The 72,089-nt window shown below is 39.9% G+C and overlaps 3 protein-coding genes across 3 annotated transcripts; 2 read left to right on the top strand and 1 right to left on the bottom strand.

Moving 5' to 3' along the window:
• Positions 1-26,622: 26,622 nt before the first annotated feature.
• CUNH2orf69 (chromosome unknown C2orf69 homolog) lies at positions 26,623-34,644 on the top strand. The gene is made up of 2 exons (XM_055617099.1): positions 26,623-26,941; positions 31,972-34,644. The coding sequence occupies exons 1-2, from the start codon at positions 26,666-26,668 to the stop codon at positions 32,794-32,796; spliced, it is 1,101 nt and encodes a 366-aa protein (XP_055473074.1). The 5' UTR covers positions 26,623-26,665; the 3' UTR covers positions 32,797-34,644.
• A 2,627-nt stretch (positions 34,645-37,271) lies between these two features.
• Positions 37,272-55,156, bottom strand: Tyw5 (tRNA-yW synthesizing protein 5). Its single transcript, XM_055616981.1, has 8 exons — positions 54,870-55,156; positions 50,881-51,035; positions 46,852-46,921; positions 43,968-44,012; positions 43,217-43,354; positions 41,249-41,336; positions 40,483-40,599; positions 37,272-38,427 (listed from the first exon to the last, which is right to left on the bottom strand). The coding sequence occupies exons 1-8, from the start codon at positions 54,945-54,947 to the stop codon at positions 38,171-38,173; spliced, it is 948 nt and encodes a 315-aa protein (XP_055472956.1). The 5' UTR covers positions 54,948-55,156; the 3' UTR covers positions 37,272-38,170.
• An 87-nt stretch (positions 55,157-55,243) lies between these two features.
• On the top strand, positions 55,244-63,566 carry Maip1 (matrix AAA peptidase interacting protein 1). Its single transcript, XM_055616269.1, has 5 exons — positions 55,244-55,734; positions 58,977-59,048; positions 59,420-59,546; positions 60,907-61,054; positions 63,313-63,566. Exons 1-5 carry the CDS (start codon positions 55,267-55,269, stop codon positions 63,389-63,391), a joined length of 894 nt encoding a protein of 297 aa, XP_055472244.1. The 5' UTR covers positions 55,244-55,266; the 3' UTR covers positions 63,392-63,566.
• Positions 63,567-72,089: the final 8,523 nt, after the last annotated feature.

Raw genomic sequence — 72,089 nt, 5'->3', positions numbered from 1 at the left:
GAATTGTGTGTGTGTGTGTGTGTGTATGTGTGTGAGAGATAGTTTTTTACAAGACTACACTTGTAAAACATTAATTCAAATTAAAGATGGAACTGAGTTACAAGTTTAAAAATAAGTGAAACCATGGCTGATTACCTATCCTCTGACTGACAGCTGGTGCTGTGACGGATGACAGCCTAAACTATGTAATTCCCAGCAAAGCAGTAGCCAGATCCTAGAGTTGACAGCAGCATGACACGAACTCTAGGAACTTCTCATAAAGGAACTTACGAAGTGTTTGTATTAATTGTGGACACTGACATCTCTGCTGTTTTGACAACTGTTGACCCAACTTGCTGACAGACACATGACAAACGAACAGAGATATTTCTAGTACCTCTGCTACAAGATGAAAGAACAAATCTGATTTTTCTAGCTGGTTTTTTGAGGATTCTTTGAGAGTATCTCAGAGGCGGTTCCTATGTCTCAGTATCTTAGAGGTGAAAAATAAAATGTATAGCAAGCTGTATTTTAGATGCTTTCACATTTTGAGTTCCATTGTGAGAATGTAGAACTTAATAATCAGAAGGTTTTACCTTTTAAGATAGAAACCCAGCCATTAGTGCCTCAGAGATGATGCATGTTTGCCTCCTTTTTTTATAGTGACAGCGATATGTTTAAAAAGGGAATAAGCAGGAACCTGAACTCTGATTTCAGGGACAAAGTTTTATTTTCTGAAAAACCCAAAGCATAATAAGCATAACTAAGCTTACAAGGAATGGAGAAGACCTATGCCGTCCTTTGCTTGCTAAACAGGCAACCAGAGCCCAAGCTCTCTAAAGCTACTGCTTTGAGACTTATTTACATATAGTAGTTAAACATTTCAACCAAAGTCACTTTTGTATCACAGGGACTGGGGTGGGGAAGGGAAGGGGAGGGAAGGGAAGAAGATTGGAGGGGAGGGAACGGGAGGAGAGCGGAGGTGACAAGTATGAAGGCTGCACATCAGCACTTCACATTTCTCAAGTCCTCAAACACAGGCAAGGCAATGCTGTGCAGCTCGGCTCCGTACAACTTTTCCCCCTCCTTTTCCCTCTCCCCTTCTTCCTTCCTTTATTTTATTTTATTTTATTTTATTTTATTTTATTTTATTTTATTTTATTCTATTTTATTTTATTTTACTTTTGAGATAGAGCTTCACGTACTTCATGAGTTTATACTCATTATGTAGCTAAGGATAACAATGGATTCCTGATTCTTCTGCCTCTACCTGTGAGGCACTGGAATTATGTGTCTCTCCTTACGGAGCTATGGGTCTTTTTGAGATGGCAAGGCCCCAGTTCATTACCTCTATCCGACTTATAAAAACGAGCAGAAAAACATAATCTTTTTGTTGCAATTATTTTTATTCCTTCTTTGGTAATTTCATAGATAATTATAATGTATTAATTTTTTTTTTTTCCTAATCCATCAGTCTCACATTTTCCCTGCAACTCTTCCCACTTCTGCCCCACCCCCACATTCACATCCTCCTTTCATGGCCCAAAGGAGCCTGCACCTTAACAGGAACCACTTCTCAAAGAAAAAAAGCTGAATCTTTGCACCCCAGCAGCTGTCAGCTGCGGGGCTCCTCCGCTGGGAGTAAGTTCGCCAAGCCCTTCTCTCATCTATGCTGGGGTTGAAAAACTTTTATTAATTTGTTTTATATCCTGATCACAGCTTCTCCTTCTCCTCCTCCCAGTCCCTCCCTCTCACCCTCCCTTCCCTCCCTCTCTCCCTTTCTCCTCAGAAGAGGCTCAGAAACAAGGAGGCCACCCCTGGACCGTCAACCCACCTCAGCATTTCAAGTTATAGTAGAACCAGGCACATCCTCTCCTGCTGTGGCTAGGCAAGGCAGCCCAGTTAGGGGGAAAAGACCCAAAGAGGCCACAGAGCCTGTGACAGCTCCCACTCCTGTTGTTAGAAGTCTCACGGAAGACCAAGCTTCACAACTGTTACTTATGTGACAAGGGCCTAGGTCTGACCCAGGCATGATCTCTGTTGGTGGCTCAGTCTCTATGTGCCCAGGTTAGGTGATTCTGTAGGTCTTCTTGTGGTGTCCTTGACCTCTCTGGCTCCTTGAATCCTTCCTCCGCCTCTTCCATGGAGCTCCCCAAGCTCTGCCCAATGTTTGGCTGTGGGTCTCTGCATCGGTTTCCATCAGTTGTTGGGTAAAGCGTCACAGAGGACAGCTATGCTAGGCTCCTGTCTGCAGATAAAGCAGAGCATCATTAATAGTGGCAAGAGTGTGTTCCCTCTCATGGCATGCGTCTCGTGCTGGCCCAGTCATTTGTTGGTCCTTCCCTCATTTTCTGCTCCATCTTTACCCCTGCATATCTTGTTGGTAGGACAAATTGTAGATCTAAGGCTTTGTGGCCAGTTCAGGCCCCATATCCTCCACTGCTAGGAGTCTTAGTTATGGTCGCCCTCATAGCTTCCTGGGAGTTTCCATTGTCCTAGGTTTCCAGCTCATCCCAGAGATGCCCCCGACTCCCATTCCAGTTCTCTCTCCAACCCTGTACTCTCTCCCTCTGTCCTCTGCTGCACCTGATCTTTCCTGCTGAAATTCTGACAGGTTCGGTCTTGCATATGTCTTGTGCAAGTAACCACAGCAACTGAATTCATGTGTGACCTCCCTGATGTGTCCAGCAGACACCATTTTGCAGCATTTCCAACTCTGGCTCTTGTAATCTTTCCATCCCCCGCCCCTCCTGCAGTGTTCCCTGAACCCTATGGGGAAAGAGAGTAAAGATACAATAATTAATAGTTCAGTGTTCAAGTCATCTAAGTCTCACAGTGTGTGGTATCACTTTCAGGCAAGGGTGTCTGAGAAGGTGGCAGCAGGTTGTAATTACTGGTTTTTGTTTTCCTATTATCACAAAAACCACACTTGAGATACTGGTGTTTGATTCCAGTCTGTCTTAGATGTCAGCAATTAGTCGTGGCTACGTTTAAACTCATGATGCTCATATGTCAGCCTCCTGAATACAAGTCCAGTGACGGGCTCTCCCCCATATGCCCTGCTCTGCCAACATGTTTTAATAATGTCAACGTTCAAATGCATAACAGAAGAGGGTATCAGAAACAACAAACACCTCATGTATGTATCCAAAAGAAATCCAGCACATTGCAATATTAGTTCAACTTCATTATTTTCTGGAATTTTAGGAATATCAAATCAAGACTGAAATGTACTGATAAGTGAGGTAGAATAAGGCATCTTCCAGAGACACTGTAATTTATTTTAATTTGAATAATTCAGAGGTAGAAAACATTACAACTTCACTCAAAGGTCACAGGTCTTTCTGACCTTGGAGACAGACACACAGACACAAGTATAACTTACAGTCTCAGTTGTATGCACCTGAAGTAGGCATAACAAAGTAAGAACACTCACCAGTCTATAGCAACGGGTCACTCTCTTCTCCCTGAGTGCAAACAATCAATTTGAACTTAAAATGGACAAATAGGAAAGACCAATAAGCCAGATATTTTACCATTTCTCCCTCAATAGATATTTACAGAGATCACCCACTCTGACTATAAAACCCGGATCCCCACTGGGGAATAGCTAAATTGGCGACACATAAAACCAAAACCAAAGTCAGCCTAGAGCAAAATATAAATGACAATAACAGAGCTCTTCATCAATTTGGATTTACCCCTAACAACCAAGAAAAGATGTGCCGTGCTGTAACACAGCCCTGCCGTACACTTCCTTGGCAACCACACCTGCCGTACACTTCCTTGGCAACCACGCTTATTTGGCTCTAGTGAGTGGGAAAACCATCACATCTCTCCATTTTATTTCCAGAACTGTAAAGGATCATTTTCAGCAAAATATAAACATTGTGGCTGTAACAGCAACAACAATAACAAGAATTCTTATTTTGTCAGATAAAAATGAAACCATATCAAAATCATACTGTATAAAGTGATAGGCATTATAGTTTTTTTTAAAGTCAAATACACATTCAAAAGAATTAAGGAATAATGAAATGAATTAAAAATGAATACAGAATTGGGGGTTGTGGTGGGCAATGGAGAAAAAGGCACTTATACAGGTTTATAAACAACAATCATCAACACTTTATAAAGAGTTCTAGAACATCTCAAAGATAATAAGTAGGTTTAAAACCTGATACTGTCCTTAGAGGGTATACTAGGGAAAAATTCAAAAAGTTCTTTTTCTTTCTTTCTTTCTTCCTTTCTTTCTTTCTTTCTTTCTTTCTTTCTTTCTTTCTTTCTTTCTTCCTTTCTTTCTTTCTTTCTTTTTCTTTTTTTTTTTACTGAAATATGTTCTTTCTGTAATTTGTCTGTTTTTTTTTTCACTCTAAACATATATTTATAATCAAAATGCCAAAATAAATTTTCCTTTCCTACTTTCAAGGCATATTCAGAATGTATCAATATGTACCACTAGATCTGGAATGCTTTATGATTTAAAATATAAATTTATAGAAGATTCTACATAAATGTGTTTCAAATATAAAAGTCTTGAATAAGAATTTATTATTTTATGTTTTATTCTATAATTCCATTCTGCTATGATTGATATATATGTTTAGAGTATATTCTATTTACAGAATCCTGTTCGTACATTGTATTACATTATAGGATATACATAGAACCGTGGTAGTTTATTTAATAAAACTTCAAAACCAAACAGGATAAGACCAGGTGTGTTAAACAAGCCAGGCATTTTAGACAAGACAGCTGTGTTAGACAAGCTACGTGTGATAATCCAGACAGGTGTGCTAGGCAAGCCAGGCATTCTAACCAAACCAAATGTGCTAGGCAAGCCTGGGAAAGAGCTAGAAGGCAAAGTAGCAAAGGTTACACAGAGAACAGATCACAGAGTGGGAGAACTGAATGTCAAATGCAGGAGAGGAAATTACAAGGGGTTCTGGAATTTGTATCTTGCCTAATTATTCCCTGAGAATCCATGTGGGGAAAAAAATCTGCTGAAGGCAAGAGCAAAGCAGAATTTCTGAAGGGAAGAGCACAGAACCCAGAGCCTAAAGGGCAATTTGTAGTTGGAGATTTTTCTTTTAAGGCAGCAAATGCCCACACGAGGATTCAGTTAAAGGAAATTCAATTACAGAGGCGCTGGGGATGACTTAAGGCTTCTCATTCACTCAGATGCCAGGATGAAAGGCTGACTTTCAGCAATAGGCCGAGTTTAAACTTTAAACACACATGTGTGAGAGAACATCCCCTGACTGCTAATGCTAACAAAATAGGATGTGGTGTTTTAAAATAAGCATATTTAACAAAAAGTTAATAGGAAGTTAATAAAAATTAATAGAAAGTATTAGTATTTGAATTGCTGCATTGAAAAGTACATCAAATTATGATCTGAACATTTCTGTGATTTTGCTTGTTTTGTTTTGTGTGAGACAGGCTTTCTCTATGTTCTCAGACTCAGAGATCCGCCTGCCCCTGCCTCTCAAGTGCTGGGATTAAAGGTGAGCGCCACGACCACACAGCTGGACCGTTTAAATTACTACTGCATACCACGGTGCCCTGAAACCTAGTAGCTAAAACACTTTATTATGAGTGATCTTCAAGTCAGAATAGCAGAGCCTGACTGGGTGAACCTCCTTCCCTCCATGGCTTTAAATGAAGCAGTGTAGTCTTTGGCCGGCCTCCGGCCTGGCGGGGCTAGGTCCGTGGCAATGCAGTCTATCTTCTGAGGTCCTCAGGTGCCAGCTTAGGAGGATGAGCTCAGCAGAGCCCTCTCTGCTGCTCTCTTCTGCAAGACAGGCAAAGTCCTTGACTGTTGCTCAGGATCCCGAATGGGACCTATTTTACCGGCCAGACAGAAGGCTAGAAATGTCTCCAAAATTCCAGAACATTCTTCCCTCTATGCTGCTGGACAAACAAGTAAAGTCCAGTTTCGACTCCAGGATTGAGGACTTGGACCTCACAGCTCAATGAGAGGATTTGAAAAGACGGGTAGCTGTCCTTTATTCGGCACAGCTTGCTTCTGATTTGTGGTATGCTTACAGTGACCTTCTATAATTTAGTTCCCCAGGAAATCAGACATTGATAGCAGCTTTCAAATTTCACATTTTCCAAATTTTAATTTTTTATTATTTATTTCTCTCTGTGTATGTGTGCAAATATGACCAAGAAGGTGAGAAAGGTACTAGCTTCTTGAAGCTGGAATCCCAGGCAGTTGTGAACTGCCAGATGCGGGTGCTGAGAACTGAACTCAAGTCTTCTACAAGAACAGTATGTGCTCTTAACCCCTGAGCATTTCTCCAGCCCCCCCCCCAAAAAAAATTTTTTTATGTAAATATTTTTAAAACTTAATTGCCTAACCGAGGAAAATAAAAGACAGTCCTACCTATGTTGAAGCTAATCTCTTGGACGATTTGCTTTGATCCTTCAAACTGGCTGGAAACAATGCCTACACCTTGTTTTTCACCTGCCTCACCAGTCTCAATTTCAGATTTTCAGCATCGCCTCCCTAGATGGGAAAGTGCAGAGGTCACCTAGGAATGTCAGCACCAAGGTTGTGCAGGAGACAGAACTGCAGGCCAACAGCTGTCAACTAGCAAAAGGTTTCCACTCTCCAAGCAACCAGCAGTTATTGGCAAGGGGTGGGAACACAGGCTGTTTCAGCAGTGCACATATGAACTGATAGCTTAAATGTGGGTGTGTCTGGGAGAATGCACAATCCAGGGAAGAGGTTTGGACGACTCACTGAGGAGTGATGAAGAGCTACATACTAATGGGATTTGAACTGGCTTTAAAAAGCCAGTGTTATTGTTTGCAACGTGAGCCTGTGGGCAAAAATTCCCATTGCTCTCAACTGCAGCATCAAATAATAGTTTATAATTTTCTTACTCTCCTTTGGTTAAAACTCTTCTATCTGGAGACCATGACTAATGCTACAAACTTCTAAACTGTTACCATTATCAAGCCCCACTCTCGTTCTCAATCACTGACCCAGCTTCTTTCTTCACAGAAATCCTCAATTTCCTGTCCACCTGTTCTCCAAAGTTACTTGTGCTTGAATTCATGCTTCCTCATTAGCACATGCTGTCTCTTTTTAGCTCTAGATCAATACTTGCATTGAAGTTAAACTCCATAAGGAACGAAGCTAAGAATAACTGGAGGAAGGCAATCTGACTTCAGAAGCAAAGCCAATGTTCTGTTCCCTCCTCAGGTTGCATAAATCAGTCACCTTTTAAGTAGAAAAGTCAGGTACTACTTCTTCAGAAAGGTACAACTTAAGACCTGAAAAAAGTAAGGCATTAGCCAAAGAAAGAGTAGAAGAAAGAGTGAATTAGGCAGAGAAAGAAAAAAAAAATCCCTGAAATTGTGATAGCTGGAAGGTACTGAAAAAAAATTAGAGACCACTCTGCCTGGAGTGGAAATGGGAAAAGGTGATATTGAAAGATAGACAAGCCTATAGGTCATATAATACAGTGAGATTTATAGGTAGCCAGAATGTGGGGAAAGGATAGAGTAGTTGAGGAAGATTGGGGGAAAACAAAGATATTCATTTTTTGACATATTGATTGAGAGACAGAGGCAGGGGGGGTCAGAGTCTAGACAGGGCTATGAGGCACTATCTCAACAAAACAAACAAAAATCAAAATAATGCCATATTGTCAGTGTGGTGCCTTAGTGGATATATTAGATAAAGTTACACTTTTATATTAGGGAAAGGATTCAAAGTCATCCCTATTTAATTTCTTGCATGACACAATTCCTCTAAATAGTGAAGGACCTGTGTGAAGTTCTCAGCTCAAACCATAAACTTGCGAGCTCTTAGCCCATAAGTGGGAATCAAAGCACTGGCAATGACTGAGGCTTCTTTAGGACAACATGTCAGTGTGAGTGAGCCTAGTTGTGAACCATATCAGGTATCTAAAGGAGAGCAGAGAAGGCTAACTACCAAAGCAGTTTAAGAATGGTTAGTCAGGTGGCTGAGGAGCCCAGAGAGCATGGTGCTACGTCAGAGACTTGGAGAGTATGCAGAAAGGAAAGGGGGAGCGGGAAAGATGGGGCTGAGTTGAAGAGCATCTGCCTAGGGTTCAATCACCAGCATCCCCAAATGACAAATGAGTGTGTTTGTACATGTTGCTTAAGGCGCCAACACATTGCATTAAATGAAGGCAGAGGGGTATGGGGCGTACCTGGCGACATGGGTGACACTGGTGACTGACAACTTAAAAGTGAGGATGGGAACAAGACTGGACTGAGTCAATGAATGTGTGAGGATTAAGCTAAAGAGATTCAACAAAATGGTAGTGGCTAGAACATACATAGTTGAGAGTTGGAGAGAATAACAATGTAAGACAGAAAAGATGGATTATAACTATTACGATGGACACCTTACAGAAAAAGGAGACATACTCAGAATGTAAGAGGGGATGAAGATTATCTCCTCACTATTATGAGAAGAAAGAAAAATTGCACATATCATCATGTTTCCAAGTGAATGGTAAGATCAGGGCATTCCTGTCTAAAGAATTCTGTTCTCAATCTCAGATAATATCAGTTGAAAAAGAAGGTATGCAATACTTGATTTAAGGAGCGAAACTACATTTACTTGTAGCTTGCACATACTGTTTATTGTCCTAATTAAGGTTTGTGAAAATATGTGAAACTTCTTAGTTGTACTTTCATGTCCCAAAAGCACAGCTATTATTTGTAATAATTACAGTTGTTTTGTTATCAAATGCCCGAAAACAATTATGTTTGGCAATAAAGTGGGGGAAATATTTTGGGAGATAATTACACAATGAAGTGCCATGTGCCTATTGAAAATAAATAAGCTTTTGTAATGATGAAGACAGATTTTTTTCTTTTTTTTCAGTTTTTCTAAACAGGGTTTCTTTGTGTAGCCTTGACTTTCCTGTACTCCCTTTGTAGACCAGACTGGCCTTGAACTCACAGAGATCCACCTGCCTCTGCCTCCCCAAGAGCTGAGATCACAGGTGTGTGTCACTTAAAGACAGAATTCTAAGAGTAGTTATTGAATAAATAGAACAAAGTATAGAAAAACTCAGTGTTGTGCAAGTTTCTATAAATAGTAGCTTGAAAGGGAAGAAAAATATATAAATTTGAGGTCTTTAAGAAGACCAAATATTTCCTTATTTACTAGACTTCAGAACTGAGAAATTAGTCAAAGCAATAAGGAAGAAGTCTTCATCAAGTTGGTATATTAACATATATACTTTTCCTGTGTGGGTAAATGACATTCCTAACATTGAACCCCCATAAGTAACATACATCTCCATTTACAGCACAGCCCTGGGTCCTCACAGAGCCGGCCATTGGAGGGACTATCAACAAACATGTACTCTCTGTAAGCAGGCATTTTACCAAGGAGGAATGGAGCACCCAGAACGTTCTTCTAAGATCTTCCAATGAGATCTCTTCAGGCAGAATGTGTACAGAAGCAAGGCTGTGTGTATCATAGGAGCCACTGGAACTATCATCACAGAAACTAAACCTGAGAGGGAGGTGACAGGAAGAAGGGGAGACTGACCGGGCGTCTAGTCAAGGTTCTGAGAGGCCCTGATGAACAAAGTGTGCCCATCAGAGGCAGAGGAAGAGTAGGGAGGGTGTGGTCAATATGTAATACAAATTGAGGTCCTGGCCAATCTGAGAAATGGATATAAGCATGTCCACGAGTGGGTATAATGGGAGAAAGGTGAGGTGAAAGAACAGAAACCGAGAAAGCAGATGTAGAATACAACTGTATATGTGGTATCCCACATCAATAATTAAATTCTAAGGATGAGGGAGAAGAGAAATCAGAAAAAAAAATGCTTCACTCAAAACAAATATTCAATGTATGGTGTGGGGAGGACATTAAATATTAGTAACAGAAGAAAGGTGGATGAGTTTTGAAGACCACAGAAGAGAGCAAAATGATTTGACAGCAACAAGACACAAGACCTCTACTCCCCCCTTAGCCCGGAGGTATTCTGGGTATGAGAGAGAAAACAGCAAAGTGTCCATTGGGAAAGGCCATAAAATAGAAGGATGTCAGGGCTCAGACAAAGTCAGGAAACAGCTTGAGGTCACAGGGCAGTGTGCTGCAGACTGAGGCATTCGGGTCGGGGCTGGGGGAGACACTGAAAAGACCAAGAAGTTGGAAGGAGGTAGATTCTTCAGCACGTGGTCTCAGGGGTAGTGGGGAAATGCCATGAGAATCGGCATTTGGAAAGCTTATTTGAAGTGGGCTGGTGAGACGTGGCATTTCTGGTCTCTTAGAAAAGGGTGGCCTTGGTTCTAAGTGGAACTGTCAGTGCTGCTTTGTGGACACGGCAGGAATGGGGCAGGTATTCACCCCAGCGTTTTCAAGAGGTATGGGTCTTGGGGCCAAGGGTGGCCCCTCAGTATTAGAGCATTTGCCCAACACACTCAAAGCTGAGTTCGGTCTCCAGCACTGAAAAGCGAGGGTGTTAAGTCGGAAGGTTTTCAGTACTGAAACATTTTTTTCTAGTTAATTGTCCTCCATCTTTCCAGGCCTGCTGCTCTACTTCATCAGGGTCTGCAGAAGCCAGCGCCATCATTAGCATGTCCTCACTAACCTCATTTCTCAGCATGTCAACTTGTCTCGTACCTGCTCCTCTTCCCCACTGTCCCTTCTCTCCTTGACTGTGCAGTAACAACCAACGTCATTCTGTACTGCAGCCGCCTTTGATCACCACTTTGAACTGTTTCCCTGTTTCCAGTTTGCTCTTAAAAGCATCCTGTTCCAACCCTGCAACTTTGTATGCTCATTTCCTCAATTATGCTCTAAATTCTGAGACCAAAGTTACCTTTTAAACATCTGTCCAGAATGCTTTGTATTGGAAAATTCTGTTTGATGAATGAACGGTGTGATCTATCAAACAATAGACACCTATATATTGTTCACAACAAATGTCTCTCCCCATTTTCTTCTTGTCTTGCTAGTTACTTTCCTCTATTCTAGAATATGTGCTGCCGAAGCGAGCACCACTTTCCTCTATTCTAAAAGGTGTCCGAAGCCCCCTCTCAAGTCCTTACAAAGCTCTTACTTCCGGGTCTCTTGCTTACTTCTACAGCCCCTTGCCTTCTCCCTTCTGTTTCCCCTTTACTGTCAAGTAAATCTGGGTTTCAGTTTTCATCTGCAACACCACTTCCCTGACTTTGCTGCTTCCTGAAGATACCTCAAGAGTTTTGCTACATCTCCACCCACATGAGATGCAAAAGCATCTCTGTTCTTCTCATCCACCACCTGCCACTCACCAAGGAGACACACACTAAAATCTAAACAAAAAGTAAACCCATAAAAAAAGAAAACGAGGCAAGGTGGCATAGGCTTGTAATCCTAGCACTCAGGGAGGCAGAGGCAGGTGCATCTCTGTGAGTTCAAGATCAGCCTGGTCTGCAGAGTGAGTCTAGGACAGTCAAAGCTACACAGAGAAACCCTGTCCTGAAAAAACGAAACAAAACAAAAAAGAAAAGAACTTTCTAACATTTTCTAATTTTGCAAGACCGTACAAAAGCCATCACAGATCCTGGAAATTATTACTTGCTTGGACCTATTGAGCACACTGGGAAAAAGCTACCTTTTCAGGGTGTGACTTGTAGGCAACCATGTTAATCTTCCAGCCACAAATGTGAAGTCCAAAGGACACACATGTTTAATGACAGACCCTGGAGGATGGTGCTAACCAGTAAGCAGACTCTGGTTTTGAAAACTACAGTCATTTTTAGCCTAGTTTCTAAGGTCCACAGATCCTATAAAGCTAAAAAATGGACCTGATTTAAAAATCTGTTGATATAAGAATTAGGATTTGGGCTGGACAGTGGTGTGCACATCTTTAATCCCACCACATGGGAGGCAGAGACAGGCAGATCTCTGTGATTTCAAGATCAGCCTGGCCTATAGAGCGAGCTCTAGGACAGCCACATGCTACCCTGTCTCAAAAAAACATAAAAAATTACAATAAATTAAATAAATAAAATTAGGATTTTAAAAAACTTAGCCTAAAGTTTTTCTTATTTATATTTTAATTCCCTCAATGAAAACAGACTATCTTAAAATTTAGATAATTTAAATTGCTCAAAAACAACCCTGTTCTGTACACAGCTTAAAGGATTTTGTAAAATAAATTCACCGCACAGTGACCTTGTCAAAAAACTGGCCACACTGGGTTAGAAATTATGATGGCACAAGGCACTCAGTTTCCCCATCTGCAAAATGGAGTAATTGATGTTAACCACTCATTCTGCAGCATAGAATAGTATTTGCAAACTTCTAATAGTTGAGACTCTTTGGGCCCCTCTGGGTTGTCTCTTGTTCAGGTTGTTGTTTTTTACTTGGACTTGAAGTAGATATAATGCCATGGCTTTCTCTTCAGCTATTCTGTTTTCTGGGAGGAACACCTGCCCGGAACGTACCTAAGGAGCTATGCCTTTGTTTTCTGATAATTAAAGCACTGCGGTGTTGATAGCTGACATCTGGATCCACTTTTAAAGCTTTCCCTGTGTTTTGCTGGCTCCTGGGAGACTCATGAAGTATAATGCAGTAGATGGAAATGTGGCGATGTGCTTCATTTCGCAACGGCAATTTTACTCGTGCTTTGTTATTTCCCCACTGCGGTGAGTGAGAGCTGCCACGCTGTTGCTGGCCCTGAGAGGTTAAGGGAGATGAGCTGAGCTCCAGAAATTTAATACGCTATATAATGCCTGATTTATTTTTATTCTGGCTTTGACTTGAATTGATAAGCTCACTGGGGACTTTTGTGCAGAATCAATATCCAGGGATTGACTTTTTAATTTTTTTTTTATTTTTAGACACTGATTCATGGGAAACATTAAAGTTCAAGTCTCCCACTTGTAATATCACTAGAGAAAAAGAAACTTGGAAAAGCATTTTAGTATTACATGTGATTTCTACTAGGGTTTACTTTCTTGTACTGTATACTTTTGTTTCAAATAATACCTCAGCCTGTTCCACATAATAGAACCTATTTTGATTGAGTGCACAAAAAAGGAGTTTATTAAAAGAAGAGAGGGAAACCCAGAGTCTCTGAGAAGCGAGGAAACAATGATGCAATGAGTTTCATGACTTGAATGCTTAAAAGTCTCCTTAGACCTGGCCGGTGAGCGTGGCAGTCACTGACCTACCGACACTAACTGTGGTTGAGGCCTCTCCCGCGCGCCAGCACGCCGCCGCTGCTGCGCTAGGAAGTCAGCCTTACTAAGTGCCTTTCTCACAAAGTGGAGTTCTGCTGATCTCCCTCCCTTGAGCGCACAACACCCACTGTCTGCAGGTGAGGCCACGGCCACACCTCTGCACCCTTGTTTGACAGTGTGGAGACATTTTAGGGTTCGCCTTGAGAAGGCAACACATAGTGTGTCGCTTACTTTCTCTTCTCGTTACTGTGATCAAACACCCTGACAAAATCAGCCTACAAACGAAAGCATTTAGTATGGCTCACGGGACAGGCGACCACGGTGGGGGAGGCAAGGCAGAAGCTTGACTGAAGCAGCCGCTCTGCACTCTGGAAAGGTGGAGTCATGTATGCCTATGCTCTGCTCATTTTCTCCACTTACACAGTCCAGGAGCCAAGCCAAGAAAAGGCACCATCCACAGTGAGCAGGGATTCCCGCCTGACTTAATATGATCCCTCAGAACCCGCCTCCCACCCCCGCCATGTTAGATTCTACAAAGATGACAACCATCATACTATGTATTGTTTGATGTACGAAGAAAAATACATTTTAAAACCTTGGGTACGACAACAAGTTATGCTCAAGACAGGAAAGAATTAATTTGCTTAAGAGTACAGAATGATGTTAAGCATCATTGCTTTAAATTACAGTTTTCATTAGTCACAAAGCAGACACTGCAATGATTTTAATGACGGGAAAGCTGAAGCTCAGAAAGGCTATTTACTAGTCCCAGGTCATTTTGTTGGTAAAATGGAGAACAGAGATTTATATCCCGGACATTTCCTTTCATAATCTTGTTAGTTTTGTAGGTAACTCTAATTTCTATTTCCCCGTCTGTAATTCATGCAGACGCGGTGGGATACCAAACAGTGGAGAGTGGTATAGGAGATGAAACAAGCTGTGTTATCATCTGCAAGAAGATGTAAAAGCAGCTACAGAGCAAACTACGCAGGCCTGTTTTGTAGTCTTGTGGTGAAGAGGCAACCCAGGTGAGCAGGTGAACAGTCCTTCTTCTTGAGCGAGCTATTCCCCGTTGCTGATTCGCCAGGGTGTGTAAGAAGTCCTCAATACATTTTGGAAGTTTGTAGGCTGGAGGTGTTCACTGGTAACTTGCCTAGGAAACACAAAGCCTTGTGTCTAATTACATCCCTAGTGTCACCACCACCATTACTACACCACCACTAGAGGAAAGGAGGAGGAGGAAAAGAAGTTGTTGTCACTTAGAACCTGTATTGAAGTGCCATATACAGTCTTAGAACAGGACAGAAAGAAGCCATTTAATACAAGAGGTGCCTGAGATGCATACCTTCTAACACAGTTTCCAAGAGTTCCATTTGGGAGCACATCTCTCCCAATTTTAGCATGAGAGTGAGATAGTTTCTCTTGTCTGCTAGCAGCATTAAAACAGCTGATAAAAAGGCAGAAGCTCCTGGACAGTTCCTCTGGCAGTAGAGGTTCTTCTAGCAAGGTAGCTGTTGGTAAGAAAGAAAATGGGTCCTAGTGGCTTATACAGGGGAACAGGAACTAGCAACCTAGGCGCATTTCCAGTTACAGAGAACCTGAAGATGTGCTTTGTGTTATCATCACCTTGCATGTTGAGTTTATAAATCTAGAACCTTTTGGAAATGTTTCACTTTGTTTTGGGGCACATGAGTTCCTTCTATTTCCAAGAATAACCTTAAACTCACTATCTAGCCCAGGCTGGACTTGAACTCAATCATCCTGCCTCTACCCTTTGAGTGCTGGGGTTACAGACCTGTAGCACTATGCCTAGAAGAACACTTAACTTTCAGCATTTCTTTTTATGGAAAGTAAGGAATATTATTTCTGTTCTTAAAATTTTTTTTTTTCAAATACAAACTTCTGAATGAGTAAGAAAATTGTACAAATAGCAGAACTTAGTGTAACATCAATTAAGAAATTATATGGCATATACATAAGAAAATATCGAAAAAGAAGGCATAAATGATTATCTGGCATATTGTACTCATACTTCCTGAACTAATGACAATAGCCATTTATATTACAATTTATAAAAAAAAAAACCTAATAGGATATACATGTGTATGTATATGTAATATATACACATTTACATATATATATGGAGAGGAGAAAGAGGGAGATTGAAATTATAAAGAACTGGCTTACACAATCAAGCAAGCCAAGAAATTTCAAGATCTGTATCTGGCCATATGTGTGATAAAGAGCTGACAGTCCCAGTCCAAGTCTGAAGGTCTGAAAGACAGGATGGCTAATGGTGCAAATTCCAGTCTAGGTCCATGTCTGAAGACAGGAGACCAATGTGCTAGCTCAAACACAGATAGAGAGAGCAAAAGACTAGATGACAGCCACCCACATAGGGAAAAACAACCTGTTTCTCTCAGTCACCAATACAAGTGTCAGTCTCATTCAGAAACAACCTCACAGACGCATTCCAAAAGATGCTTTGCTAATACCCCGAGGTTCAGTCAGCTCAACACCTGTACACTGGAAAATGTTTTAATAGATCATATGAATCCAAGGGGCTATACAGACTGTTCTTACAGTTCACATGTGGAAGAACACAGGACAAACTAAATGACCTTACAAGGAAGCAAGCAGGCAAATACAGAATGTGTTAATAGAGCTAGCCTTTGAAGTACACAAATGATATAAGATGTGATGTCTGGGCTTGCTTTGAACTCCAAAAATGGAAAAAAAAAAAAAAAACCCTGAAGATAAAGAAAAGAGGAATAGTTGGAACCAGTGATGCAAATGTGGCAAAAATCTGAAAAGCACAGAGCCTCATAATTAATATAAAAAGGAAGAGAGCTATTACACTCGTTAGATCTCACAGGCAATCCATATATCTAGAAATGAGCTCAAGCTAGACTACAGAAGGATTTCTCACAGATAAAAGCCAGCATTCCTCAGAAGCTTGTGAAGTTGGTTCCCAGCTGCCAAAAGGAATCTTTTCTCTCACCTCTGGCAGAAGGGACACATGGCTACCTGTGGTGCCTATCAGCATATCAAAGCCCACGCTGACCTCCAACTCCCTCAGATCACAAGTGTCTGTTATACACGTCAAAGTCCACACTAGCATCCTGGCTCTTGCCTCTCCCAGATACTCATATTCTTTATCAACTGTATGAGTTGCCCACCCGCATTCTCTATCTCTTGCTTGCTACTGTTCCTCTTTCCTTCCATCCAGCTCTTGCTATCCTCTTGTTCTCTTGGATGCTCTAGTCTATCTCTCTTTATTGCCACTACTTTCTCTCACTCTCTGGCTTTCCTAGCCTTGGCCATGTCCAGTTGCTTTTCTCTTCTCTTAGCTTTGAACTCTTCCATTTGCCTCTGGATAGTTTCTTCCTGTTATGCACACTGACTCCCCTACCCCCGACAGTGGATCATTGTCAGCAGTTTCTTTATTGCGCTGCTCATGAACAACACGATTCCACCTTTCTGTTTGACAATTTTATTTAAAATTCCAAAAGAGAAATAACTGACTTGTAATCAAGATAGTTCCCCTACTGGTTTCTGTTACTAAAAATAGTGGCTTCGACAATAACGCAAACCTATGTGCCACTCACAATTTATCTTTTTCATAATGAATAAGACACTGTCTTAGATATTTTATTTCCTAAACATCTTTGAAATATGTTGTTTTTCCTTTTTGGCCTATTCAGACCCTAATCCCATTTTCGTAGACTACCTTTACATAATGCTAGCTGCTTTCCTTTTCTGCTGTCAATCTGAGTTAATTGTAATTCATTGTCCCTGAGCTGCTGGTCATTCAAGCAAGACATTAGAAAATTTACTTAAGATCTGCAATGCGAACTCTTTTGATTGAATGAAAGATAGGGAAACCCAGAGAATTCCTGGGAAGCTAGACAACAGTGATGAAATGAGCTTGATCATCTTAATGCTTAAAAGTCTCCCTAGATCTGGCCAGTGAGAGCAGCTCACTGACCCACCAACACTATGATTGAGGCTACTCTCATTGTCCAGCAGGCCATTGCTGCATTAGGAATTTAGCTAAACTGCCCCAAATTAACCCATAGGCCCTACCTGTCCAGGAACCAAGTAACTTCCTGGAATACTGGAAATTGTAGTTCTTGGGAAATAACAATGTCTCCTGGGGAAGTTAGGTGACCTACAGGGTTTGTCTTTATAAGCCCTGTAACAGGTGACTTGAATTCATTCTCAGATGGGAAATTCCAGGCAATGGTTCTTTCCAAAGTCCATCATTTGGTCTGCATTTAATATTTAATAAAGCTTGCTTTAAATTTGGCCTCAAATGGTAGAGTTGGTTTTTCTGGTGAATCCCAGGATTAATACAGGCTCACCAGGATTTCTAGCAATTATAAAACTATTATGGCCATTATGAAATTTACTTGCTTAAGAACTGCAGACTCCTCTGCCAGCAAAGAAGTGGCTCCACCCTTCCTTTCCAGGTGCATCCCTTATGTTTTCAAGCCTCAGCGCCAAAGCCCTGCAAACAGCTGGAGGTTTAAGCTGGAGCCCTCCCGTAGACTTTCTTGATAGTGCACATACATCTACCTGAGTTGGCTAGCCTATACTTGAGAGACCAAAGAATTAAGAATCAGTGGTATTGTTTTAAAGTTTAAAGCTCCAGCCACCTGGGAAAAGAAACTAGCTTTGCTGCATTCTTTCCCCACCCACCAGAGATACAGTTGCTAGGAAACCAACCCAGATGGCCAGGCCAGAACTGTTTGTGGTCTTGGTGCCTAAAGTAAACCAATCATCTCAAAAGTCAATCTCCCTTACCCAATCATGTAATGCCAAAGCATATAAATCCCTGCGTGCATTTTTTTTTTCCCTTTAAAAACCTTGTTTCCCTAGACCGTAGGGCCACATTCCTCTCCTGTTTCTTCAGGAAGTTTGTGTCCTGTGTTCCACATGTATGCAATAAAAAAATACAATAAAACCCTCATGTATTTACAGCAGAGTCTATTCCTGGTCTTTTGGGGTTCACGAACTGGGCACAACATACTCACTTCCCTTTCCAACATACAAACAGTATTAAGTATGCTGTGCTCTGTTTTGTTTTCTAGAACAAGAGGAAATACAGGCTCTCTTATCTGAGCCACTAGCTTGTAAGCTATTATTAAGACACTGGCTGTGTCTTTTATCTTTGAAACTCCAACACTTAGCAAAATGTCTGGTGTAAATATTATATGGTCAACATTTTTTTTTTTTAAATAATGCCAGGTTCCATGTGGTACATCTATTGAGGAGAAGACAGCCTGGATAGACCAAATGCATATAACCAAAATATAAGGCACAGGATAAGCCCTAAAGAATTTTGGGGCTCTTTGTTGTTATTTTATGGAAAGAATGCTTAATTCCAATTTTAGGATACAATAGGGGCACACAATCGAGAAAAAAACAAAGAAAAACATGACAATCAAGAAAACTAACAAGTGGAATTTCAATAGTTAGAGAATAGCTTAGGCTCCAGTACTTTCTGTATAAAATAGAGTGTAATATAAAACCAGAGAGTAGTCTTTTCTCCCACAGATGTATCTAGAACAGCTAGCTAGGGAAGTGGGCTAGAAGTTATCTGTGTTACATTTTGGCCAAAGGGCTCCATTCTGCCTGTGATCCCTAGAATTCGAGTGAAGCTCAGCTCAGAAGTAATGGACCAGAGATGTAAGATGACCCAGTGAGTAACAATGGTTGTTGGATGAGGCCGACAACATGAGTTCAATCCCTGTTATATTTGGAGGAAGAAGAAAACAACTCCTAGATGCTGTCCTCTGAGCTCTACTCACATAAATATCATATGTGCAACTGTGCCTGTCCACATAAATCACATACTTGCATACACACACATAACATACACCCCCCCCCCACGCACACTCCACACATACACACCATGATAGTTTTAAGCTAATATACTGTTTTGATAGAGAACGTTTTGGGACAGGACAGTACTCAGGTGGGGTCATGGTTACTGATCATTGCTCTTACCCAGGTTTACAGTAAGAACAGAGATAGAAACTACAGTCTAGTGAGGAAAGGAGGAAGTTTAAGGTCACAGATGGGCTGGGCTCAAAAGCACTTGTAATTGTTAAGGGAATTAGAACTCCTCTGCTCTTGACTAGGACAACAGGAAAAATGCTGTGAGGACAGGCACCATTTCAGAGAGACTAAAATGAGAATGCTGCTGAATGGGCTCCTTGTTCAAAGATAATTCTCCAGAGATGTGTTTCCTCAGATCATCCTAGAAGGCACAGAGAGGATGGTGGAGCTGTGGCTCAAGGAGGTCGGGCAACTTTTCCAGCTGGCAGAACACAGTAGTTTTGGCCGTGTTCTGCAGACAGAAAAGAAGTAAGAGTGAGAAAGTAAGAGGCCAGCACAAAGGTTCCAGGAAGCAAATGAGAGCATGCAATGTGTGTCAGGGTCAGATTCCCTGCAAGAGGACCCTGAGAACCCATTGCACGAAACCAGGAAGAAGAAACCTAAGCTGTAATTCAGACTCCAGGATATTTGCAATGCCAGGAACTGGCGTGTCTGTTGAAGAAGTATACACGCATGGCATGGAGCTAGACTGAGAGAGCTTACTTATGCCGTGGGTGGCAGAGCTGGGGGGTGTGACTTCACACAGCCACTGCTGCCCAGATGATTCTGTCACAAGCCCCAGATGTCAGAAATGGAACTGCAGAGTACGGTACTTGCCGTGTTTCATGTGAGTCTTGCTTTGATCTGATTATTTCTTTGCTGTGCCTCTACTGCTGCCTTTTGGAATGGGAAGGTTTATGTCGTGGCAGTGTACATTGGGAGTATGTCACGTTTAAAACATGACTCACAGACAGTGCCTGGGGCTTTTGGACAGAGTTGAGGTTAGGAGACCATGCATACTTTTGAAGTTGTAATGAATCCATTTTATGTTATCAGATGGCTACACACCACTGGGGCCCAGGGCTAGAATGCTCTAGTTTAAAAGTGAAATGTAACATCATGGTCTGGTGCTTTGTATTTAATTGTTAATTATTTTGCCTCTGAGTTGTGCTGGCTTTCTTTTACGAGCAGAAACTCATGTACTCCAAAATGACTTCCGTAATACTTGCCTCCAAAATATCCCCGATTGGCTGAATAAATGCCAACACACCTGGGCAGGGCAGAAGCTGGGGAGGCATGGCCAAGGTTCAAGAGCTTGGAGGAGTAGAGGATCATGGGAAGGAGGAGGAGGCAGGTACAGGAGGAGGGAGGAAGCAGAGTGGCCATGGGTTAGTGTGGAGAGAAGCACATGGCAGGATCAGCATGGATGGAAGAAGCAGCCCAGATAGGAATGATTACAGCAACTGGCACAGGATGTGGGACTGAGAGATAAGGGTAGTTTAGGGGGTTAGTATCTTCCCTGCTCCTCAGGATATAAGGCTTATCTAAAATCTACCAGGCATCTGTATCTTTTATTGATTATAATATGCTGTAATATTATAATAATTGATTGTAATAATTATAGGCTTTAATAATAAACATTAGTCATTTTTTTTATTTTCTCCAACAGTGAAATGTCTGCGTTGTATCCCATCCTTGAACACTGAGACCCCAACTAGTGGTGCTGTTTTAAAAGCTCACGGAACTTTTAGAAGGTCTGAGCCTTGGTGGACAGCGTGAGCCATTCCAGGAGGCTTTGTACCCTGGCCCCTCTTCCCATGCATTACTTTTCTTTACTGCAGACACAAGGCAACCATCTGGATCATACTTCTGCTGCCAAGCCTACATCACCTTGGGGAACTGTACCTCTCCTAAAACTGAGCCAGAATAACCTTTCAGTCTTAAGTTTCTTTTGTCAGGTATTCTGTCATTACAAATCTGTTTAAGATTTTGAAAAACTATCAAATGTCATCAAAAGCGCTTCTATCACTCTTGTCAGCAATGCATGAGAATCCCAACTTTTCCACATCATTGTCCACACTTGTTATTATATGTTGTTTTCAACTATAGTCTTACTTATAAAAGTGAAGTGAAACTTGTAATGGTTTTGAATTACATTTCCCTAATGACCAGTGTTGAGTGCCTGTTAATATGATTCTTGTCCATTTGTATATCTTCTGTGAAATGTCTCTGTAGATGTTTTGCTTATTTTTAAGCCTGCCTTAGCTTTATTGAGTACCATGAATTTCTAATGCATTTTTGATATGTTTCTTATCAGGTATGTGATTTCCCAAGACTATATTTTCATTCATTCTGGGGATTGTGTTTTTTCATGTACTACCGGTGGTATCCTTTGAAATAACTGTTTTATTTAGCTAAAATTTTGACTTTTTTTTGTATTGTTTAAAAAGCACTTGCTAATTAATGAACATGATTATTATTCCATGAAGATTATTCCTACCTTTTCATCTAGGAACTTTTTTTAGCTCATACATTTAAGCCTAATTTTTAGTCATTGTTTTGTATATAGTACAGAATGGGCAGGACTTTCCTATTTTGCATGTGTCTGTTCAGGTGTCCCAACACCAGTCATTAAAAAAAATTTTTTTCTTACACACTGCATTATCTTGCCACCTTTGTTGAAAATGAGTTAACTATTGATGTAAGGTTGGTTTCTAGACTTTGAATTCCATTTTACTGTTATGTGTTTCCACCATTATTACTGTAGACACCACTTTGATCAACACAGCACTGCAGTTTGGAAATGGATTTTGAATTCCTAGCCTTTAATGTGTATCTTAGGAAAAGTAAAATAAAGCTGATGATATTCTAATGTGGGTTGCCATGAACTAAGAGATTAATTTTGAAAGAAGTAGCAGCTTTAACACTATAACATTTTCTGGCTGATGGACATTGCATTACTTTCTCTTTATATTTTCTTTGATTTTTATATAGCTTTGTAGCATGCACATTCTATAGTTCTTTCATTAAATGTATTCATAAATATATTTTTACTAGAATAAATACAATTTTTATTACTTTATTTTTGGGGTTTCCATTACCAGTGAACTGAAAAACACTTGAGTCTTATATATTGATTTTGCAACATTGGTCAACTCATTTATTATTTTTAGTAGGTTCAGTAGGTTCATATACAGTATCAAAGCATCTGCACAGATTTATGTATTCCTTTTCAGTCTGGATGCCTTTTTTCTTTTCTTACTGTTCTGGCTAAAACTTCTAGCACAATACTGATTAGAAGTTGAAAGAACAGGCATTTTATCTTGTTCTGTTCTTAGAGTGAAAATACTCAATCTTTGAACCATGAATTATTACATTAGTTGTAGGATTTTCATAATGACTTTTATTACACTGAGGAAATTCTCTTCTAGCCCTAGTTTGTTGAATGGTTTTCATCATGAAAGTATGCTACTTTTTGCTAATATTTTCTGTGTGTCAATTAAGATGTCTATGGTATTTTTACTTTTATGATATTCATATGGCATAGAATGCTGGTTTTCAGTTGTAAAACCAATTTTAGATTTCTGGAATAAATCTCAGGAACCTAGGAAGCAGTCTTTTTGTTTCTGCTCTCTTGAGACAGGGTCCTACTTTATAGCCTGGCTGGCCTCAAACTCATAATCTTCCTTCCTCAGCTTCCTGGGCACTGGGATTACAGGTGTGTGCCATCATGCCTAGCTATAAATCCCATTTGATTATGATGCAGAACTCTCTTTACAGATCATTGGATTTCACCTCATGATAGTATTTTGTTGACAACTAAGTTTTTAATTGATTAGATTTTTCTTATCCTTTAACAGCAAGTAAAGGCTAATATATGCAAATGCTGTTGGTTACCCGTTATGTAGGAGGTTTCACTGAGTGCTAATCTATATAATCTTGATATGCATGATTTGTGTTTTGCTAAACTGTGTGTTCAGCTCATGCTAGAGGAAAGCAAGGTGTAAAATATACAATTTTAGCTAGTGAAACTTGCCAAAATAAGCTTCCACATCCCTAAATGGGCTCATTCTCTAACTTTACTTCTTCTAGAATGTTTGGGGCAAATGCATATGCTACAGTAGTATATTTCACTTACTGTCTTTCTCAAGGTCTAGTTTCAGCATAGTGGCTTTTTATCACACACACACACACACACACACACACACACACACACAGAGAGAGAGAGAAAGAAACATCACCACCACCACCACCATTCAAAAGAAAGGGTAATTGAAAAAAAAATAAGTATTTTGTAGAACATCAACTGGAATTTAGTTAAATCCCATTGGTTTACGTTCCCCAATTTTTCCTTCTCTGTCTCTCAGAGGAAGCCACATTTAAAGATCTTGTCTCTTTTTCTCCATCGCCTGGCCTTACATATCCATTTGAAATCTTTTAGCAGAGAAGTTGAATATTTGTAGCCTACTGGCCAAATCTGATCTGTTCCTATATTTAATTTGATACAAAGTAAGTTTTATTAAATTTCAAGATTTATAGGTTAGCAAGTGATAAGCATCTGTGTATCTTATTTCTCCAGTTAAAAACTTGAAATGCATTGCCTTCATCATCTAGCTGACTCATAAAGAAGAAAGATATTCTTCTTTAATGGTGACACATCCCTTTAGGTTTTCACCACTTCCTGTTGCATGAGACATGGCCAGATTTACTACTGATAACCACATATGGCTTCTGTTGGTATCTGGGTCCGTGCTCTCAATATTGTTCTATACAAGGTAGTCTTTCTCAGATTCCTTCTAAAAGTTTAAATTTTCTTTTATTATATTGAGTAGCATAACAGAAGTTCTGAGGACTCCTTAGAACACTGAGAAATGAGAAAAAGCCAGACATGGGCTGTAGCAGTTTGCACATTACAAATAATAAAATGCCTACTGAAGATCACCAAGTAGCTAGAAAGAGAATAATTCACTCAACTGAGGAGAGAACTTTGTTCTTATAAGATCGAAAGTCTAGTTCTGAGAAAGAATAAAAGAACGTAGAGTCCGTTTGTATGGATGATTGTAGGAAAATCAGAATTAGCACCACTGATTTTGTGGGAGAAGATGGAGGAGATGAAAGAAAATAGTACAGTAACAACAAGGAGACACATAAGAAGTAACTTCAAAGTCTATGACATAGCATATAAACAACACACATACCTCTAATGAGGAACTAAGAGAGAGCGGCTACTTTCCCAGAAAAACATCTCCTGTAGGGTTTAGGAAATCTTTGACTATAGAGCGGGTAGTTCTACTTACTTCAGTTTCTTTGCTCTTCAGCTCTTCCTTTGTATTTCCCAAAGACCTCAATTATTTTAGAAATAGAGATTACTTTGAAATATTTAGTGTTTGCTAAATTAACCTTCTTTCTAAACACAAGTACTTCCTGTTCCCTCCAACATATGATTATTCCATCGGTCAACCTGAAAAACAAAATGGCAAGAATCAAAAGCTACATTAGCAATATCTATCTGTAGACTTGCAGACTACAGTTTAACAATAGTCCTGGCTTAGTGAAAGTTAAATGTGATTTGCAAAACAAAAAAGAAGACCGGCTTCATGGTTGTGATTATATACCGATTATTGTTCAATTAACCTCTATGTCTTAACTAGTTATTTTAATAAAACAATCGATCTACTTTGTGGTAGGAATGAAATAATCTCTTCTTGGTTTCTATCTTACCTTTCTATTGCTGTGATAAAATACCATGACTAAGGCAACTTATAAAAAAGCATTTAATTTGGGGCTCGAGGCTCTAGAGGGTTAGATTCTATGACCATCATGGCAGGGATCATGGCAGCAGGCAGGCATGCTGTTAGTATAGTAGCTGAGAATTTACATCTTGATCCTCAGCGGAGGGCAAACTGAGAATGGTGTGGGCTTCAGAAACCTCAAAACCATCTCAAAACCACCTCCAGCAAGTCCACAGCATAATCCTTCTCAAACAGTCCACAAACTGGGGACTAAGTATTCACATATAAGTCAATAATCTAACAACTTAGATTTATTCTATCAGATGGAATCCAATAGCTTATGGCAAAGTACACTGGCAATTAGCCCTCTATGAAGCCACTAAGAAAGTATAAAGCAATTATATTTTATTACTTGCTAAAACTTGCAAGAATTTTTAAGTTAGAATAAGGCTGGGGATATGGCTTGTTTGGTAAGGTGTCTGCCTCTTTCCTCAAAGCATCAGAGCCTGAATTGGATCCTCAGCATCCACAAAATACGAAGAGCCCAGCAACCTATATCTGTAATCCCAGAGCTGGGAAGGCAGAAATGGGCAAATCCAGGGGGCTTCTTGGCTACCCCTGTCTAGCCTAAATCATGAGCTCCAGGTTCAACAAGATGCTGTCAAAGAGTAAATCAATAAATAAAAAAAAAAAATAAAAATGGAGAGTGAGAAATATACTGTTGACATAAGAAAATGCGTTCACCTCAAAGGTGAACCAAATAGGAGTGAGCTAATGTTTTATAGTACTAAAATAAATTATATAAATTAAAGACCTTTCAAATACATTGATGGAAATAGCAAATGGAAGAAACTCTACTATAGGCCCCAGATGTGATCTGATAACATTCTTAGCTTCTGGAATGAAGGAAGCTAAGTTAATACATTTCAAAGGTTTCATCTGATATTCACTAGGATGCAGTCTGTTCAGGCACACAGGTTGACTAGGAAAGGTATTAAGTAAAGGGGTTAAAGATAGCTCAGTATAAGTAGGCTCTGGACTTGCAACATTATAATTCTGCCCCAACCACTGAAGTTCTAATCAGTTCCTCACTCCTGCACAAACTTCAGGTTTTGCCTTTTTCCAGGGATCTCGTTCACCACATGCAAAGTCCACATCAAGCCTACACCAGCAAACAAACGCAAGAGCGTGTCCGCAGTATGCACACACATACACAATGTTAAATTAACGTTTATTTTCTCCACCTTTAGCATAAATTTGTCCCCATCCTATTCCTACACAACCAGACATAAGTTGCTATCCTCATGATTTTTCTATACTTTTCAAACTGGTTTGAAAACCCTACATGGAAAATTTTATAAGCTGTAAACACCGTCTACAGTAAACGTGCGAACAAGTAGGGCGGTCCTCCATCTTCTCTAGGCCATGTGCCCTGCTCTCTCTACCAACTAGACATGCTCTAGATTTGATGTGGAACCAAGAATTCCCTAATTGGGTAAGCTCAGGAGAAAGGAGATTCCTTCCGTTCAGGCCAAGCACAAGCCCTCCTGAATTACTCTGCTTTGTCTCCGACTGGATAAACCTCGCCGTGAAGATGAACCCACCGAAGCTTTGCTACAAAACCAGGTGAAAGCACGACGCTGCGCAGGGACTGCACTGTGCAAGGGCGCAAACTGCCGCCCAAGCTAGTCCCCGGGCTCTCAGACTTCCGTTCGAACTTCCCGGCCTAGGCCGAGTCCGCCAACCGCAGACGTCCTTCCTCGGGCCGCGCCTTCCGCTCGCCCCCTCCCTCCTGACGCACGCTGCGCGCTGACGTCAGCGGCGATCCAGGGCCGTTGGAAACCGAGGCCCCGCCCTCGCCGCCCGGTGCGCGGCCCTCGCGGCTGGACCCCATGAAGGGGTTCTGGCGGCCGCGGTCCCCGGCGCTGGTGCTGCTGCTCCTGCGGCCGCTGCTCGCCTCCGGAGACTCCGCGTCTCGCCCGCAGGCCCGAGCCATGAACCCGGGAGGCTGCGCGCGGGGCTCCCCGGAGGACAGCCACCGTTTGCTGCGCACCACCGTGCCGGGCTCCGACCCGCAGCGCCGCAACGAGCTGCTCCTGCTGATGGCCGGGGAAGGAGCCGCCGCGGAGCCGCGGCACCACGTCCTCTACTTCCCCGGGGACGTGCAGGTAACGCGGGGTCGGCCTCCCCGACACGCCCACGCGGGTTCTCCCTCGGGGGGTGAGGGGCGCTCGCGTTACTGCCAGAGCCCCGCCCGGGGAAGGGGCCTTGGGTGGCCGCCGTCTCCGCAGGGCAGCTGTCTGTCAATCAAGGTGTTGCTGGGTGGAAGGAGAGGCACGAAGGGGAACGGGACACGCATGCACAGCCCCAGCCTGGTCTCACAGGACTCTGTTGAGAAAACGCTGACTAGCTAAAATACATCCCTTGCTAACGTGTGACCTTTCCGGGAACCCCGAAACACCGTACTGGACGGACTGCAGTTGCAGGGAATGTTCGTGGTACTGAGGCCCGTTTGAGTAGAGCACAGCCGTGTGCTCCGTTTTACTGTTTTTATAGCCGCAGACAAACGCCCGCGCTGAAGCTGTCCTGGCAGCTGTGTCTTAATCTAAAACTGCATCCCGTAATGGATACATTAGCCACGCGAGAGTATCTGAGTTAATGTGAAAAGGCAGGGTTCTCTTTCTCGCTGGTTGTGTTGCCAAAGTGGTGAGCTGCCACCACCATAGGTGACTTGTGTATACCCTGTCAGACAGCTCAGAGACAGACAGCACTTTTGTAGAAAATCAGTCATCCCAGAACGGTCTGTTAGCGCTAGGGTAGTCATGCAAGTTAGAATGTAGCTAGATGTTTTCCTCATGCTAGGAAACTATCAGTTCGTTGCTCTGAAATTGGCACTCTAAAAGGATATACTTAAAAATCATAGTGATACGTAGTATTTTCTCTTGCTCGCAATCCAGTTAGGTGACTTGATTAGCTGACCGCTAATGGAAACTGGAAAAAAAAAATTCAAGAAAATCTCCTCACTTGGTGCCGTAGTTGTACCCAGATGGAAAACAAGCCTGACACTAACTGAGAGACTTGGGACCATCTCCTTCACATCTTCCAGCGGTGGTGGTGTGGCAGCAGAGAACTTTCCGCTGTAAAAGTGTGCCACACAGACCTGTCTTCACCAGGGGCTGAAAGTGCTATCGATATAGTTTGGGTATCGTCTTTCCTTTCACTGACATCTATTCCATTAGCTTTTTGGACAGCAAGAGAGCAGTAATTTGTGCCAAGTGTAGAGTTTTATAGAGTACTAGGTCTTCTGGAAAAGAAATGGAAGGAAGTGCATACAAACCTTCAAGGTCAAATTGCCTAGATTTAACACTCCATTTTGTACTTTTACTCTATGAAATTTGTGCAGATGTTCAATCTTCCTATTGAAGTACCTCAGATATAAAATGGGGCTAATAGTTGAAAGGGCATCAATCAAGGTTAAATACAGGAATAACTCAGTGAGTTCCAGCCCCTTCTCACTTTCTAGTGTGCTGGTGCTCCATTGTTGGACTTTTTTCTTTGCTCTTTGGGTGATCTCTTTCCATCTTGTGGCTTTACATACTATCTATGCCCTGATGACCCTTGACATTTATGTAGTATAGACATAAGATGGATGTCTAAGGATTCACCTTGCCTGCTCATTACTTCTTTGGCTATTCAGCAGCCTTCTAAAACTAAAAATCTATTTACTCCTAAGCAGCCTTCCTCATCCACGTTAATGAAAATACCTATTTAGTCACTTGACTTAGAGATCTGAGTTCCTATAGGTGTCTTTCATACCTCACCTCTCATCCAGCTACATGCAGCGTCTCCGCCTCTCTGTGCGTCTAAAATGATGGCACAGTGGCTTAAAGTGAAGGTCTCCCAAACCATCTAGAGGCTTCCATGATGCTCACCAGTAAGAGCCAGAGTCCTCTCAGGTGCTAGGATTCCATATGACAGCACATCTTGCTTTCCTGAGAGGAAAGCACCACAAGGGTCATGTCTTGGTCTTTCTCTGGGCTTTTGAGCACTTTCGTAGGTAGTTCTCTTCAGTTTCCTTCTCACTGCTGAGTCAGGCTCCGTAGAGATTTCGCCTTGGTGCATTTTTGAGGGATGTGTAGCTCTCGCCCAGAGTAGCTCTCCTCTTTCTTAGTCTATCTACTTCACATCCTTATCACTAATGTTTCTAAACTCTTGCAAACATGACATTTTCTGAAAAAGATTCTTTTGACCCAAGTTCAGTGCAATGTGGGATGGACCTCTAAGTTTCTGCAGGTCAGCAAGCATTTAACTTGGCCCCGTACTCCTTATCTCTGCAAGAGATACTATTGTTGCCCGTCCCTGGAAGAGGAGAGACCTTGCCTCCATCCCTTACCTCCCACAAGCATAGTGTATTCTGTCCCCAGTAAGATGAAAACTCCCAAGAAGAAAACCCCTTTCAATAGGTTAGTTACTGTCAATAGCCTGGGTTGCAGAATCAGTTTGACTATGGGGGCATCTGGTCCTCATCTCAGGGTGTGGAAATGCTCGTCCAGTGTTCTTGGCTCTGAGCTTTGATATAACAGTAACAATCCCAGTTTCCATTTTGCTGCTCGGTTCCTCAGTATTAACATTCCCTTTCCTAACAGGGGGGTCGGAGGATGGGGGTGGGAATGATGTTTAGATTTATAGCACCTTCTGTGAGGTACAACTAAACTGAGAATCATAAAATCTGCATTGCTTGGGTTCATTAAATAATTAATGTAAGCATTTGTATAGCTTCAGGACTTTGGGGTTCTCAATTATAATATGTTTGCTTATTTATTATTTCTGAGTGGTTTCACCATATATAGCCAGGCTGCTGTTGAATTCTGAATCCTTTTGGTGCAGCCTCCTAAATGCTAAAGATTGCAGGCATATGCTACCATACCTAGCTTATAAAAATGAAAGGAGAAGGAATCAGGAGAAGCAGTACAGTGCTAGTCTCAGCAATATAGTGAGTTCAAGGCCAGCCTAGGTTACATGAGGCCTTGTCTCAAAGAAACAAACATTTAAAAATCCAGCAAGATGGTTTAGTGGGTAAAGGTGCTCGCTGCCACACTGGAAAACCCGAGGTCAGTTCCCAAGATGCACATGGTGGGAGGACAGAACCGCTCTTGCAGGTTATCTTGACCTCCACACATGCTGGCACACAGGAGGTAATGTTTAAACACGATAACCAACAGTCACAGACAAGCCTTCCCACGTCTAAACTCCTGTCATTTTATGATAAACCTGGATGTGCAGAAGGTAACGGCAAAATGCATAAAAAGCCAACTTAAGATCTTCTTGGAATATATTTAAAACATACATACCAAGCTACTCATTGACATATATGAAACGCTGTTAATTAAATAGAACTGTTAAGGAATTGAACATGGTAGTGAGAAAATTATCAAAGGACACAAGCATAGTTAACAAAAGTAAAATAAAATAAAATAAAAATAAAATTGTCAGCAGACAGAAAAATGTTTGATTTTATTTGGAAGCAAATATGCAATTAAATTAAGAGTATTGCATAATCTTATCCTACCTGGATTTCTTTAAATTCTCCAGTTAATTTAACCATTACCATTGAAGCTAACTAATGGTGTGGAAATCAGTGCATTCTTGTACATTTCTAGTACAGGTTTTACTGTTACTACCATTGGTCTTTTACTGATGTGTAAAAACTATTATGCAAATTTTATTGATATAGAGTCATGCTTTTTAGCATATTTTAAACAATCTATTTTATTTTATTTATATTGCTGTTCTGCCTCCATGTATGTCTGTGTGAGAATGTCAGATCCCCTAGAACTGGAATTACAGACAGTTGTGAATTACCATGTGAGTGCTGGGATTTGAACCTGGGTCCATTGAAAGACCATCTAGTGCTCTTAACCATTGAGCCATTTCTCCAGGCCCTTTTATCATATATTAATGGGAAATTATAACTAAGTTTATGGTTGCTTAATAGAGAAGGAAAGAATATTTTTATGTATGTAATTACATATGTACGCATACTAGAGAACACTGAAGTGTTAGCCACCTAAACTTTAATTATTTCTAATACTGGTGAACTTAGGACTTTTTCTTTATATCTTTGTAGATTTGATTTTGTAGTCTATTTTTTCAATAAGAAAAAATGTACATATCACTTAATATTCAAACTGCAAATGGTTATAAAGTGAATAGGTTCTTACCTCATTATGTCCAGCCTCCTAATACTCTCATTACCTGAGCTCCCAGTGAGCTGAGACAGGAGAATCACAACCTGGACTATACAGTGAGACCCTGTCTCAAAAAAGAACAAACATTGCCATTAATAAAAATAAAAGTAAAATGCATTATACAACCAAAACAAAAATATATTACCTTATGTAGAATGTAACTAAACAAATAAAAGCTATACAAAAATGCAAAGGCTATAGACAGACAAGAGCAAAAATCTAAATATTAATAAGTAAATGAACTAAATTTCAACATCATCCTAATTTTTAATACTAAATTTGAGCTATCTAAATTTGAGCTATCCCAGGTCTATGAAACTGAACAAATTAAAAAGAAAATTATGGAAGGCAATTTGGTAGTCTGTCAACACCTTTAAATTCTGACTGTTTCAAGCCTAGCTTCTCTACCTCTAGGCATTTTAGAATGCAGTTACAGATGTATACTATGATTTTCTGTGATGCCATTGCAGCTTTGCGGCAAGGAAGCTGAAGTTGGGATAGCAGGTTGCTAGCAGATTTGCCACACCTGTGATGGGTTCTATTCGATATGCAGGATGACAGCTCACTGAATCAGACATGTTTTTAAATTATGTGTTCATCAAAAAGGTCTATAATGAAGCAAATTTATATTTTCAGTTGAATTAAGGAACTTAATTACATGTGTACTAACAAAATAAAAATTATAATTTGTAAAGCTAAAATTTATCTTTCTAGGTGGTTTTATTCAGAAATTCTCAATTTAGTGTAAGTTTATTTCATTATCTTATCTCTTAATGAAGTTTTGGCTGAGAGCAAAGTGTTTCATTCATAATCTTATAGCCAAAAAGTGATAATAGGTTTTTATTTTTATTTTTTTAGTATATTCACCATAGGTCATCAAAACTGTCTCAATAATAATGTAAAGCTATAGGTAAATAAACATTTAATGACCATTTCATCTTTCTTTTCAGAATTACCATGAAATTATGACTCGTCATCCTGAGAATTATCAATGGGAAAATTGGAGTCTAGAAAATATTGCCACCATTTTAGCCCACCGTTTTCCCAATAGTTCTATTTGGGTAATAAAGTGTTCCCGAATGCACTTGCACAAATTCAGCTGCTATGACAATTTTGTGAAAAGCAACATGTTTGGTGCACCAGAACACAGTCTGGACTTTGGCGCCTTTAAGCATTTGTATATGTTATTAGTTAATGCTTTTAACTTAAGTCAGAATGGTTTGCTGTCCAAGAACAGGAGCGCTTGGAATAAGGATTGTAAAGCATCTAACTGCGAGTCTAACTCTTCTACTGCTAGCAGTGGTGGCCAGGAAGAAAAGGAGAGGACCTGTGAAAACGTGGATGAGTCTGCCATGAGCTTTGCTCTACCATCATTGAATGCTGCATCGTTTACTTTGATTGGATTCAGTAAAGGCTGTGTGGTTTTGAATCAGTTGTTGTTTGAGTTGAAGGAGGCCAAGAAAGACAAGAACATAGATGCTTTCATCAAAAGCATAAGAACAATGTATTGGCTGGATGGTGGTCATTCTGGAGGAAGCAATACTTGGATCACATATCCAGAAGTCCTGAAAGAATTTGCTCAAACAGGGATTACTGTTCACACGCATGTCACACCTTATCAAGTACATGATCCAATGAGATCCTGGATTGGAAAGGAGCACAAAAAATTTGTTCAGATCCTCAGGGATTTGGGTATGCAGGTGACTAGCCAAATTCATTTTGCAACAGAAACGCCTTCCATAGAGAATCACTTCAGGGTTCATGAAGTATTCTGAGACTACTAATGTGCTTGCTTAATGGAACTTAAGTACCTTGTTATAAGTACGGATGATGAGATGCAAGATTAATTAGATGCATCATCAGTTTGTGGGCTAAGAAGATGCACATTCCAAAAGTCTGAGTGTCAAATACAGTAAGATTCCTTGCTTGTGAATGTGGGCAATTTTAAATTTTGATTGGACTAGAATTAATTTGAAATCTAAAAGGGTAGTTTGTGATAATTCTGTGACCTTTAAAATGAAAGAAGCTTGATGTTAGTTTTTTAAAAAGCTAACAAAATTGGTGTTGGAAATAGCTGACATTCTGAGACCTGTTTTAAACTAGCTTTGGTAATAACAACCTTCAGCCCTTGAAACATTTCACTTGTGTGTGTCCAAGGCTCTAGGAGATTGGGGGACATCTGTACCCTACATTCTGACTCATGTTTTGTAACCCCCTGGTCTCATTGTCAGTGTTCCACCAAGTGTTCTGTTTGGTTTTTTTAAATCAAAATATATTTATTCCCTTATATCCAGGATCACAGAATTATATAGTTGGGTTTTTTTAGAAGATACTACGCTAAGCACTGCAACTTAATTCTTAATTGACAGTTTTTAATTATCTGTTAGTGTGCTCTCAAAGGGAGACAGATTCCACAGACCTAAATCAGCGTCTCTTCAGCAGCATGGTTTTGTCTGCCAAGAGAAAATAGCTTTCTTTGGCCAAATGTAAAATTACATTGAGATAAGAAAGGTTACAAAGGAAAGTTTGAAGATACAAATAATTTAAATTTTGGCCCAGAAACTGAATTTGCTTAACACTGCTACATAATTTGGGTGAAGCTTCCTTCTGCCCATTTTTCTTTACTAAATAAATGATTTTGAGAGACCTAGATCTAACGAATTTCAAACAATATTGGAACATAGCTGTGGTTATAAAAAGTGGTCAAGCACTTTTTATTTATGAATAAAGCTTTGTAGGTCATGAAATAACCAAGCAGGTAAATATCACGCTGCTTTGGGATCGAAAAGAAAATGATTAGTATCTTAAGGGCCCAGAGAATATTTATTGAACAATATGGAAAGTGTTAATTTTTTGGGTTTCTCCCAAAATTACATTTTAATCAGCCTACAAATATATTCCAAATACTCAACTCATGATAAAGGACTCTTACCCCAGATATTTAAAAATGAACATGATTCCATCAACTACTGATGAGTGTACATTTTGTAAGAAGTTTTATGTTCCACTTTCTTTGAATATCTGTTCTTTTGAGATCAGCACTTCCCATTGTAGAAACAACTCATCTGGTTTCTAACTTATTACATATTTCCTTAACTTTAAGCCCTGTAATTAGATGGCTGCCTTCAATTTGTTTAATAATCCTGAAATGAATCATATAATGGAAAATAGCTGCATTACTGAACGGCCATACAGAGGGCTTTAGTTTTCATAAGGTTGACTGAAGTGGAAAGAGGCTTTCTGTTTTATTTTTAAGAATTCATTTTAAAAGTCTGAGTAAGTTCTTCATCTCTCCACTCACGTGAATGTCCAGTTGTTATGTTAAAGTGGATGTTGATCCGATGGACACTAGAACTGCCATCACCTCTGGAGACAGTGTTGAATAGACAAATACTCTGGAATGGAAATGATTGTGTTAACCCACACATAGGTATTTCTGTTTAATACTTCATATTGGTCCATTCCCACATCTGTTTAAAAAGCTTTGTTAAAAGTTGTTCTTGTAAACATGTGTCCTACTTGATTGTGCCTTTGTAAAGTCACTGAGAGAAGTGGTCCTACAAATGTGAACGCTGTTACCACTGCAACATGAATGTATAATTACATTAAAAATAATCCACAGGAATATTTGGATGTGTTTGTCTGTTCATTCAGGTCATTTGGAAGGAAAACTCTGCCTTCACCTTGTCATTTTGCATGTCTGTTTTTACTTTCCTGTCTTTTTCAGTGAACAACTTCACATTTATTCATTTATTTATTGGTTTTTCAAGACAGGGTTTCTCTGTACTTTTGTCAGCGAACAACTTTCCATTTATTTATTTATTATTTATTTATTGGTTTTTCGAGACAGGGTTTCTCTGTATAGCCTTGGCTGTTCAGGACTTCCTTTTAGACCAGGCTGGTCTTGAACTCACAGAGTTCACCTGCCTCTGTCTTCGAGTGCAGGGATTACAGGTGTGCACCACAATGCCTGGCAACTTTCCTTTTCATTGAGTACACCTCTTGTTAATTGTTCCATAACCATCTGCATTATAACAACTTCTTTTGTTGGGTTCCTATAGGAAACCTTAAAAAGTTGGCACAGTCCAATTTCTTTTTTTTTAATTACATTTTTTTTATATTAGTTTACTTTGTATCCCAGCTGTAGCCCCCTCCATCATTCCCTCCCAACCCCCCTCCCCATCTCCTCTCTGCCCCTCTCTAAGTCCACTGATAGATAGGGGAGGTCCTCCTCCCCTTCCATCTGACCCTAGCTTATCAGGTCTCTTCAGGACTGGCTGCAATGTCCTCTGTGGCCTAGCAAGGCTGCTCCTTCCTTGGGGGGAGAAGGGGAGGTCAAAGAGCCAGCCACTGAGTTCATGTCAGAAATGTTCCCCTTACTAGGAAAACCCATTTGGTTTCTGAGCTGCCATGGGCTACATCCAAGCAGGGATCCTAGGTTATATCCATGCATGGTCGTTGGTGGGAGGAATGGTCTCAGAAAAGACCGCTGGTCCTGTGGATCTCCTGTCCTCTCCAGGTCATACTAACTCCCCCTTCTTTCATGATTTCCTGCACTCTGCCCAAGGTTTGTTTATGAGTCTCAGCATCTGCTTTGATACAATGCTAGGTAGAGACTTTCAGAGGCCCTCTGTCCTGTTACTTTTTTCTCCTACTTCCAATGTCAATCCCATTTGTCTTTCTAAGTGAGGACTGATCATCTTACCCCAAGTCCAAATTCTATCACAACCTGCCTTTCGCCTCTCCTACTCCACAACTCCATAGATTTAACTTTTTACAGGCATGAGATAGATAAACCGTGTTACTAGGTTCTATGCAAATGTTCATATAGCTGCTATAAAGGAAGGACATTTAGCTTTATACTGTCTTTGGTATTTCATAATTCTGAAATTATGGAATACTCCACAGATATGCCAAGACATATTGTCATGAAAAGCTGATAGTGTTTGGAACACAAAATGTATCAAGCTACAGCTCTGTCTCCCCTGTGACTACTCAGCCTCATCTCAGGCAGTTGCAGTCCCTGGGTTGGTTGTGTACCTAAGAGCTGATTCTATGTAAGCATTCACATAGAACATACATTATACAAATGGCAGCATTGAGGTTTTTATGTAATTTGACAAATTCTATGCCAACTCATATAACTGCCTGAGTCCTCGGTTTCATATTTAGTATCATATTTCGTCATCATCTTCTCATTGACTGTTAGTTTCAATTTTCATCCATGTCGGTTTATGGTAAGTTTTGCTGGGAGAAAACTAATTTGTTGTCCTGAATTAGCTGAAAGAATGGGGTCTAATGACTAATGGTCACTAGTACTGTAATTCCGTCTCTATAGCAGCTTGGTTAACGAGAACCATCTATGCAACCAAGGCTGATTAGATAATTCCTCAGATTCATTCACTCAACAATGAAATATTTTTAATCCATGAGTTAGTTAATGTATATTTTATTCATTTGGCCTTAAACTAAGATTCAAAACGTCTCAAAAGGATTCACTGCAGTGCCGCAGATATACAAGAGTTAACAAGACTTAGAGAAGAAATGCAGAGTAACAATCAATCACCTGCCATTATGTGCTTGTTCCTTAACTGGCTTTTGTACTGTGTTGTAATGTAGCAGTTCTATTCTCAAGATTGAGAAAATAAATAGATCCTCCAGTTTCCCTCTGTGCTACCAAACAAAAGTATTGTTAGGTCAACTTGGTTCTGATTCTAGCTTTTCGATGTGACCCTCTCTTTTGGTGCTCGGTCTGAACCCAGTTACCCATGTGTGTTCCCAGCCCTCTATGTGACTGGATTTAGTTTATTCAAAGCTAACTACTGTATAAACTAAGGATTTCCAACTTTTTCCTTTCTGAGAGAAAAATCATTAAGTGCTTTGCTCAAGCTAAGAAGTAAAGATTTTTTTAAAATCTGATAATTAGACCTAAATAGCATATTAAAACATTTTCCTCAATAAACATTTAACTGTTGCTCATCTCAGTAATTTCAGTCTGAAGAATATCTAGGAAAAGTCACAATTTTTATATACATTTTCTTGTCTACTATAATTTCCTTTCAATGCCTGAAATTAATCCAACTCTAAAAAGGGTTAATTTAACTCTAAACAGGGTTAAATTAAGCCAACTCTAAACAGTAAATGAGTTTCTACCTTCAAGAGTAAATATTTCCTCTGTAATTAAAATGTATTAAATTGATCAGCACATGTTCAGTAAAAGAAAGTTGTTTTTCAGTGGCACTGAGTGTGATTAGGTACAGAGAAAACACAGTTTATTGTCTTCAAAGATTACAGTAGTGGGATTTTTCATCTTTTAAAAGAGTATTTGACAAAACTAAAAGAAATACTAGAGGAGTATCTGATGGGAAAACAATAAGTTTAGAGTTGTTATTAACTAAAAGGAGGCAGACATTTGGATAGCAGGAAAAGTCAGGATCAGAAGAGACATTTGTCAACTCATGGTCTATCACAGCAACAAATCTACTTATTCTTAGTCCTGATAATGCAAAGCACCCTGTAACATAACCATTCTGCTCTTCATACACTTCCTGTGCCTCAAGAAAGAGCACCCACTCCTGTGTGATGTTATAGCATGCGATGACAATTGGTTCCCTGATGGACAGGGCCGAGCCATTTCTGAGTGTTAAACTAAGGGGACTCTGGAAAGCTGCTTCATGAAGACCGTGCCTGTGGACTCTAGCCAGACTTCTCCACTGCATACAAATGAAGACACACAAGGCCCCAGCTGCTACTGGCAGTCATCCCATGACCACGAGGCTAGCTAGACCTAGAATAATGCCAATCCTGTGGCTGAAAGAGTGGGGTGGGGGTGGGGTGAACAAGTTTTTGGTGGCACTACTGAATCACTGGAAAGACTAAAGAAGGCCATTCCATTAGTAGACCTTATGTAGTGATTCAGTATATTTTTTATTAAGTATGAATTTTAGTTACATCTTAGAGCTAAAGAATGGCTCCACTAAGCATTCTCAATCTGCACCACATAGAAATCAGATATGCATCTCCTTGTAGACCACAAGCCTGATACTTTCCTATTTTTAAAAAGCATCTTTACATATTTATATCTTGTTATAGTTTTCAAATACTTGAGCTGATTTTTATTTTTAAATTTTACTACATTCCATTCATTTTTTACTCAGAGTTCTTGCGGTAGGCTTTGTCTTGAATACGTAAGACCATTTGGCGTGCATAGAAGTCCTTGTATTCATCTGGTAATTCAGCCAGTGTTTTCAAAGCTCTGTCCAAAATCTGCATAGCTCTGGATGCTGCTACAGGATCTTTGTTGCCATAGGTATCTGTTTTGTCATAGTATTCCGATGGAAGGTGCTTCCAAAAGATATTCACTCCCACTCCAAACTCTTCAGAAATTACATTATGGAACCATAAAGCTGAAGAAAGTTTAAAAAAAAAAAAAGTTAAAAATAAACCTACTGTTAGAGAAAAAGGAAAAAACAAAAAACAAATGTCAGTGAGATATCCTGAGTTGCATAAAGCCAATGTAAGACTCAGTCTTTGTAGCAAGCTCCTGTCCTTGTGTATCCCCTGCTTTCCATAGTCACTCACTTATGAACTGCCCACTCAGTGTCAGGAGCACAGCCCTTGTTCTAAATAGGATTTATCACTTTCCATCCAGCTTGAAAGACACAGTAAAGCTGTATTTGCTTTGTGATCCTCTGATTCGGACAGTCTTTTGTGTTACATATTTGCACTTCCTGACACACAACTACATCATAATATGGAACATTTTGTACACAGAAAACTTTAATTTTTGAAGACTATATACCTGGTCCTTTGTGATTTAATACAGTACTCGTCCAAACACTTCCTGTTCCAATGACAATCTGGTTCCCTAACTTGAGCTAGCATTCACTGTAGCTTCAGTTTTTTTATTTCTAAGGCACACTGCTCCATCCTTTATTCTTCTCGGCTCCTTTACCATGACTATCAAAAATGACAGCAAATTGGTGGTAGTGGTGGTAAAGAAGAAACTTGATAACATTATTTAGCTATTTTTTTCATTTTCACTCTAAAGTTTACTGTTTTCAACTAACATTTTCAAAATGTAAGTGCTAGAAGAATATTAAAGAACACCTCAATGTAACAGATGGAATGCTAACCATGCCAAAAAATGTTTAGTCTTGTGAAAGGAGGGTTTAAATCTTAGAGGCACACTTTCTAAGCATGCTCATGGAAAAACAGTGCTTTTTATTTGGAAAAGTATCTTCAAAAGTTTTGGTTTTAATTATAAGATCTTTCAGAATCTTTTTTCACTTATTAATTTAACAGAACAAGCCAATTATTCTGATGATTAAATTTAAAGATGTGAATCTTGCTTTTGTATTAAAATATATGCAAAAAACTTCTAGATAAACAATGAATGCAGGTAAGAGAAAACTACATAGCTTTAATCATGTTCTAAAAATATAAAAACAAAAAAATATGAAAACTTTAATTTACAAGGCTAGGTGTGATGGTGCACGCCTTTAATCCCAGTACCCAGAGGCAGTGGCAGGAGGATCTCTGTGAGTTTGAGGCCAGCCTGGTCTACAAAGTGAGTCCAGGACAGCCAGGGCCATTACACAGAGAAACCCTGTCTCAAAAACAAACAAACAAACAAACAAACAAACAAACATTAATTTACAAAATGGCAATTGATTTAACATAAAGGAATAGTTGCTTTAAGAAATATAGTAATAAGTCAAAGCATCATGGTTTTGAATCAGCTGTATGAAGAGTGCTGCTCTTTGGGGAATATAGAAATTAGCAAGAATATGGTTTCTTTTGCTCAACTAATTTACAATCTAACCTCAAGTATATCACCTGATTTTTACTGTATATAGATTTTCAGAACTTAATTCTAGCACTGAATAAAGGTATCAGCAGTGTATAAACTGGTCAATAAGCTCCACTACTTTTGGTCTTTTAATCTTGAAGTATTCACTTAAGTATTAATTACAGATATTAATCCTATCATAATAGTTACTCACAACATGGAAATTTTATGAGCATCCAAACTAATGTTTATTTATTGAACACAGAAACTGTATACAGAAAAAGGTTTTCAGATGTTATTATAATATTTTGATATTTAATAAACATCTATAATCTTTGCCATCCTATATGTTTTAGAATAAAATAATTTTTAAAAAACAACCAGGTATAATCATTTTGCAGATATGAGGATACTGCTTCATGTTACTTAGTAAAATAACTCAGAATACTCTCTTAACAAGTTATGGATTGCTTTACGACAGGAATATCTTTTGAGAATACACTGACTATCAATAATGCAGATGGAGTGGCCTACATCCCTAGACTAGACGGCACAGCCTATTGCTAGGTGGGTACTGCACACCAGCTTACTGTTCTGAAAACTATAAGCACTTGGGCATCTGGACAACAAACGAATCCAGAGGAAAGTTAGAGTGGTTTAGAGACCTTACCAGGGATGAACAGAACATCTCCAGCTTCAAGGGAGCACTCGTACCTCCTCGCCTTGGGAAAGAGCGGGTACTTATCCAGGTCTGGGCTGTCGATATTCAGCACTTCTGATTTAGAACCTGAAAAGTTCCCAACAGAGATCACACACACTGAACCAAGTTCACATTTTAAAACGTAATCACAAATATAAACCTGAAATTTAATTCTTTTCAATTACTGTATTCACACTGTGAGAACTATCCTCCTGAAACCGAAGATAATTTTCAATGACCATTCTTTAAACATGACAACTGACATCCATCACCCATGCAATGTAATAAGAAAATCTCAAAATGGTTTTTGTTTTTAGTTGGTTGGCTTATTGTTGTTGCTGGGTTTAGAGACAGCTTCTCACATATCCAGGCTGACCTTAAACTCTGCAGCTGAGGATGGACTGGCCTTACACTTCTGATCCTCTTTGTGTGTGTGGTTTTTTATTGTTGTTTCTTTTTGTTGTTGTTGTTGTTTGAGACAGGGTTTCTTTGTGCAGCCCTGGCTGACCTTGAACTCAGAGATCTACCTGCCTCAGCCTGCCACCCTCCCTGACGCCCCGTGCTGGGATTAAAGGAATACGCCACTACACCTGGCCTTGAAAACTCATTCTTTATACTGCCTATCATCACTACATACACATAATGGAAAATAGAGCATATAATTAAAAGTATCCTACATCATGGTCTTCCTATATTATTTAATAATAAACTCTAGAAACATAAAATTAAGCCATACCTGATAAATATAAATATTGTGCATCTTGAGGATTAAACAGTGTAACTCGCTTCTTTCCTGTCACTTGCAGTAAAAAGTTATCCATTACCTAAAAATCAATAAGTATGTGTAAGCAGTATCTAAAATTCAATTCAATTCAAACCCTATTTTCTCTATCTCCCTCTCTCTTTCGGGGGTGTGGTGCTCACCGGGTCTCACTGTGTTGCCCACATTGGCCTTCTGATGCTTTTGGCTCAGGTTCAGAGCAGCAGGGATCATAGGCAAGTGTCACTACGTTACTTAAGCCCTATTCCTTTTGTGAGATTTGACTTACACAAAACTCTTACAGTCATAATTCAAACCAAACAACAAAAAGTTTGTATTCCATATACAAATGTATAGAAGACATTTTTTCTCATGTTTCTTAACATGGGAAGTACTAGCGAATTAGGAAAACAGGAAATACAGTATAAGTTTACCTGAGGCTGCCCTTGGTCAACATTTCTCTTACTATGTTGTTGACGGATAGCCTGAGCCAAAGAGAAAGCGCCAGGGCAGCCGCTGTTAAACACTACAAACTTGTCACCCACAACATGGTCATAAAAACTGATTATGAGACTATTTGCAAAGCACTACAATCAGGAAGTCCCCATAGAATGCTTTTCAATGAATCACTGTTAATTTTCCCTGTGTATACACAGATTGTGAAGGCATAACCTTTGGTTAAAGACATACAGTAAACGAGATGTGTGCAGTCATTCCTATAACAGCACTACTAACACATTTGTCTTTTAGCACTAACCCTCTCCTTAGCAAACCTTGACTATTTTTAAGAAAAGCATTATATATTCTATTGTAGTCCAAGGTCAAAGGAAATACTTAAAGCATAATCTATAAAGTTAAAAACGTATGAAGCACATCATTTTATCACCAATCATTCAAATACAACTTTGAAAATATGCTAAGATTTCTCGTCTGTCTCATCTAATTATAGTTAGTATGCTGGACTCCCCTAGAAATGTTAGGATGTACGAGAAGATCCACACACATGCGTAACAGGTTGGCGTGCTGCCACAGGCTTGAATTCCTGCCAGCTGGGAGGCAAAGAAAGAAAGATCTAAGGTCAAGTCCAACCATGGATTTAAAACGAGACTCCCATTTCAAAACACCAAAAGATAGTGTTCTCTGGTGGGGTCCTGGATTTTGTCAGAGGTCTGGAACTGGCTTCCAGATGGGGAACAGGGTTCTATTTCTCTCTCTCTGAGAAAAGGGAACCTGTCATCATAGATCAAGGGCAAATAAATGGCTATGCAGAGATATCAGACTTCAACCTTAATCCATCAGAGCCCTATAAAAAGGCTCTGGAAATATACTAGGTATTGCATTAGCTTGTTTCTCCAGGTGCCAACGCAAAACTATGCACAACACCATTTAAAATCTGCTTACTATGCTTACATATATATTTCAGCAAATAAAGCCAATGAGAAAATAGAATCAAGATCAAAGCCTACCCATCCTGCTTGTGTACAAATCAGCAAACACCTGATGTTCTTAAGAGACATATCTCCTAAGACGTTCAGATACCCCAAATTCTTATTCTTGCAACTCCTTCCCGATAAGCGCTACCCGTGCCTACATAATATGATAGCCAGTCAACTGTCTCATTAAAACACCCTCTTATCATTCTGTTTTGTGCTCCCACTCTTCCCGCCAACCTGGTGATCCTTTTTCACAGGCCAAAACCATTAACTCCCTTTTATCTATGATTTATGTATGTGGTGATGAATTAAAACCAGAGAAACATAAGAAAACAAGCTTTGCTATCGGCTGACTCCATAACACCACTGCCCCTGCCCTACAAATGGCTACAGCGCATTTCAGCCAGTGACACAGCACGATCTGAAACTAGCCTATAAAGCTCAAGCTATGAACGTTAGATCTGTTCAAGCAAGAGTTCTGAACCTTTACATGTCTATTTTTGTAACATACATCATAGTGAGTCCAGAGTTGCAATCCAGGTGAACTAATTCGAAATACACTGGAAAAGAACTGCTCCTCTTTGAAGAATATTGGAAACTTAATATCTTCTCCTAATGATGGAAACTGTTGTCTGATATCTGCAACATCCTGAATTGACAGACAAAATACTTAGATTAAAATGGTATCTGGGAAGAATTTCAGTAACAAACACAACACTGGCATCATGATCATCGTAAGGTGCCAACACATGGAGTAGTAGGGACGAAAGAGGCAAGTCTTTGTTCAGTGCTTTGAAGCCTGAAGATGTGAAAGCCTCCAGAAACACCTAACCTTTCCAGTGAAGGAATAACTGCTGCCAACCTTAATATACTCACTAACAGAGGTTCTTTCTACTTTCAACAAGATTCGTATAATTTTTATCCAGTCTAGCCTTAATAATTTAGCCTTAAATATGCATAAATGCTTATCTAATAAATCTTCAGTACTTTTAGATAAATATTCATTAGGTGAACTACCATCTGTAAAGTTCCTAGCAATAGGGATTCTTACTGTGTATAAATTACATGACTCCAATATTCTACAGTTCTGAGAAACTAAATAATAAACTTTTAAAGATTTCTCATTCAGTGGCACAAATCACTGAAAGAAACAGAAGACAACAAAATGGGTTATATGTCTAACAATAATATAAAATTTACAGTCACTATGTGAAAACGCTAACTGACATTTTAAGTAACTGCTTTAAATCCACAATTCTTACCTTCCTCGGGTCTTCTCCAAGTGACCGTAAGTAGTATTTCTCATCCTTAAACACACCAAAGAAAAATACCATCAGCACTCAATAAAAAAATAAAAAGAAGAAAGGAGTAAATCTTAAAATATGACCTACTTAAGTCATCTAAAAAGTTCAATTATCTTACCCTTACTACTGATGCCCCCTGGTGGCCACATAAAGAAATGTCTTCATATGTTGCTCAGGATCCACAAAACAGTTAAATAAAAGAAATTGTTCCCTGCTTTCCCCGTTCTGATGTCCATCCTCTTTGCCTTTCTAAATGAGGATTGAGCATCTTACCCAGAGTCTTCCTTCTTGATTAACTTCTTTAGGTGTATGTTTATCCTATATTACATGTCTAATATCTACTTATGAGTGAGTATACACCCTATGTGTCTTTCTGCTTCTGGGATACCTCACTCAGGATGATCTTTTCTAGTTCCCCATCATTTGCCTGCAAATTTCATGATTTCCCTGTTTTTAATTGCCGAGTGAGTGGCATTCCATTGTGTAAATGTACCACAATTTCTGTATCCATTCCTCAGTTGAGGGACATCTGGGTTGTTTCCAGCTTCTGGTTATTACAAATAAAGCTGCTATGAACATGGTTGAGCTAATGTCCTTGTTGAGCTTACCACAGAGGGACTCTGAAAGACTCTACTCTACAGAGTATCAAAGCAGATCCTGAGACTCATAGCCAAACTTTGGGCAGAGTGCAAGGGATCTTATGAAAGAAGGGGGAGATAAAAAGACCTGGAGGGGACAAAAACTCCACAAGGAAAGCAACAGAACCAAAAAGTTCTGGGCACAGGGGTCTTTTCTGAGACCGATTCTCCAACCTAGGACCATTCATGGGCACAGATGTAGCCCATGGTTCAAGTGTAGTCCAGTGTTCAAGTGGATTCCCTAGTAATGGGATCAGGGACTGTCTCTGACATAAACTGATTGGCCTGCTCTTTGATCACATCCACCTCAAGAGGATGCAGCCTTACCAGGCCACAGAGGAAGACAATGCAGCCAACCCTGATGAGACCTGACAGACTAGATCAGATGGAAGGGGACCTTCCCTATCAGTGGACTGGGGGAGGGGCATGGGTAGAGAAGAGGGAGGGTGGGATTGGGAAGGGAAGAGGGAGGGAGCTACAGGTGGGATACAAATGGAAAAAAATGTAATTAATTAATAAGAAATTCTAAAAGCAAAAGCACACCTGCAGCCACCTGATTAACTTGTGCTTCACTTACGCTATTTCAACATTTGATAAGCAAAATAAGCCCCAACCAACCTTCTTAATACAACGAGATAAATAAAAGCCTTATCTTTTAGCACATTAAAAACCAGGAGACTGCATTGCACTAGACTATGCCATCACACACACACATACAATCCTCTCCTGCTTCCTCTTCCTCTTTTGCACGGGCATTACCCCCTGATGCTCTGATTACATCTCAGTGCCAACTTCCCTTGTGACTTAACTGAGAATCCATGTTGATCTGTTTATATACATTCCATAGCTTTTAGACTTAAACCTTTACTTGGTCCCTACATTTCACAGCTATTTAAATCTGTGCCATTAATTTTTGATGGGGAAAAAAATCCCTAAGAGCAATGAATATATACATATATCCAAAGAATGGCTACACTATGTAGAAGCAACTAATAAAGGTTGGCTTTAAAAGACATTTTAATCATGGTCAGGTCGGAAGTCCACACCTTATTTTCTATGACAGCTCACCAACTTGGCTATGCTGGCAGGCCAGTGAGCCTCAGAATCCTCTTGTCTCTGCCTCCCCAGTACTAGAATTATTACAAGTTATGCCAGGATGCCCATCAGTTAGACATATGTGCTGGATATCAAACTTGTATCTTCATGCTTGCTGTACTGAGGTATCACTCCAAATCCAACCTAACTGAAAACTGTATTATGGGTAAGCCTTAATTAATGCCCTGATCAAGTATTTAAATATATACATTACTCAGAGCTATGCTACAATGTCAGAATCCTGCTTTAATCTTTAATAGTACTAGTAACAATAAAATACAGACATGTTAATGAAAGATCAAAAAAGTTTGTATTAACATTTGAATCTGGTTTATGACACCAGCCTATTTTCAGAGAAAATAGGATTAATGATTAAGGGTTGATGCGTATTTTCTGTATCAGGAACACTGCTAAGTATAGATTATTTTATTCGGTTGGTCCTTACAAAAACTTTACGAAATAAGTAGTTTTTAACCTTCATGTGAAAAAAGTATATTTAAGCAAAAAAACAATTTGGCGAAGGTTTGAGAGCTGACAAATAGCAGAGCTATAGCCTGTAGAATATCCAACCAAATTTTAAGAATGGTTATCACATGGGGTAGTGGTAGTTCATACCTTTAATCTCAGACTTGGGAGGCAAAGGCAGACAGTTCTCCAAGTTTGAGGCCAGAATGGTCTACAAAGCAAGTACAGGACAGCCAGGGCTCCAGCAAATAAACCCTGTGTCAACAAAACAAAACAAAACAGAACAAAACAAAACAAAATGGCAACCAGGGATTAGAGCTTATAAATATATCATTTTTGATCTTTTGTATAAAACCTAGTGGTTCCTTATAAGGAAGTCCATTCAGAGAGATGTGGGGAGATGGCTCAGTGGATAAAATGCCTGCTGTGTGAACATGAGGATCTGAGTTCAATGCCTACCACCATGTAAACGCAGCTGCTTAAAATCCCATACCTGGGACACAGACAGGAGATTCCCTGCAGCCTGGTCCAAGAAAAAAACAAGGTAGAGAGTGACTGAGGAAGACACTCGAAGCAAACCTCTGGCCTCAACACATATTTAAATTCATCTAACATGGCTCTTAATTATTTCTTAAAAAAATTACCTCTGAGATGAAGAATTCCTTATGCGTTTCTTCGGCTGCTCTCTGGACCAACTTGTTAAAAGGTAAAGTTCTGAAATAAACAGCACAGAATCCTTAGATGTAAAAACAACATACCAACTGGTAACACCATCACCGTGGCATAGTTGAGCGTCACATACTTTGAAATATCTAGTTTTCAGTACAATCCATGTGGATGGAATTCTGAATATTAAAAATTCACTTAGCAGTATATAAATCTGACCTGTTACCTGAATTTTTAGACTTAAAGATGGTTCCATGGTATCAAGTTACTGTGAAGATACACAAACTGCCGCTGGAGAGAGGCTGAGTGTTTAAGCGCACTTAATTTTGCTCTTGGGGACAATGTGTGCTCCGTTCCCAGCTCCCATGTGTGGCTCACAACTATCTGTAACTCCACTTTCAGAGGATCCAATGCCCTCTTCTGGCCTTCATGGGTACCAGACGCACATGCAAGTAAGTCAGACACATAAAATCAAAGTAAAGCTTAACAAGTACAGTATACAAACTCTGGGGCGCTGACTTTTTTTGTCTTCATGTGCCATGGCCAAGCAAATCTTGAATTAGACAAACCATTATGTAACACTCCTACTGAGGTTCCTAGTGAGGCTATTCCAGCCCCTCACTGTTGGCACCACCTCAGCACAGAAGGCAGCAGGACTGCCCTCACCCATTATGGCTTCTAGAGAAAATGGCTAGACATTTTAGAAACAATGTGTGTTTCCATTACACCATGTTAGAGAGTTATCTTTGCTCCAGTTGTCCTAGCAACTTCCAGAATCAAAAGCACTTTCTGTAGCTGGGCAGCAGAGGGCTTCCTAGCTTTCCCAGGCCCTGGCTCCTAACCCTATTACCAAAAAAAAAAAAAAAAAAAAAAAAAGAAAGAAAACACATTTCCCAACCATGAAGATACCACCACATTAACAGTAAGACAAGAACGTCCTGAGGTTTGTTCTCCAATCCCCCACTGGAAGTCTGTCAGTCTCATCACCACATATGTGTAAGGGGTGGATGAGGAGAAAGAGTTATAAACTCTCCTCTATGAGATCATGACCTTGGGCTGGCTTACTTTTTCTTAGTATTGTTATTTTCCTAGGAACATAGGAAAGGGTTAATGTCAGCTATGCTACCAGACACTGCTTACAAGAACATGGTTTTCCTGTGTACAGTATGTGAATATGGCCCTTAAAGAACTCTATCAGCTATTTGGCCTATTTCAAGCCACTGGCTTTGGAGGACCTAAACTGGGGTATGTCTCAATACCACCTCCATATTTGCTCTATTATGACCAAGTTGTCACTGGTTGGTCAAAAATAACTCTTGGATTTACACAATTTGCTGATGACACTCTGCTAGTATGTTGTTTCCAGCCCTGTATTCATCTGAAAACCTAAGTCCATTTTCTGTCACACTATGGAGTATAGACCTGTGAGTGTGACTGTCAATCTAACTGAAGCTCCTGCAGGGAATGGTGCAGAGTAAGCTCTGCAGAAAGAAAGCAGTCTGCTATGTGCCCAGGCCAACGCAGGGCCCTGGCTCCTTCTACAGTTTCTGCTCTGCTCCACTAGCAGACTTACTTAGCACTCTCCTAGTCAGCGCTTCCTACCAAACACCTCACGCTGTGCACACTCATCTCTGCCAATGCATCTTTTGACATCTGGGGAGGCTGATGTGACCCATGGCTACCTGTGAAACTGCCCACGCAGTTTCTTATGAGGGAGAACAAAGAAATGGATCTAACTTTTTCACAAAGGCTGGGCTGACCAGTGACTCTGCAAGAGCAAGATAAAGTAGCTCGATCCAGAAGTAGAAGCTCAGTCTGTCTACAACCTTGTCACTACACAGCAGCAAGGAAGTTCCCCAGCCTAGGCTTTCTCTGCCCACAATGCTCTAAGCAGGTCTTATAGTAGCTTTTCTCAGGACCAGCACACAGAACAGTAACTGAGACTATCAGAGAAAGCTTCTCATGAAGTCTGCGATAGGCAAATCTGAATATGTACACTGGGTTTAACTATTTTAAATGACATGATCTTAGACAAATTGCTTAATTTTAATTAAAAAATTTTACACATATTTGTGTGTGAGGGGTTGGATGTGGGTGGAGGTCACAAGACAACTGGCAAGAGGCAGTTCTTCTACCATGTGTGTCCAGGGCATCAACCTTAGGTCATCAAAGTGGCAACATGTACTTTATCCTCTGAGCCATCTCATGAGCCCCAAAGTTACTTTTATTAAATATTCATTTTCTCATCTTTAAAATCACCATAAACATTATCTATATTATACACTATCTTATAGTTGAAACAGGAAATATAATCTAGTGTCAGCATTGTACCTAAAACACTGTACCTTTAGCAACAGACAAGTATTTAACATTAAAAACAAAACAAAACCCTCAAATCATCACCCAGTTCTGTTTTTGAAATGGCTGCTTTACAAGAGCAACAGTAGGTTTGATGAGACAAGAAGAGCAGGGTGAAAACAGAACTAGATAACCACAGAGCCAGGCGTATTCGTGACAGCTCTCCCCACCCAGGGTGCTCCTGCCTAGGGAAAGCCGGCTGTGCAAGGACAGTAGCGAATAAGAGAAATGTGCATGCTAACACTTGTGACATCACAGATCTTTAGACACCTGAGAGGATAAGAGCAAGTCAAACTGAAGTGATTCCATAGCAATGCATCCTACGTAGCTAGAGGATTAATTAATTGTGTTTCAATTTCTCCAGATGAAATTCCTCCCTTCCTTCTTTCCTACTGCCTAGTAATTGCTTTAAAAATAAAAGAAAGAAAAAGAAAAGAAATGACAACAAAAAACCCTCAATCTACTCCTTTTTCCTTGAACAAAAATAATTTTCCATGTTTTTAGTAGCTCCAGCACAAGCTTTGAAGAAGCTGGAATAGAAACTATTACATAATGGAGGAGTTTAAAAAGCAAGTTTTGAAAAGTTGAAAACCATTCAAGATGGAGTTTCAGTACCCACTTGTATGGCATTAGATTCCGGAAAATAAGTAATATTAACCGTAGGCTGAAGAACACTCATCACTCCAGTACTTTCTTCCATTCTTTTGATTGAATAAAATGAGCCAAGTTCTTAGCCGTGGAAAAACTTATGGCAATTAAATTCAATCTGTGGCCTGTGAAGTAACCCAGAGCCACAATGGCAACTACTCAGTTGGAAACTGAGAAGTTCTGTGGCAACTATGGCACAAGCTGGGAAAGCAGTGAAGGGAGAAGGGCCCAGACAACAGAAACCATTTAGCTCATCTGTAACTGAAATTTTCTGTGAACAACAGGATCTTTCAATAGATTTAATTTGCTGGAATTGAACATGTTCTGAATGTGGAAATCGTTTGTTTTTTAATTTAACATGTTAACGAAGTGCGTGGGAATAAACAACACTTGAAATATGCAAGATGACGTTTAAAGGTTTCAAGCTTACATGTTCAGCAGCTGATTTACCCGTCAGAGATTGCTCAGCACAAAAAAAAAAAAAAAAAAAAAAAAAAAAGCATGAAAGCAAGAGCTATCATCATTCAAGGTCATTTCATCAGGAGAAAACTCAGCATGGTTTCAAATGCTACAAAATCAAAAAAGTACACCAAATACAGGCGGCCCTGTGCTTTTTGAGAGGCAGAAAGAAACATAAGCCTTTAAAAAAACTTCCTGCACTGGGGAATAGCAGCAAAAATGGGCCAGTAAAGATTGAATGAGCACAGCACAGAACTTTAGAGGCAACCTAACTCCAAGAATAGAAACTTTCTGTTCCATACTCCACAGAATACAGGGTGCACCTCATATTTATAAAATAAGTCTGTGGAAAGGTCTCTGTACAATTATATAAACTCAGAATTCTTGCCTTTTAAGCCACTCATTAAAAAGGAGTAAGCTATTCCATGATCACATAAACTAAAGATGAAATGCGGTATGGTCTTTATATAATGATGTAAAAATATTTTTGAAAGGTTTGAAAAAGTTCCTTGTACCCCCAGAGTAACCTCAGAAGAAAATACCTATACACAAAGTTCTTACTAATGAAGTCCATCTGTGCAACTGCAGCAACGTGAATCTTCACCTCCTTCGTCCCTCCAACTTGGCTCAGGTAGTCCACTGTCCACTTGCTTGTACAAGATCCCAAGTCGAGTCCTTCCAACACAAGGGGCTTTCTCTATAATAAAGGTAGAAATCACAACTGTGAAAACCATTACTCCATCAAATGCTATCTTGGTATCAGAGTGTGGCTTTAATCTGAGCCTAAGATGTTCCAAATTAAAGCATCTAACAGTTTGTGCTATTATTACTAAAACATATAGATGACCCACATCATATATCTTGAACAAACTTAAAATTAGGAAAACAAAACACAGATGAAAGAAATTCAAGTACTAAAGTATTATCATGTTATTTATGGCAAAAATATAATTAAATTTAATTGTTTATTACTTTTAATCTGGTTATCATTTTAAGCTTTCTAAAAAAATGTGAGAATGTGAGAATTTCAGTGTGCTCTCTACTTGACTCACCAGTTTTCAGTATGTACTCCCACTGTTATCACTTGCTCAGAAACTCAGCAGATAAAGATAGATATATTATTAAACCCAATTTGTCTGGAACATTTCAAAGTTAAACTGGTAGCATCATTTCCTCCCATCTCTAAAATTTAAGTATATCTTCTGAAAACAAAGCTACTCTCTTACAGAGCAAATATAAAGTTGTATTTCAACGGACATACTATTATGTAACCCACCATGCACATTTGAATTTCACTAATTATCCCAATAATTTCCTTTAAAATTCCTTCCCTGACCCAGAATTCAAGCTGAGATGCCACATCAGATTTGGTGATCACAGCTCCTTCATCTGGAAAGGTTTATCAGCTTTCTTTGTCTTCTATGACCTTAATATTTCTGAGCACATAGACCAATTATTTTATTGAATGCCCTTGGATTTGGGTTCACCTCATTTCTTCATAATTAGGTTTTGGGTTGTGCAATTTGAGTAAGGACTGTTCCACAGAAATGGAATGGTATAGACCTCCCAGGACATAACCAGGTAGCACATGATATTCTGCCCTAACATATACTTAATCTCTCTGCCTCAAACTTTACTGGTGTAATTTTAATGCTCAAATTACCACAGATTAGACCAGTAGGTCTCTTCGGGCTGGTTTTTGTAACTTTTAAAACTAAACACTTCCCTATTTTATAGCAAAATAATCCAGTTAGCTTTTTTATTTTCTCTGCGCAGCCCTGCAATCCATCATTTCTTTAAAAAACAAAAAACATAGGGAAATTTTCTTCTGACATTTTAATGTATGTGTATAATGTCTTTTTTATTGTATTCATCTAACCTAAAGGAGCTCTTTTAGTACTGTATCATAACTTCTGCCTTAATGGTAAAAGCAAGAAACAACATAAGGGCATGTATATAACCCCTAAAATAGACCTATCTAGATATGTAATCACATATCTTTATCTCTCACCATATATGTACCATACATACATATACATAAATGTAATGCATCATGAAAATACATGTCAAGGTAAAATCCAGCCTTTATTTTTTGTATTTTTTACAATTTTTTTGGTTCAACAGTGAAAAACTTATTTCCCACCATCAATATTTAATCATCTGCAAAATTCTAGAATTTCAGAACTGCTAGGTCACAAATCTATAAAACACAAATCTGGTAACTAGAATTGTTTCAGTCCTTTTCATCTTTATACTGAAGATACGTACTTCCACAACCCCAGATAGGCTCACTTGTTATTTTTATTTTTATTTTTATTTTTAGGGTTCTTTTTTTTAAAAAATAGTTTCTCACTTCTTTTGAATGTCTGTGTTTCTTTTGTTTGAGACAGTCTCACTATATAGCCCTGGCTGGCCTAGAACTCACTATGTAGACAAAGTTGGCCACACACTCACAGACATCCAACTGCCTCTTCCCAACCCCTTTTTAAAATTATTACTTTAGAATGTAAAATATTAATCTGATTCCTCCAAAGGTCAGCTATCTCACCACCTTCTTCCAGCTCATACCACTCATCCTGTAGAGAAAGCCAGTTAATTTTTTAACTACTGTTCTTGTATTTCTTTTATTCAAAGAGCCCCCAAACAAACAAAAAAATTCATATTTTCTTTTTACCAGTTTAAAAACATACTTTGAAAATTATTGTTATCACTTCCCATGTTATTCTCTTTTATAGCTTAGTATATCAAAGAATAAATAAGCAATAATTTATCTAATTTCCTTCCCATGTATAGACACTTAGTCTGCTTCTAATAATTACTACTATAACAGAATCCTGTAAATATCTGTCATATATTTAGAGAAACATCTGCAAAGTAAATTCTTAAGTATGAAATTGCTAGATTTTAATTAAACCCAGAGGGCATAATGGGAGTGAAAATGAGCAGAATGCATTATATTATATATGAAACTGTCAATGACTTAAAAATTGCTCAGTTATAAAAGAAACACAGAGAGTTTGTGAGCTATGCCAAGAACTGAACCACTTGGTATAGAGCAGTTGGCTGCTCTATCAACACACCCTCACTAAGGGCAAATCACCAAAGCTTCTTAACCGTGGGCACTATACATGCGGGAAGAATTAGTATTTCAGTGCAGGAGTGAGCAAGCCTGCCTGGTTCACAGACATGACTCCTCATAAAAACTGCTCTGGTTTTTTATTGATTTGTTCTATCTCAAACAGACTGTAACCGAGGCTAGGCAGAAAGGCAGGGAAAATGAAGGACACGGGAAGGGAAGAGCCTCACCCTGCATTCTGAAGTCTCTCACCAGCTGAGAGTTAAAGAGTGCAACACAACTAGTCAGGATATGGTGGTTGCACATCTTTAATCCCAGCACTAGGGAGGCAGAGGCAGGTGGGTCTTAGAGGACAGCCAGGACTACACAGAGATACCCTGTCTTGCAATACCCCCCCGCCCAAAAAAAAATCCAGCACAATTAACAAAATTTGCTGGGAGGTTGCCTACATAGAGATAATATTCCATTTTATAAGGAAATACTTCAAATAACAATATTATAATAAGCAACAAAGCATGTCTAAGGCCAAAGCATATATGACCAGGTATGGCTTTTCTCCTTTCCTGAACCTGTAAACCAGTTATTTTCTAGGATTCTCATGAGTAAGACTAAAGCTCTACTTGAAGTAAAAGACAGGTCTTTTTATATTTTTGGGTTTTTTTTTAATAGTTTTTGAGACAAGGTTTCCCTGTGTAGCCTTGGCGGTCCTTGGACTTGCTCTGTAGACCAGGCTGACGTCGAACTCACAGAGATGCACATGCCTCTGCCTCCAGAATGTTGCGATTAAACCCATGCGCCACCGCTGCCCTGCAAATCTGAAGCTTAGACTCTCTTGAAAGTTCTGAAAGCATTTTTTTTTATTTTCCTAAATTTAACTACTTTCTGCTAGTTTTTTTTTTTTTTTCTTTAAAAAACTAAAGAGCTTGTTAAGCCTCTATTATAACCCAGGTTTAAATCAAAGACCTATACCAGAGGAGACATACGGAAAGATTCCCATTGGTTTCCCTGTTGTAATCCCTCTTTGGACTGAAATATTGAACTTCAAAAATCTAGTATCTTGGAATAGTCAGGGACTGGCAGGACCAAGAGAGGGGCGAGGGATCCTGAACTAATCTTTAGTAAACCCCGTCGAAGAGGAACACGCAAGGCCAGAAAAGCCAAGTGCGTCCTAATAAGACTTCCGCCCAGGCCGCCTTCTCAGTGTGCTTTGTCAAATGCTTCATGCCACCCAGCTTCCTCGGTCATCCTGTTCCCCAGACCCGTGGGGCCGTTTTCTCCGGGGCTCTAATTCCGGAGCCGGTTTACAGATCCCTTCAGCCTTCTCCCCTGGCAGCAAGCCGCCCAGTGTGCAGCAGCTGTCCGCCGTCCCTTTTCCCCACTTTCTGGGTCTCCAGAGAGCAGATGGGACCGCCAGGAGATTTCGGGGTGTCCGCTTCCCGCATGGGGCCTCCTCACCTGTGGGTAAAGATGCTCCAGGAACTGCTCCCGCGACACGAAACGATGCCGGGGTACCGGAAGGCGCTGCTCCGCCATGGTGGCTCAGGTTAGTTTTCACAGGCCTGAGAACTTGGCACAGTCCGTCCACTCATGATTCCCCCACCTCCGCAAACACCACCCAAGGAGAAAAGGTCCGCGAAGGTGACGGACGCTACAGGCGGTTGGTTGGAAGCGTAGGGACGCCCAGCAAAAGGCACTCTGCCTCGGCAGCCTGCTGCAGCGCCGGCATGGGCGTGCTCACCAGAGGTGGCGGTACCAGGCGCTCTTAGCTCCGCCTCTCCAACGCAGTCGAACTGGTTTCCCGCCGGCCTCCTTTCGGGACTGCACCGGCATGCAGAGGTGAAAGGTCACAAACATGGCGCTGGCCGCCCGTCTTCTGCCCCTGCCTCTGTCCCTGCCCCTGCCCCTGCTTCCTCGGCCGCTGCCCGGCCGAGCCACCCGGCTCCGGACTCTTGGTTCCACCGAGGTGAGGTTGTCGCTGACTGAATTTTGCTGCATTTGCCGCCGCCGCCTAGGTTCAAGCGCGGCCCCGGTCCCTCGCTGCTCTGGGGTCTGGGCAAACCCGGCGCTGCGTCCCTGGGGCTCCAGGCGACCCCTACTCGGCCGGGCAGAACTGTTTCCAGCCCTCGCTTCCTTACCCGCTGGTCCCAGACGCAGCTACAGCACCGACGAGCAACCTCAGCAACGCCAGAAAACCAGAATGATCATTCTGGGATTTTCCAACCCCATCAACTGGGTCCGGACTCGAATTTACGCCTTCCTTATCTGGGCCTATTTCGACAAGGAGTTCAGTATCGCTGAGTTCTCTGAGGGGGCGAAGCAGGTTTGTTCGCTTCCCTAACTGACCTGTCCGCCTCGTGCCTTCAGCTCTTACATGCGCAAGTGTTTAGATGTGAAGTTTCTTCATTGCGATCCAACTTATCCAACGATGGTAGTGACATAGACACTGAATCTTTCAAGCACCTCTTGACTTTAGTAAGCATCTAGGTTTGTTTGCTTGGTCCTCAAGTAGGAGGAGTTCAATTAAGAAAATAAGGTGAAGGCCTAAGTTCAAAACCTGTTTATTCCTGCCATTTTGAAGCTAGTTAGCCTTTTTCTGGGTATGATTTTTCCAGAATTAGAAAATTAGAGAAGATAGTGCCTGGCACACAGAGTAGGCACTTCATAAGTATTTGTTAAGTAAATTGAGTGGGTAAGGTTATGATGAGGAATAAGATAACATTGCCAAAGGACCAGGATATCATTTCAGGTAGAAAGGCAGCACATGCTACCAGCAGTTTGAGCTTTATTGCCCTTATCTGTTTCTACCTGTATATCCTTTCAAGGATCATGAGGACAGACATGGGAATGAACAGTTCTGCCCTTCATAGAGTTTGTTTAGTCTGCTGGTCTGCTAAGTGTCCAGATCCAGCAAACTGGGACTGCCTAGGCTTCGGTGATTCGTAGCTCTGACTTTGCCCATCACGACCTTTCAGAAGGGCAAATGATGTTGCCTTAGAATGGTCTCTTTGAATCCTGAGATTATTTACAGTCTGAGTATACATGGGTTTTTCTAGGATGAAAGGCTATTTGAATTTTCCCTTCAATTTTTTTAGTTTGTCAATCCTAGCATTTCAGAAGTATTGATTGATACAAAGGTAGAAGTCATAGTTTATTCTCAAATTTATATTGCCATAGACCATCAGCATAATAATTTAACAATGTTGACTATATGCTGGAATTTAGAATTATACTCCTGATTTATTCAGATTTCCCCCAACTTGTATACACAACTCATGTGGCCTATTAGTTATATATATAGTAGTGTTTTTAACTTCATGTAATCAGTGTTAGTATTAACTACTGTTTCCTTGAGTCAGCTCTTCGCTAGTACATACGTTTACACAGAAATAAAAAGGAGCAAGCTTGAGTTTGATAAAGCCTACCTCAGTATCATGATAAAAGTGTACAAATTTGCTAGTCTTTGTTCTCTGTGTCAGTTGTGCACAGAGGTAAGTTGGTGCGATCATATTACTTACTCTGCAGTGAGTCTACCTCATCATCCACACATGGCTACATTAGTTCATTTATGTGTCAGTAATGGAAATCCTAGAACATAAAATTGAAGGGGCCCCTTGTTCAGTCCTTGTTTAGACATGATGAAGTCAAGTTTTAGAAGGGTTAAACTAAACTTAGTGTGGTACTAACCACACTGTCCAAAGGTAGTCTTGGTGCTGGAGAGATGGCTCAATGACTAAACAATATGGGCTGCTCTTCCAGAGGTCCTAAGTTCAATTCCTAGCACCCACATAACAGTTTATAACTCACTGTAGTTCCAGAGAATCTCATGCTGTCTTCTGGCCTCAGAAGGTACACTATGATCATTTGGTACATAGACATACATGCGAGCAAAACACTCATACACATAAAATAATAAATAAACCACTAAAGAATAATAAAAGCAGCCCTAATTCTCCAGAGTCACCAGCAGTTGAAATGGGTACATAAAATCTCAGCAAGTGTTTATCACAAGTTAAGAAAACGTGTTCTGATGCACCACACACCCCCATTTGCCATTGGTATGTATAACTGTATTCTTAGTCCTCACGGAATCACATTGAGCCATGTACTCTTTCTTAGAGCTTTCTTGTAAAGTTCATTTTCTGTAAAAAAAAAAAAAAAAAAAGGGTGTTTATAGCAGTGTCTTGAGGTGGACATTTTGTTTGTTACAGGATCTTACCTGGGTAGCCTCATTATGATTCATTACTTTTTAAGTCAGTTTGCTCAGGTATGATCTCAGCCACACAAACTAGAGGTGAGGTTTCCGCATAGTGGTTAGAGTTGCTTTTGTCATAATTATCACTCATACTGCATGAACCTACCAAACATACAAGATCCCTGATCCTGAGCACCTATAGTACTCTGTAGTGTTCAGGGAGACTTTGAATCCATTTGGCTATGTGCATTTTCTCAAAAGTCATCTGCATTGTATTGTAAAGTTTGCCAGGGCTATTGTAGCAGAGGGCTTCAGACTGAATAGCTTCAAGAGAAGTATTTCAATATCTTAGTATCAGAAGCTTTGCTTTCTCTTGAGGCCTCTGCATTTGTTTATGTCTGGCATCGCTACACATTTCCTCCTGTCACAAAGGTACTAGTGATAACTGGATTAGGACCTACACTGACCACCTCTCCAAATGGAGTCACATTCTAAAGTCTTAGAGTTTAAGGCTTCAACATGAGAATGGCAGAGAAGCAGGTCAACTGATAATAATGTGCAGGGTTCTCTGTCTCACGTGCCTGTGTATCTCCTTTCTCCGGGCAGGTCAGTTTCAGCTACTTCGTTAGGGAGCCCTCTGTGGTCCTCAAAGATTAGAGTAGATGGTTTTTCTATGTGCTTCTTCTGTTCTGTTCTTACCCTCTACCAAGTCTTGAGCTTGCTGCTTAACTTGTCTTTTCTCAGCAGACTGAAAGTTCCTGAAATACAAGTGGGATCTGAATGTACCAACTTCTTTCTCATTGCTGGGTGTGGAGACTTGTGATTTCTCCCCACACCTTAAAATAAGACCTCATACTTCAGGTTGAGATTCACTGTTGTAGATTATAAACTATTTCTCTTTTCTCCCACTTTCCTAAACCTAACTTACATATCTTAGAGAGGTTCTGCCCATAATCCAGATCTCCAGACTGTAAGTACAGTCGAGACTTTAGAGTGTCTCACATTCTAATTGTTTGTAAATGATTAAGAGCTAGATCACATTTGTCTACATGATCATTTTGAAATAAAATGTAAGGTATTTTTTTATTGAGGTATCTAGTATATATGTCACATGCTGTCATTCCCAGGACCTGAAAATGAATTCATAATTATTAGTTGGCTCATTTGCAACTACATATGTGGCCAAGCCATCAGAGAAAAGTTAATCAACTTAACAGCCATGCCCGACATTATTGTAATAATTTTTGATATTACCCGTTTTACCATAAAGCAAATCTGTGCTACACTAACCATTTAACTGTGAATGTTGTATGGTATTTTATATGATCTTTTGAAATAACTGTCATCTTTACCCTCCTGTTTTTTTCAAGGCTTTTGCTCATGTATCCAAGTTGCTGTCACAGTGTAAATTTGATCTATTGGAAGAACTTGTAGCCAAGGAGGTAAAGTGTTCTTTTAATTTAAAAAGTGTGTGGTTCTTGCAATAGAATGATCCATGCATAGTTTCACTTACGCTTTCAAATAGTATATGTGGCATCAGAAAGTGCCTGTCCTATGGTACTTTGGGTCATAGAAGTTGAAATGACTCCTGCCACTTAACAGTGTAGATAGGTAATTGTTATGCATTCCGGTTGTCTTATATGTAATGTTCTATTAGGAATTACCTAGTTGAAAAACTAGGTGCCTTTCAGTTTTATTTTTGAGGATTAGTTAATAAGATAAAGTATTTTAAAAATAGGTCTTGAAAAAATTCCATGATAAACATCACTTTTTAAAATACTTTAAATAAACTGCTTTTCTTTTTCCAACTCAGGTGCTACAGGTATTAAAAGAAAAGGTCACTTCACTGTCTGATAACCACAAAAATGCACTTGCTGCAGACATAGATGAAATTGTCTATACATCAACAGGCGACATCTCTATTTACTATGATGAGAAAGGTAACACTGGCTGAGGCGACTTTTCATGAGCCATAATTGTTGAAATAAACCAAAGCAGTGAGTACCACAGGATAGAGGACTTAAGTCTGTGAGCAAATGTCTGTAGCCCTTCAAAGTGTGTATCACTTTGCAAAACCATCCCAGTATACATAATAAATAAAAAATAAGAATTTGAAAAGAAAAAAAACACTGTATTGTATTTGCTGTTTAAAGAGCTAATTCTGAAAGAGTTGGTACCTGGTAGTAGATTCTTGCTAGATCTTTACCTAGCTCAGGCCTTTAATCCCAGCAGAGGCAGGAAGATGTCTGAGTTCAAGGCCAACCAGGATTATAGAGGGAAACCCTATCACAAAAGGAAAGAAGGAAGGAAGGAGGAAGGGAGGGAGGGAGGGAAGGAAAGGAGGGAGGGAGGGAGAGAGGAAGGAAGGAAGGAAATTCCTAACATATTTTGCTGTTTAGGACAGGCGACTCCCATGTATTAAATGAAAATATTTGTGTTTCAAATTTCCTAAAGTGTAGGAAAAGTACAAAATAAAACCAGAACAGAGAGTATCAGATAAAGACAGATTAAAAAAAAAAAAAAAAGATTATGAAACGCTCAGGTTGAATTAGTAATGGTAAAGTTGGAAGGAACTTTGGTGGTTATCTGGTTCTTTTCCAGTGCATGGATTTTCCAATAGCACACCTGAAAGTTCATTCATTAATCAATCTGCTTACAGATTTTTGTATGCATGTATTTACAAGGCAGGCACATGGGAGACAGCCTCTACTTACATCCTTTAAGGCAGTGACAGTAGTGGACTTTTAATAGATAATTTCACATGCAACTTAATTTAAAATATTTCAGTGGTATCTTGGGTGATATTGTCTAACATTTCAGATTCTGTCTTGGCACCATGGCTATTAACTGAGTTACATTATGAGACTTAAGACACAACAGAGTAAATTAGGGTAGAAGAACAAAGGCTTTTCTTTTGGACAGTTGAAATAGGGGCAAAATGTAGATGTGGCTTTTTGGTTTGGTTTCGTTGGTTGGTTTTTTTGATTGTTTTTTTGTTTCTGCAACAGGTATTTGCCTTAAGATTATTTTCATTTTAGAAAATGTTGTAAGTTGAGAATAATCCATCCGGTATACTCAGTAAAGTATATGTTCAACACAGTAGATTGGTTAGGGAGTTACAAAGAGGGCAGAAGTCCTAAGAGAATTTTCAGAAAAGAAGACAGCCTTAATTTATGGAGTTTAGGCTACAGTGGAGAGTGCATAGTCTGATCTGTAACAAGTTACTGCCTGTTTCTGATTGTATTATGGGCCCATGGCTGATAGATGATTCAGATTTGCTTTTGTTGTGTTCTCTCTAAGGAAGGAAGTTCGTTAACATCCTGATGTGCTTTTGGTATCTGACCAGTGCCAACATTCCCAATGAATCTCTAAGTGGAGCCAGTGTGTTTCAGGTGAAGCTAGGAGATCAGAATGTGGAAACTAAACAACTGCTTAGTGCAAGTTATGAGTAAGTATGACTGTATTTCATTTCCCTCGTCCAGCAAATGAAGGTAGTGTAAAAGTATGAAAACTAGCGAGAACTTTAGAAAGAAAAGAATTGAAATTTGACAAGCTATTTGTGAAGGGAAAAAGTCATAAAAATACACTGAATATGATATAGGATTATTTAAATTTAAATTTCTCCTGGGCATGGTGACTCAGACTTTTCATCCTAGCCCTTAAGAGGGAGAGGTAGGCAGATCTGTGATTCCAAAGCCAACCTCTTCTACACAGTGAGTTCCAGGCCAGTCAGGGCTAGAGACTGTTTCAAAAGAAAACAAACGAAGAAAAAACCCACATGAGTGGCTTCAGTAGTGGTTGCTTTTGCCTGTGGTTCACTGCTTGGTGAGTCAGGAAGCTCCGCTGGGGCTTCCTCTGCCTCACCTGGCATCAGCAAGGGTCTCAGGGACAGGAGGAGTCATTCTCACAGTGGCTTCAGATGTTACGTGGGGCATTGTGGCCATCTCTGGCATCTCTTTCTCTAGGACTTTTGCAGCTTGGCTTGCAGCCTTAGTTTAACTTGTGACACCATTTGCCAGGCAACTGGATGCTGGGAAGCTGATGGGCCCATAAAGAGAAGTGAAGCAACATTATTTTGCTATAGTTTGCTGTCAAGATAGTCTCAGAATTTGTATGATTTTAAAGGTGTCTAGAGACCTCTATTCCCCATTTTGAAGAAAATAATAGCGAGGTCACATTGCAGAGGTTGGGGGATAAAACATAAGGTGCCTTCATCTTCAAAACTTCATATCTGCCATTGTCCTAGGCAGTCCTCATTCACAAGCTGTGTGACTAACCATGCCAAGTCAGATGCAGGGTCAGAATACAGATCAGAAGGGGCACTGCCTGCACCTAAAGAGATTTAAAACAGACTTTTTTTTTTTTTTTTTTTTTTTTTTTTGTAATTTTTTGGAAAGGTGGGCAGCTGAAACAAGTTAGTAGAGACACACTTTAAGAGAATACTACTGTTACTTTGTCAATAATGTACAACTTTGCTTTAAAGTAACAAAACAAATGACAAAAATGTCCTAGGAGAAAATATATTCTGTTTCACTAAGTTATATAGAAATCATATTCATTTTTTTCACTTGTGTCAGTTTTTTGTTTGAGTATACATGGACTTTTTGTTTGTTAGTTTGGGACAGGGTCTCACTGTGTTTTCATAGTATTTACTCTTCACTGTGACTAGTCCAGAGCTTACTGTGTAGACCACACTGATATACCACTCACAGAGATGCACTTGTCTTTGTCTCCTGAGTGTGCGATTAAAGTAATATGCCACTGTGCCTGGCCTGAGAAAAGGTTTTTGTTGTTGTTGTTCTGTTTTTATGCTTTGACTATAATTATCCAAATTTTTCTCTAAACATTAAATGCTTGTTTAAATCTATTAATTGCCTCTTTTTAAATGTCTGTTTATAGCAAGATCTTTATCATCAGTAATAATTTTGTCTCTTAATATTCCTGATGAGACCAAGGCAACTCAAAAATACTGGGAGCTGGGAGGTGGTTCAGTGGATAAGGGAACACACTGCTCTTACAGGACATCCAGGTTCTGTTCCCAGGCCCCACAACCACCTGAGATCAGCTGCAGGGAGAGCTAAAGTCTCTGACCTCCATGAGCACCCAAATCCATGTGCACGTGAGCATGCACGCACACACGCACACACACACTTATACATGCACATTTACACACATGCACATACTTTACACACATGCACATATATACACATGCGCATACTCACATATTTACACATACACATATACATAATTAAAATAAAATAAATACTTATACTTCAAAAATTGATTTAATATGTGAACTCAACCAGATTTATTATTTTTCACTACATTGGCAACTGTGTGATTTGTTAAACAGACTTTCCTCTATGCTGGTGTATATATTTAAAGTGCTGTTTGTATTTCCAGAGTCCAGTTTATTTGTGCTCATATTAGACATGTGCTTTAGTGACTGTTTAATAACAAGATCCAAATTTCTGCCAGGGGCTAGTGGTGTTGAATGTAGATCAGAGCACTAAAAGTGCTGGAGTTGAGCATTCTTTAGTGTTTAGGATACTGTTTTGATTAAAAGAGTAAACATTTTATTTTGACTTACCATTAACCATTGAGTTATTCTTGTCAGTACTGCTTCTAATTCATGCTTGCCAGTTACAGTTATCCGAGTATATTTGAGTTGATGGATGATCATACTATTTATAATATTTTTCCTAGATTTCAGAGGGAATTTACACAAGGAGTAAAACCTGACTGGACTATTACACGGATTGAACACTCAAAACTACTAGAATAATCTTACTTGGAAAAAAATCAGGGTGTGAACTCTTAATAATTGCTGTGAAAAACTAAGGAAGAAAAGTTTCTGGATGATTTGATTTTCACCTAATTAAGTCTTTGGATTACATTGTATTATTTGGAAATACTCCTTGCAGTATATGGACATGATACAATAAAGCATTTTCCACAGATTGCTAGTGGTCTTTAAAGGAGGTCAAGGTAAAATACAAAACCACAACACCACATTGGTGTCATATTTGTGTCACTCTAATGCTACATATATATATACATGTAAATATATATATATACATGTATATATATGTGTGTATATATATATATGTGTGTGTGTGTGTATATATATATATATATATATATATATATATATATATATATATATGTAAAACACAAAACTATAGCACCACATTGGTACCCTGCATAGGTGCATTCCAAGATTATATGTATATATGTCACAGACTAATTATATAGATGTGAATTATTGAAACCACTATATATCTCTAACAATCCACATATCTGTAAGATATCTTTTACAAGCTGCTGAGCCTAGTTCATTTTACTCACTCTCCAGATAAGAAGGACTGGATAGAACAATAGCATCTTGGTCTCTGAAGGACATCCATGTTTGTTCACTGTTCACAATGTGGAGCCAGCTTAGATGTCCATTGATACTTGAATACATGAGAAAATGTGGCACGTGCACACAATGGGATTTTATTCAGCTGTAAAGAAGAATGAAACCATGACATTTGAAGAAAATTAATGGAACTGGAGACCATTATGTTAGGTGAAATAAGTCAGACTCAGACAAAGATTGCATGTTTTATATTTCAGAGTCTAGATTTAAATTTGTGTGTATTGCAGTAGGCCATTAGAGTAGAAAGGGAACTAAAAGGGGAGGAAGAGATGTTGGGTGGAGGTGGATAACAGAACGCATGTGATGCGAAATTGAAAGGAAGTTGGGGAGAGGACTCAGAGGTCACAGGAGGGTAGTGGGCGACAGATGAGTATGAATAAAGTATAATGACGTGTATGTGTGGAAATGCCTAATGAAACTCGGTATTTGGTATGTTAACTTAAGACATTAGTCTTAAAAAGAAAACTTAAAGCGTAGAAAAGCACAAAGGATCAGGAATGGGACAGTGATTCGGCCAGTAGCATGAAGATAGTTTCTTACGTGCTTGGATTTGAAGTCCTAAAAGTTGGGTCAAGGAGACAAAAACAGTATGTTAAGAAAAAAAAAAATGAGTTAAAGATTTTCCTAATTGATAAAAACTATATACCAACAGAGCCAAGAAATTCAACAAGTGAAATAACACATTTTAAAAATTATTTTTAAGATTATGTAATTATGTCATTTCTCCTTTCCCTTTCCTTCCTTTGAACTCTCCCATATACATATCTCCCCTAGCACTCTTTCAAATTCATGACCTTTTTTCATTGATTATTACATGTAGTCTGTAAAATGTTCCTTGTATGTATGTTTCCAGGACTGACCATTTGATATTAGACAACCAATTGGTATGCTCTTCCTTGGGGAAGACTGTTTCCCTCTCAGCATTACTCGCCTATGCATCATTGTGTAGGGGATAGTGCATTTTAAAAATCTCATATGGGGTATCATAATGAAATTAATTGGAACCTAGGCAGTATTGCAATTACATCTAGAATGCAAGAGCTGGGGATTGGGGAATGGACATTCCACACACGGAAGCCAGGCTAAAAGTGAATGCATGCTTCTTTTCTCAAATTGCAAGTGGAAGATCAAGGATAACATCCTTGAACACAGACACAGAGCTCTATCTTTATAATGAAGTTGAGAAAGTTGTTATAGATGTTTCAGGATTGTTGAGGACCATTGGACAAAATGGAGTTTAGAAGTTGAACCTGGACAACTGATTTTACAAAAGTATCAAAGTAGTTCAATAAGGAACAAAATCTTCAACAAATGGAACAGTTGCTGTTCATACAGGAAAGGGGCTTAAGCTCTTGCCTCACACAATTTTGGAGCAAAGTTCAAGTTTAAAAAAAAAAAAAAAGACAAAGGCCAAACAGAAAGAAAGGAGAAAATTTTGCTGTCTTGTGATAGGTAGAACTTTTTTCTGACAGTAAACATAACCAAGAAAGAAATTTTTAATCTGGAATTTAATAGAGTTGAAATTGCTCTTTGAAAGACAGCAGTAAGCACCAAAAAGCAGTTCATAGGTGGTGAGGAAATGCTTATAAAATACATGTATCTTTCAAGGGCATAACCAGTCGTAAATAATTCTTACAGTTCAACAATGAAGTGCTAAACTGAGATCTGAAGTAAATTATAAGAGTTAAGGCAGTACCTAGTCATTGGGAATACAGATAAGACACAAACCACTACAAACTCGCCAGGTTTGCGTGTGCCAACAGCAGCTTTAGTCTTTACTTTTGTTGATGATAGTGACCACACTGGGTGAGTCCTCTGGTTTTATTTTTGGGTCAGTTCTGCAGGAACCAGTGGCTGCCTCTGGTGAGGGCCTTCTTTGAGGACCTTACCTGTCAGACACAGGAGCACTTGAGTGTATGTATCTGATCATTTATGAGCCAGCAGGCAATGGTGGTTCCACCCCAGTCATTCAAGGCCCTTCCTCCCTCCTCCCTCTCTTCAGGAACTAGAGAATAGTTCATGAACTGGAGAATAGAGATCAGGTTATCATACATACAGCCCAGCCCATGAGAGCATTCAAACTGCCAACCAACAAAATTGCTGAAACTAACTGTTGAAGAAATGGAGAGTTCTTGTACATTGCTGGTAAGAAGGCAAAAATAGTGCAGAGACTTTGGAAAAGAATTTGGCAGTTTCTTATAAAATTGTACGTTGTAATTTATTTTTATGAGTTTATATAATTATAAACGTAGCTAAAATTAAGACGTTCTACAAGGCTCTTCAGTACTTTGAATGAAAAATCTCCCCTCTGGGTTCAGATACTAAACACTTGATCCCTAGCTGGTGTGGAAAGGTATGGAACAAAGGGAGGCGCTGAGTCATGTTGGAGGAAGCACGTTATCTGGGTCAGGTGTGAGAGTTTATAACATCGTTCCACTTCCAGGTCACTCTGCTTCATGTCTGAAAATAATCTCTCAGCTTCCTGCTCTGCCTCCTGCTGCCATGCCCTCTCTCACACCATTACGGACCCTCCCTCTGCAACTGCAAACCAAAATAAACTCTTGTATAAGTCTCTTTGGGTCGTGGTGATTAGTTACAACAAAAGGTAATTCGGGATCACTCAGTTCTGTTCTCAGACACTTACCCAAGAAAGGTAAAAGCAAATTCTCTTCTATCTAATGATTTGTACACGGATATAGCAGGGTTTTGGTTGTTTCCCCGCCGTATCCCCTTATTACCTTCAAACCGGAAAGGCCTCAAGTGTACAACAAATGGGGAGACACACTGAAGGGCTGCTTGCTCAGCTGTACTGTTGTGTTTCTGAGGACTTTTAGCAAAGTCTATAATAACAACTCACTGGGTGCGTTGGATTATGAAATCAGAGCTGGAGGTAGTGGGGAGTTTTGATTGCTAAGATATCCAAAGGAGGTTTGGGGGTATGATAAAAATGGTGTATTCAGCTAGTAGTGATTACACAATTATGACTTACCAAAGTCAGCCTAAAATGGGAGAATTGTGCTATATATTGTGTTTGTTCAAATTAAAACTAAAGTTTAGAAAAATTTTTAGAAAATTAAGATGAAGTGATTCTATTTTTGTAAAGTATTAAAAACCTAATCTATATTCCCTCTATACTTAGATCTGATCTTCATGTAATTTCACTTAATACATCATAGATGAAGTACACCTAGATGGAATGGAAAAGATAATAGCTAAAGTGGATAGGACTAAAAATTGCATCCAATTATCACTTGCTATCAAGTTTCAAGACACATTCCCAGAGACCTTAAAATGGATGAGGAAAGTGAGTTACGGTCAGAGATTTCTATTTCTCAGTTTTGCTTCAGTAAAGGTAAAGGCAGGGTTAGGGGCATGTGTAATGCCCAGGTTATGGTCTTTGTGATTTTAATGAAATAAAGCATTCTTTAAGACCAATAAAATTATTTATGTGCAGAAAGTAAGATTAGCCCAAGAAATATTCTTGTGTTAGAAAGACACCATCAGAGATACCTAGAATAATGTATGAAAGACAAAGAAGCCAACTTGAAATGCTACCAGCGAAGATGGGTAGTGGTGTAAGCGGGGTTTCGTAGATTGCAGCACAGCAGTATTTGAGACCCGTTTCTTTCAAACACGAGCGTGCTTTGGATAGCTTGTGAAGTCAACAGCTAATCAACTCAATTCAGCATAAAAATTGGTCAGTGGTAATATTGACAGTGAACTTGATTGGATCTAGACTCAGGCAACAGACCTCTGGGAATACCTGTGAGGGAGTTTCTAGATTAGAAAAAAGGTGGAAGACATATTCCCTGGACTGGGTTCCTAGAAGGAATAAAGAGAAAAAAAGACGGGAACTCTGTTTCTATACTGTGGACACAATGTAACCAGAAGCCTGAAGCACCCCCCCCCCCCCCAAAAAAAGAAGAAACCTTTCTCCCTTCAGTTGCTTTTGTCAGGATATTTTGTCACAACCATGGGTATTTTGAGCACTTGAAGCAGTTGGTCACATTACAAACAGCAAAGAAGCCAGGAGCAATGAAATACCTGTGCTCAACCCAACCCACTTTCTCCTTTTCCTTCAGTCCTTCTGTCACAGACCTGGAATAGGTGATTTCTCTAATGAGCCCTGGATTCTGCTCAGTGTGATGACATTTCAAAACCAAGATGTATGTATCTTGATGCCTTTAAGTCTTTTACGTCCATAAGAGAATGCTCACACGGAGAGTAAATCGTGGACGGCCTAACATTATTTCTGCTGGCTCTATTTAGAATCATTCCTCACTCATCATTCCTGCACTCTAACCTGGATTTTACCATCCCGTTGTCTAGTTAACTGAAAGGTAGGAATGTGTAAACTGCTGTGTTCCCAGGCTCTACAGGACAGAACCCAGTAGATATTAGTTGAGTGAATAAATTGTGACTCGAACTTCCCTTGAACTTCCTAATTCACATGAGAGGAAGAACTTCCTTCTTGCTTTGATGTCCTAGCAAGTTATATATGATTTTTTTGTTTAATTAAGTACAATCACTTCACAAAAAGTATATGGTGTTGGATGTGTGACTTTGCTTTTATGATTGGTAAGAAATGTCATTATTACAAATGACCACACGGTGGAGCTAACTGTGTGTGGAATCTAAATGTCAGCATTGGCGCAGAGTTTGGCAGGATCCAAAGTCACTGAAGAATGGAGACTTTCGAAGTGGCAGTTTCTGGTTTCCTTGATGAGTCATGTGCTGTTTTTGTTGGAGGATGGCTTGTGAGAGGGTGCACGATGTCATGCAAGAGGCGTGACTTTGGTCAGCTGAGAACATCTGTGGGCAGACTGAGGAGAGGAGATACGCAGAAACCCACACACAGTGAGACACCGCTTTTTGGATCGCTGCACTGATCTTCATGCTTCGACACATGACTTCAGCAGAGAGAAATGTTCCAGAGAACTTCTCAGGGCAGTCCAACTGAGTCTTGAGGCTTTCTCTTACTTGTCCCAATCTTCTGAATTGTGTGATTCCTGTTGCTGCTTGGTGTTGGCTTTTGGACTGGATTGCTACTATCTGGACAACGAAGAGTAGACTCGTCCCAAGGAACTACTTCTAAAAAGATCTACAACCCCCTTTACCTAATAAACCTTCTTTCTCCCCTACCTCTGGTCAGTGGGTGGAAGGGAGGTATAAGCATTTAAGAACCCTAAATAAAGTAGGTTAGGTGAAAAATCTAAGCCTACATGCATTTGTAGTGAAGACGTAATAAATTGTTTTATTAAAATGAAAGCTAACTTCATGTTAAAAGGTTGACCTTTGGAGGCTTTTTTCATATTTCTGCAGTGGTGGCTGGAAGTTAATAAAATGTTCTGTCTCTCTGATTGCCCCTTATCTCAGAAGGCTGTTTGTGGATTCGAAAGTGTGTCAGGACAGTACACACACAGTAATAACAGCCCTAACCCAGTGCATGAAAACAAAAGTAAATGTGTATTTTGGGGCCATACTGTATGTCTGGGAGGACACACCTGTGCCCATGTACTTTAGTCTGCCACTGTGGACACAGGCTAATGGACAGTCACTGCATGGTACCACAGTAAACCAAACATACAACTCCAAAGGCTCTCACATGAGCAATTAGGTGTTGAACTGGACAGTGATGAGGTTCGCTGACCAGGGGATGGCCCCACTAACCGTGAGGATCCGGGAAGAACAATTTGTCACATTCCTGAGAAGTTACCACTGTGCCAGAGGTAGCAGGAGGCTCAGGTACAAAAGGAGCTTTCTAGATCTGTTAGGTGACCCCAGCTGGTAATTCATGGACACTACAAGACTCTGAAGCTGTGATGAAAAGGCTGAAGACAGATTGAATCCCAGCCCTGTCTATTGAGATGTGCCCAGGTCAGTAAAACACCCTTAGGCTTATGGAGTGCCACATGATGCCAAAATTGTTCATATAACACATCACATAGTGTCAGTGTGACTATAAATTGTTCATTGGTTACTTAACCTCACAATATGGGCAGGCAATAAAAATGGTTGGTGTTCACTGGACTTGGCGGCACACACCTTGAATCTCAGTGCTCAGGGAGGCAGAGCCAAGCAGCTCTTTGTGAGTTTTGAGGCCAGCCTGTCCCTACAATGTGAGTCCAGGACAGCCAAGGCTACAGAGAGCAACCCTGTCTCAAAACAAACAAACAAACAAACAAACAAACAGAAAACAAGACAAAACAAAACAAAAGCTTGGTGTTAATTGTGACTGTAACTTTTAAAACTGGCAAATGAAACTGGATTGGTAGTTCATTCCTGGAATCTCTGGAATCCCAGGGATTGGGAAGCTGAGGCAAGAGCATGGCTATGACTTCAAGATCTCCCTGGACTACATAATGAAGTTGGGGCCAGTCATGGCTATATTGCAAGACCTGACCTCAAAACACCACCACCACTAACACACACACACACACACACACACACACAAACACACACAATGGTGACTTAAGTGACATAGAAGTCATTCTCTGGTATAAGTGCAAGTCCCAAAGTCTCCATGGACCCCATCTCCCTCTAGTCACTGCTGCCTTTCTTATGGAAGGATCCCTGTCCTCAAAGTACAACACAGCAGACAGAATTCTGTAGTTCAGGGAGTGCAGAGGCAGGAAAAGAAAGGATAAAGGGCATATGTACCAGCTGTCTTACAAGATGCTGTCTGGAAACCACCCCCCAAAAAACCTACTTAATTTTCCTGACTAGGGATTAGTCATACATCAGACTTCTGTTGGTTATGAGAAATGTAGTCTTTCATTGTACATCTGCTTACCTCACACATCACTACCACCACCCAGAAGGGGGAAAGAGGGAGGGGGGAAGGAATGAGAGCGATCGGATAGCTCACATAGACAGCTGGCACCTTGGGCTGGTTGTACGCCTGTGCCGATCCTGACGGCTGGCAGGCCTGCTTTCCTAAGACCAACCTGCAGAGCTCCCGTAACTTCCGCTAGCTAGAGTCTGGGAAGAGCCATGAATATACCCGAGTAATTTGTAAAACGAAAACAAAGTAGAGTACCCAACGAGAACCTCTTCCTTCTAGAGCTGTTGAAATGTTCTCAGTGTAATAGCCAAAGCTCTGAGGGTTCATAATCTGCTGTTCCCACCAAGCACACCCCCTTGCTGGAGAAGCCTGGATATACATTCCATCTTCAGAAAAGGAAACCTTGTTCTGCAGCGTATTGCACATCCTGTTAGCATTTACTCGCTTAGCAAACTGGTACTCTCACTCACTTATACGTGAGTTCTGTCTTATCACAGAGCCAATAGAAATGGGCAGCCGACAATGGTTAGAAACCTCCAAAATTACAACCCAAAGTTAGTCATTCCTCTCAGTTTAGGTGTTTATCATGGTGGTGCCAGGCTGTTGTTTTTGTGCTGCTCAGCAGCTGTGGGAAAGGCTGCATGGGTCTAAGAGAACACTGGCAGGCCCTACCCTCTGGCTTCCATTCTGGCCTTGCTGTGCCTCCAATGTGTACTACAGCACTACATCTGACTGGCAGCTGGGGAGCTTTAACAGCGCTGTCTTTTTACGAGGCAAATGGGACTGTGTTTGGCCCTTCCTCTTTTTAACATTCTTCTTATCCTACAACATCTGAATAGCTCCCTTCCAAACAACAGCAACAATGTGATTTCATCTTAAACCAGAATCAACCAAGTCCAATAACTGATCTTATCAATCGATTCATTGCTCATTGCTAAGAAAAAAATTTCAAACTCTTGCCTTTTAAAGAAAACCAACGAACAATCAAAATGAAAACAATGAAAAAATATTTTCAAAAATTTAAAATTATATCAAGTCCACATTAAAAAAAAAGTTATTCGTTTTACATCCCTATCACAGCCCCTTCCCTCCTCTCCTCCTGGTCCCACCCTCCTGTTCTCTTCCCCTTTCCCCCCTCAGAAAAGGGGGCCCCCCTCTTACAAACCCACCCAGTTTATCAAGTTGCATCAGGACTTAGTACATCCTGTTCTACTGAGGCCAGGCCAGGTGACCGTGCTAGGAGAAAGTGATCCAAAAGCAGGCAACTGAGTCCATGTC

This window comes from Psammomys obesus, unplaced genomic scaffold (genome assembly GCF_907164565.1).
Source record: "Psammomys obesus unplaced genomic scaffold, mPsaObe1.curated_primary_1811, whole genome shotgun sequence".
Lineage (NCBI taxonomy): Eukaryota > Metazoa > Chordata > Mammalia > Rodentia > Muridae > Psammomys > Psammomys obesus.
The sequence above is the reverse complement of the archived record's forward strand: the minus strand, read 5'-3'. Positions and strand labels throughout refer to the sequence as shown.

Coding starts and splice junctions, on each gene's coding strand:
- Tyw5 (XM_055616981.1), bottom strand. CDS start 54,947: ATGGCGGAGCAGCGCCTTCCGGTACCCCGGCATCGTTTCGTGTCGCGG. Junction 51,036..54,869: donor TGGAGCATCTTTACCCACAG/GTGAGGAGGCCC, acceptor CCTTTATTATAG/AGAAAGCCCCTTGTGTTGGA. Junction 44,013..46,851: donor AGGAATTCTTCATCTCAGAG/GTAATTTTTTTA, acceptor GGTGTGTTTAAG/GATGAGAAATACTACTTACG.
- Maip1 (XM_055616269.1), top strand. CDS start 55,267: ATGGCGCTGGCCGCCCGTCTTCTGCCCCTGCCTCTGTCCCTGCCCCTG. Junction 59,049..59,419: donor AAGAACTTGTAGCCAAGGAG/GTAAAGTGTTCT, acceptor TTTCCAACTCAG/GTGCTACAGGTATTAAAAGA. Junction 61,055..63,312: donor CTGCTTAGTGCAAGTTATGA/GTAAGTATGACT, acceptor TATTTTTCCTAG/ATTTCAGAGGGAATTTACAC.
- CUNH2orf69 (XM_055617099.1), top strand. CDS start 26,666: ATGAAGGGGTTCTGGCGGCCGCGGTCCCCGGCGCTGGTGCTGCTGCTC. Junction 26,942..31,971: donor ACTTCCCCGGGGACGTGCAG/GTAACGCGGGGT, acceptor CTTTCTTTTCAG/AATTACCATGAAATTATGAC.